Raw genomic sequence first — 72,089 nt, 5'->3', positions numbered from 1 at the left:
ATTATGAGATTAGTCTTGTAATTTTTTCTGTAGATTCCATGATTGATCTCATAAGTATGTGCGGCTATTTCCCTTAGCTAGGGTTGTGGGAACCCTAGCAGATTAATGAAGTAGAGGAAATTCCAAGTCATTCTAAATAAAAATTCTTGCATGTATTGGGTTTTCCTTGTTATTATAGATTTATTAGTTGTGGCCAACAAATTCTTGCATGTTTTGGTTTTCCTTGTTATTATAGATTTATATTTGTGGCCAACATTAAGATCCCGCCTAGATTATTACTACTTACTCCAAAAGAGTAGTGACTAGGAAAAGAAGATCATAATAGTAATTTGAAGATTAACGGACGATCTACACTACTAGGTATTATATAAGTAAGATCATTCACAATCATATAATAGCTATAGACTCAAATGGTAATAATTAACTGATATCAAGATAAATCTTAGTAAGGCAACATCCTGAGACTCAAAAGGTAAAAGCTGAACTGTTGATGGTACATAACTTATTGATTCTGCATGCAAGATATTGGAATAGTTCGATAGCGCATGATAAGTCCACTGAGCTGAGAAGCCAAGGGGAACACAAGCCTACTGTTCTGACACTACCCGAACCTTGTCGTAATGGGCATCCCTAGTCCGACAAGGACCGAGGACCACCCCCGTTACCCAACCCCACCGCCAAACACAAACCCTGAGTCAGATGAATTCTGAACATATAACAAGATAGCATAATTGTACCAATCAGTACTCTGGGATAGGTCTACAACCGTGAACAACCCAAGCAAGTCAAACCAACCAATATCCAACCAGTAAAAACACCAAACCAAACCAAAACAATAACCAAGATTATGTCCATAACCTAACATAATAGAATGGAACAAACATAAATTTAGTCCAACAATATCAGCCCTAGTACCAATGTAAATACTAAGGCTGACACTACTACCAACACCGCCTATTCCAACCAATAGTAGTTCCTCAAAGCCTATAACTAAAAGTAAAACAATATCTGGTTGGGACATTCACCCAATCATATCCAAGTCCAATATCCATGAAATAACCAAAGTATGAAAAAACATCCATGATATGAAATGGATCCTTTCGGAGTATGGAAGCTCACCACTTTAATCCAACCGAGTTGATCCTGAGTTGGAGCACTAAGCACGAAGAGTTGAATGGTCGACTCCAGTATTGCATGGGGATATAGCAGCCTAAAGATGGATTAGCGGGTGAACACTAGCAAGTACGCATGATAATGATAAAATAAATCCTACCATTAAAGCCAATGAAACCAACCATATGCATTCACAACCATACATACATATATATAACCATGCTGGGAAAGGAAATCGGGTTTAGCATACCTTTAAAATCATTAACCTGGGTATGTGTAGCTTAACCGACCTAGAACCACCCACGGGCTATATGGGTCCCAGTGTAAACCCTTGAACAGGCTCCGATGTGTGTGTCCTATGAACCTTAGATACCATAGGAGTAGTGGATTCCCGGGTACACTTCGCTCTTCATGATACATATGTACAATTGTCCTTAGAGGATTTTTCATGTATCCCATAAGTATCATATATGGTCGTCATGACCAATCCTCATGTTGGAAAACATGAGTTTCCAGTGTCCGTCCATTGGAGACATACCTTCACGATTAGTTATCACACCCCGCCATTATTGCACAATAAAAACCATTACTACTCAACCAAACCACCATTACATTTATTATTAACCAAGGCTATAAGTAGTGGTATCGTCATACCGACTATAAATTGCAAGCAATGTCCTTAGCCATCCTTTTTAGAAGAAGGGATTCCTATGTACCCATATATTACATTATTAAGTTGACTTAGGGGAATCCCATGTACCCCACAAGATGATCATTATTATATTGGCTTAGGGTATTCCCTTGTACCCCACAAGGCTTTCAAATAAACCAACCATAAACACCAAGACCTTACCATTCAACCATTCAAATTCATTTAAACCATTTATACCATTTAGGGTTACATTACCAAGTTACACCATGCAATAGTTCCATTAAAAGTACAAAAAATATAGTAAAAACATTCTCATAGGCACTTTATCAAACACATTGGGGCATAGTGTTTCAAAAACCCAAACCACATACCAATTAACTATTCCCATTTATCTAAATGTCCAAACCAACATTAAATCATGTAAATCCATAATTAAAACATGGGAAAACCATAACCAAGTGTTTATAACCAAAAACCTCTACATATATTTCAAAACCCAAAATAATACGACAGTTATGCCATGAAAACAATTCATAAAACATGCCTTTAGTTGGAACTAACAATGAGGGAGGAGTAACTTGCCTTAGATTAAGAAGAAAATGAGAAGAAGTCACCCATAAGAACCTCAATTTACCACCTTAGAGGAAACCCTAGCTTTTTCTTAACCCAAGAGCTTTGAGAGATTTTGAGAGAGTTTCAAAGTGTTTGATTGAATGCAAATAGGTTAATGAAGCCCCAAGAAGGTATTTTAAGTCGTAGGGTCCCAAGGAGTTATCAGGAGAAATATCCTGATTACCCTCACTTAAACTATATTATTTTCCCACAGGAGGGTGCAACCACCCCCTCTATCCGTACCTTAGGGTACAAGTGGTACCCACTGCTATACCCCATGCAGAATCTCAATCCCCATACTGACCAACCTATGACTCTTAAGTCCCACTCGTACCCAATCATATGATTGGTATCCCATAAACCGTACCCACAACAAAAAAGGATCACCTAAGTTGAGACATAGGACATCATACGAGTTGTATCATACGACTCGTACCCTATCAAATGACCCTTATAGAGAAGTCGTACCTTGGAAAGTAGCTAACCCAATAATACTGGTCAATATACGAGTAATGAGCCCTAAACCGTATCCCAACATATGACTAGTACCCCAAGTCGTATGATGTCCAGAGAGTTTGAAACTCAAGAAATATTATAAGGACCAAACCCCAGGGTGTTTTAGTCTCCCCCACTAGGATCATTCCTCCCAGAATGACAGACCAAGTAGTACCAGCACGAATTACACCCAAACATAACCATTCTAACCTTTAACTAAGTTAGAAAACAAAGATGCAAGGAAATAAACCTCTCTTTAACCAAGGTAGAAAACAAAGATATTATCAAGAACGCATACCTTCTGCACGAATATCTAGAGCATGTCCTCTTCCGCTTCCCAAGTAGCTTCTTCCACCTTGTGGGTCTACCATAAAACCTTAATCGATTCTACATTCATGGTTAATAACCGATGAACCCGCCGATCCGAGATCTCAACCAAAATCTCTTCATAAGATAGAGAAATTAAGATACCCAAACCTTACCATACTGCATCAAAACACAACCAAGTCCTACCCGGGATGCACCGTAATAAACCACAAACCCCTTATTGCCTTCAGGCAGGGTCAAAATTGAGCCAAAGTTAGCTTATCCTTCAACTTCTCAAAAATACCCTCACAAACATCCGACCAAGAGAACTTTACCATCTTCTATGTCAACTTAGTCAATAGCGCATCTATCATCCAAAAACTCTCCATAAACCTCCTATAATACCCAGCCAAACCCAAGAAACTCCAAATATCGATTGGATTTATGGATCTAGGCCACTTTTTAACCACCGCCATATTTTGTGGATCCACCATGATCCCCTCACAGAATAATATAACCCAGAAAAATGACAGCGTTCAACAAAAATTAACATTTTAAGAATTTGGCATACAACTGCTGCTCTTTCAAGGTCTGCAACACCACATGTGGGTGATTGCCATGATCCATCTCACTTTTAGAATATACCAAAATGTCATCAATGAACCTAATAAAAAAAAGATCTAGAAACTGACAAAAGACCCTGATCATCAAATACATGAATTTCACTAGGACATTGGTTAAACCAAATAACATATCCAACAACTCAAAGTTCCCACACCCAGTATAAAAAACTATCTTAGGGATATCTACCTCCCTAATATTAATCTGATGATACCCAAATCTATGATCAATCGTGAACAAGAACTTGGCACCTTGCAACTGATCAAGCAAGTCTTCTATCCTTGGAGAAAAACTTTGCACCTTACAACTGATCAAACAAGAAGAACCACTTTTCTCCTATTTCGTTAGGTCTTTGGTTCTAAAGTTTTTGTGCATCCCAATTACACTTCTATGAGGCTTTTAAGTCTTAATATGCATGGCTAATTAAGTTTTCCTATTTTAATTAGGATTTGAACTCTAAGGTTTCTTGTAACCTATAAATACCATTTAGGCTTTGTTTAGTTTAATATATTCAACATTTATCGCATAATTCAGAAAAACATATTCATATATTAATTGATTGAGAAAGAGGCCCCTAAGGTGACAAGTTCTCAACCATCTTGTTACTGATTAGTTTCTTATTCAATGTAAGACTTTGGAATTTATTATTTTCATTATTGTGAGATTGACCTAGTAATTTTTCTGTGGATTCCATGATTGATTTGTTAACTATGAGTGGCTAATTCCCTTAGCTAGGGTTGTGGGAACCCTAGCAGAATAACGAAGCAGAGGAAGTGTCAAGTCATTCTAGATAAAATTCTTGCATGTATTGGGTTTTCTTTAGTCTTATTGATTTCTTAGCGGTGTCCAACATTAAGATCCCACCTAGATTATTGCTACTTACTCCAAAAGAGGAGTAGTGACTAGGAAATGAAGATCACAACTGCAATTTGAAAATTAACAATCAATCTACACTACTAGGTATTAGCTAAGTAAGATCGTTAACTATCATCAAATAACTAGAGACTCAAAAGGTAATAGTTAATTGGGATTAAGATAGGGGTTAGTAAGGCGACATCCTGAGACTCAAAAGGGAAAAGGTGAAATCTGTCAGCTCATCCAAAAGACTGTTGATAGTACATAACTTATCGATTCTGTATGCAAGATAATGCAATAGTTTGACAGTGCACGATAAGTCTACTGAGCTGAGAAGACAGGGGAAACACAAGCCTAATGTTCTTACCCGACCCAAACTAGGGCTTTGTCATAATGTGCATCCCAAGTCCAACCAAGACTAGGGACTACCCTCGTTACCCAACCCAACCACTAAATACACACACTAAGTCAAATAAATTCCAAACATATAACAAGATAGCGTAATTGTACCAATCCGTACACTGGGATAGGTTAAGAACCATGATCAAACCAAGTAAGTCCAACCAACTAATATCTAACCAGTAACCAAAACCAAACTAAAACAATAACCAAGAGTCTATTAAGGACATAACATAATAGGATGGAACAACCATAAATTCAGTCCAACAGTATCAGCCCCAATACCAATGCCAATACTATGGCTGACACCAATACCAACAATGCCTATTCCAACCCATAATAGATCCATAAAGCCTCCAACTTAAACCAAAACTATATCTGGTTGGGATATGCCCCCAACCATAGCTAAAATTAATATGTCACGACTCGAACAAGAGCCTGGCCGTGATGAACATCCCAAACCCTGAGGGCCCGAAATGTCCCTCTCTATCTGGTAAGCATGAACACATTCATATAAATGAAAAAGATGCAGAAACATAATCTGCTACAGAAACATGGTCAATTCTAAATTCAGCATAAGTATGAAACTTGAAAATCAACTACATCTAATAACATCTGACTCAGCCTGCAAAATCTCTACTACCAGAAAATCTGACAACTGTCTGAAAACAGGGACAAGGCCCCCAGTAGACCAAAATGATAATAAGGGACATAATCTGAAATATGGGCCTTCTGGAATAGAGAAGGCTCACCAACTAATCACTACAATGCTATCTGACGAATCTACTGCCTTTCTGGACCCCTAGACTGAGCCTCCAAACCTGGAGGGTGGAGGGGAGGTCAATATAGATGTACTGGTATGCAAAGAAATCCAAAATAAAGCTTATATATAAATAAAATAGTTTGGGAAACAACTTTGTCAAAACATTATACATCAAATGGCTTTCGAAACACATGGGTACATTTCTGAAAAATATGTAATCTGCCTGTCAATGCAAGTTCTGGTCTGTATATTACTTCTGAGTAAAGTGGAACTCCCCTATAATTCTGATATTCCATGGGAGGTATGGAATCCGCCATTGACTCGGCGGGGAAGCCCCCAACCCAAGTGTGCCGCAAGGGTTGGAGTTCCTGAATCCGATACGCCACATGGATCTAGACTAGCATAATAAATAAACTCAGATCAGCAAGTCACAGTTTTGGGCGATGAGTTGTTTAATACTCACTCCTTTTTTAGGGGACCACCTAAACTCTCTTTATGCCTAATTTTATCCTATTCTAAATCATGCATGTTTCTAGTTTTAACATCTAAAAGGTCTGATTTTAAACATGCATTAAATCTGTTCTGAATTATCATGGCATAATCTGAATTGGTGTAGTCACACCAAGACTTGCAAGTCCTATTTCTGAGCCATAATGCATCATGCATAATTTGTTCATTAAAACACATTTTAGACCACCGAAACATGCAAACAATATAAAAGATTTCATGTTCCGAGAACACAAGTCAAAACTATGCTCAGATTGTTCAAACATATGGTGGTCATGTGCTTTTGGTAAAATCATGCACTCTTTCATTATATGAATATTTTCAACATTTATCAATATGCACAACCCTCTCTTTCGAATTCAAAACCATAAATCAATTTGTAACATTAATCAAGATATTTCATATCATGCTTTTCAAGATACATTCAAAACAATCCATATAGTAAGAAAATTGGGAAAATCATACCAAGAGAGGGATTCATGTGCGTCATGCTCTCAATTCATTCATAAATCATAAAACATATGCATACGTATATATAATTTCAAATCAATTTGGAAAAGGTCAAAAGACCAAAACAATACCATCAAGATTTCTAAAATATGAATGTATTCATAAATCTGGAAACCCCTATCTTAAAATCATGATTTATATGCCTATGAGATTTTTAGAAAAACCCTGCGTACCTCAAAATAGGAAAACAATGGGTATTTCTTGAAGCCTATGATCCGGGGATTTCGAATCTTCAATTGATTTTGAAAACCCACGGTTGAATCTTGAGTTTCTTGAAGTTCTTATTTGAAGCTCTAGAGAGGATTCTTGGTGATTTTGATGAAAGTAGGGTTAAATTGCTCAAACATACCCTAAATCCTTTGTTTGGACGGTTTTAAAGGCTAGGCAAAAGTCAAAATTATCCTTAATGACTCCTAAACGGAACTGGAAATTTGAACGTAAAAACCCAATTTTGGGTGCCACCGCGACGCGCCACAATCGCGGTGGTCCACTAGAATTCGACGAGTGGGAAATTGAGTGCCTCCGCGATGCGCCACCATCGCGGAGCCCCACTGGAATTTGACGATTTTCAATTTGACCCTCTCCGCGATGCACTAGATACCAAAATGACGATGTTTACAACTGGAACTTTAAATTATTCATAACTTCTTGCCGAGGGTCTGTTTTGGACGAATCTTATATCGTTGGAAAGCTAATTCAGTCATCTACGTAATGAAAGGTTGAAATCTTGAAAATTCCACATGAAAATTAATTCAGATCATTCTAAAAGCTAATGCTTAGACTTTCCATGGATGGAATTTAGCTAAGAAGATGTCGGGGTGTTACACAATATCAATGAAATAACCAAAGCATGAAAAGACATCCATGAAATAAAATGGAGTCTTTTAGAGTATGGAAGCTCAACACTTCAATCCAACCGAGTTGATCCCGAGTTTGAGCTCTAAGTAGGAGTAGTAGAATGGTCGGTTCCTACATCTCATGGGGATATAGCCTCCCAAAGAGAAGTTAGCTGGTGAATGCTAGCAAGTACTCTGGATAACTACAAAATAATGCCAACCTTTAAAACCAATTAAACCAACCATATGCATTCACAACCATACATGCATATATATATATATATATATATATATATATATATATATATAACCATGCTGGGAAAGGGTACCAGTCTTAACATGCCTTTAAAAATCATTAACCTGGGTATGTGTAGCTTAACTAACATAGAACCACCCATAGGCTATATGGGTCCAGTGTAACCCCCTGAACAAGCGTCGATATGTGCAGCCGCATAAATTAGAGATACCATAGGAGTAAGGGATTCCTGGGTACCCTTTGATCTCCATGTTACATATGTGCGAGAGTACTTAGTGGATTCCCGTGTAACCCATAAGTATCATGTAAGGTCGTCATGACCAATCCATATGTCAGCAAACATGAGTTTCCATTTTCCGTCCATTGGACTCACACCTTCAAGATTAGAGATCACACCCCTCCATTATTGACCAATTAAAACCATTACCACACAACTAAACCACCATTCCATTTATTATTAACAAAGGCTATAAGTAGTAGTAGTATCGTCATACTGACTATAGCATGCAAGCAATGTCTTTAGCCATCCTTTTAGAAGAAGGGATTCCCATGTACCCACAAATTACAATATTAAGTTGACATGGAAGAATCCCATGTACCTCACAAGATAATCATTATAATGATTGATTAGGGGATTCCCTTGTACCCCACAAGGCTTTCAATTAGACCAACCATAACCACTAAGGCCTTACTATTTAACCATTATAATTTATTTAAACCATTTATACCATTTAGGGTTCTATTACCAAGCTATACCATGCAATAGTTCCATTAAAAGTTTTAAAATATAATAAAAACATTCTCATAGGCATTTTATAAAACACATTGGAGCATAGTGTTTCCAAAACGAAAGCCAAGTTCCAATTAACTATTCCAATACATCCAAATATCCAAAACACCATTAAAATATGTAACTCAATAATTAAAACATGGAAAAACCATAACCAGGCATTTATAAAAAAAAACCTAACATCTATTTGAAAAACCAAAACCATACAACAATTATGCCATAAAAACAAGTCATAAAACATGCCTTTAGTTGGAACTAACAATATGGGAGGAGTAACTCTCCTTGAATTGAGAATAAGATGAGAAGAAATCGCCCCTAAGAGCCATAACTGGTCAGCTTGGAGGAAAACCTAGCTTTTTCTTAACCCAAGACACTTGAAATATTTTGACAGAGTTTCTAAGTGTTTGATTGATTGTTAAAAGGTTAATAAAACCCCAAAATGGTGTTTCAAGTCATGGGGTCCCAAGGAGTTATAAGGGGAAATGTTCAGATTAGCCCCACTTAAACTATATTAATTTTCCACAAAAAGGTATGACAACCCCCTCCATCCATATCTTAGGTTACGAGTGGTACCCACCACTTGTAGCGCAAGCAGAATTTCAACCCCCCATATTGACCAACCAATGACTCCTAAGTCCCACTCGTACCCAATTATATAATTGGTACCCGTAAACCATACCCACGACAGAATACGATCACCTAAGTTGAGATATGGGACATCATATGAGTTGCATCATATGACTCGCACCCTATCAAATGACCCTTATATAGAAGTCATATACGAGTGATGACTCCTAAGTCATATCCTAACATACGAATAGTACCCCTAGTCGTATGATGTTCAGTGAGTTTGAAACTCAGGAAATTTTCTATGGACCAGAACCCAAGGTGTTTCAGTCTCCCCTAATATGATCATTCATCCCCGAATGATGGACAAGGTATTACAAGCACGAATTACACCCAAACATAACCATTCCAACCTTAAACTAAGTCAGAAAAAATGCAAACAAATAAAGCTCCCTTTAACCAAAGTTAGAAAACAAAGATGTGATCTAGAACACATACCTTCCACATAAATATTCGAAGAAAAAATCAAATATGAATACTTGGACTTCATGTCCTCTTCTGCTTACAAAGTAGCTTCACCCACCTTGTGGTTCTGCCATAGAACCTTAATCCACCTATATTCGTGGTCCATAACCGACGAACCTACCGATCTGAGATCTCAACTGGGATCTCTTCATAAGACAGAGAATTCGAGATTCCCAAACCTTTTAAAAAACAACCGATAAAGGATCACCTACATATTTTCTCAACATAGAGAGAAGGCAACTCCAATTCATACGCAATATCACCAACCCTCCTCAAAACCACATATGGAAAAACATACCATGGAGTGAGCTTTCCCTTTTTTCCAATCTGTATTACTCCCTTTATGGGAGACACCTTTAGAAACACCTAATCCTCAACCTCAAACTCCAAGTATCTATGTCTTACATCTGCATTGGACTTTTGGTGACTTTAGGCAGCCTGAAGCCTATCCTGAATCACCTTTACCTTCTCCATATCCTGATATATCACGTCTTGACCAAACATATTTGCCTCAAAAGGCTCAAACCACCCAATAGGAGATCTGGACCTCCTATCATACAATGCTTTAAAATGGGTCATCCCAATGCTAGAATGATAACTATTGTTTTTAGCAAACTCTACAAGAGGTAGATGCTCAACCAAACTACTACCATGATAAATCACACATGTATGAAGCATATCCTCCAACATCTGAATAGCCCTCTCTACCTGCCCATCCATCTAAGGGTGAAAAGCAATCATCAAACTAACCTTACTATCCAACCCCTTCTGAGAGGACCACAAAAAGTGAAATGAAAATTACATACCACAATCAGAGATAATAAAAATAAATATCCCATGCAGCTTCACAATCATATGAAGATACAACCTCACATAATCCTCAGAAGAAAAGTTAGTCCTCACTAGCAAAAAGTGAGACAACTTTGTCATCCTATCCACTCAAATCAAATTGATTTTGAAACTGAAGAAGAACGGTAATGAAATCTATGTTGATCACTTCCCATTTATATTTCGACAATTCAATCTCTTGATATAAACCTTCAGGCTTTATGTGCTCAACTTTCACTTGCTTACACACCATTTATTTGGCCACAAAATCAGCCATATCCTTCTTCATACCATTCCACCAGTACATCTAATTGAGATCTTAATACATTTTTGTCGAATTAGTATGAACAACATAGTGCGATTCATGTACCTCATCCAATACCCTTTCTCGCAATCAATCATTGTAGGGAACACATAACCTTTCTTGGTACCTATGGTACCATCACCACTAATCTCAAATACCATTACCTTTTGCCCACCTACATCACTCTTGATTAATATCAAGACAGAATTTAGCATTTGTTTCTCCTTGATCTCTGCACCTAGAGACGATTAAACCACTTTTTGTACTAACACACTACCATTCTCGGAGTCCAAAAAGAACACTCTAAGACTAGCCAAGTGGTGAATAGCCTTTACCAACTCTGGTTTCTCTTTTTCCACATGAGCTAAACTCGCCATCAATAACTTGTCAAGAGCATTAGCAACAACATTAGCCTTACCTGGATAGTGGTGAAGACTCATGTCATAATCCTTTAGAAGCTCAAGCCATCTCCTCTACCTGAGGTTAAGCTCCATATGAGTGAACACATACTATAGACTTTTATGATCCGAGAAGATGTCTACGTGCAGTCCATACAAATAATGCCATCAAATTTTTAGAGCAAACATCACCGCTAAAAGCTCCAAATCAGGAGGAGGATAGTTCCTTCCATGTACCTTCAACTGCCTGGAAGCATAGGCAATCACCATACCATGTTACATCAAAACACAACCAAGTCCCACCCGAGATGCATCGCAGTAAACCACAAACCCCTTATTTCCTAAAGGCAAGGTCAAAATTGAGTCGAAGTTATCTTATCTTTCAACTTCTCAAAACTACCCTCACAAGTATCTGACCAAGAGAACTTTACCATCTTCTGATTCAACTTAGTCAATAGGGCAGCTATTATTGAAAAACTTTACATAAACCTCCTATAGTACCTAGCCAAACCTAAAAAGCTCTGAATGTTGGTTGGATCCATGGATCTAGGCCACATATTAACCATCAACACCTTTTGTGGACCATCATGATCCCCTGACAGATATAATATGACCCTAAAAAGTGACAGCATTTAATAAAAATTCACATATTCAGAATTTGGCATATAGCTGCTGCTTTTAAAAGGTTAGTAACACCACACATTGGTGATTGGCATGATCCATCTGACTCTTAGAGCACACCAAAATATCATCAATGAGCACAACGACAAAACAATCCAGAAATTGATGGAAGACCCTGTTCATCAAATCCATGAATGCAACTAGCGCATTGATCAAATGAAATGACATAACCAAGAACTCAAATTTCCCATACTGAGTACGAAAAGTCATCTTAGGAATATCCACCTCCCTGATCTTAAGTTGATTATACCCATATCTAAGATCAATCTTGGTGAAGAACTTGTCACCTTGCAACTGATCAAACAAGTCAACTAGCCTTGGATGAGGATACTTGTTCTTAACCGTTACCTTATTCAACTGCCTATAGTCAATGCACATATAAAGGGAACCATCCTTTCTACAAATGAATAATACAGTGCACCCCACAAGGATACACTAAGACAAATGAAACCCTTATCCAAAAGATCTTTATATTGCTCCTTGAGTTCCCTCAACTCACCTGGAGCCATTTTATAAGGAGGAATAGATATTGGACGAGTGTCCGGAACCAAATCAATCCCAAACTCAATCTTTCTATCCAAAGAAACACCAGGAAGATCATCTGGAAAGACCTCAGGAAATTCATTCGCCACTGGGACTGAATGCAAAGAAGGACCTTTCAAGTTAGAGTCTTTAACCTAGACCAAATAATAGAGACTCTTTTTAAACCTCTGAGCACTAATATATGATATAAATTTCCTAGTAGGAACTAAGGAACCACCCTCCCACTCAACAAACATTCACAAGGGAACTTAAAGACAACCCTACGGGTTTGATAATTTAAGGACGTGTAGCACGAATGTAACTAATCCATACCTAGAATGACATGAAAATCCACCATATCTAAATCGAACAAATCCACAAAAGACTCCTCACTACTGACAGATACCACACACTTTATATACATTTTTAGCAACTATAGAGTCACCTATCGGGGTAGAAATAAAAAAAGGATCCGAAATAACCTCGGAATAAAAACTAAAATACACAGCCACAAATGGGGTCAAATAAGAAATAGTGGACCCCAAAATAAGTAAATAATACACATCACAAGAAAAGAGTTGTAACATACCAGTCACGACATCAGGCGATGCCTTAAACTCCTACGAAATAGCAAGAGCATATAACCTATTTTGGCCTGTGCCGGTACCAGAAGAAGAAATAGATGCAGAAGCAACACCCTTTATTTCAGGAGCAGATAAAAACTCAACTGAAACCTTATTCTCTCCCGAAGAAACCTGACTAACCGGACAATTTCAAAGTATATGACCTGGCTGACCACATTCAAAACACTTGCCCTTCCCTTCATCACAGAAGCCCCGATGTAACCTACCGCATGACATGCAAGGAGAAAAGGATAAAGTCAATTGTGCCCTACTATCCTAAGATTATCACCTTATACCCTGAAAAAAATTATTGCAACCCGGCTAACACCTGCCACCCGACTACTTCGAGTAAGGAGCACTACATGTAGAGAAAGAACTAGAACTCCCCAACTTTTTCATTGGCCACTTACCACCATCCCGACCACTTTGTTGTTGTCCACTCTGCTCAGAGAACCTGAACTTTTTACCCTGCCTTTCTCTATCTTAACATGTTTTCTATTTTCCTCCTCCACCTATTTCATATGAACAATCAACCTAGAAATATCCATGTCCTTGATCAACAATACAGTCTTGCTTTCAAGGAACAAATCTCGAGACAGTGCTGAAGTTAACTTTCTCATTATGTCCCTCATATCCGACACTATTTTTTTAGCATACCTAGATAGCTAGTGAAATTTCAAGGCAAACTCCTTGACCGACGTCTTTATTTGCTTCAGATTAATAAATTCCTCTTCTTTAGCTTCCCTCAACTCCTGAGGAAAAAAGATGTCCATAAATGCATTGGAGAAAGTCTCCCACGAAGATGACTCATCAACCTCGCCCCTTTCCTGATCTAATTCCTCATACCATTGGTACGTCATATCCTTTAGCTGATAGGTAATAAAATTCACCCCTTCCATATTCATGGCCTGCATAATCCTTAATATCTTTTCCTTATTATCCAGAAAACCCTGAGGATCCTCCTCCACCTTAACACCAGTAAAGAATTGAGGACTCTATTTCATAAACTGGCCAACCTTTGTGGCCTCAGAAGATGGAATAGCAGATGCACCAAGCTCAGCGTTAGAAACCACCAACTGAGCAATAATATGAATCTACCGATGAAACTCCATATTCATTAAGTCTTCCTAAGGATGACTACAAATAACCAATGGAACTCTAAAATAATCAAGGACTTGACCCCTAGACTGAGTATGGATCCCATGAGTAGAGCGTGTACCATCAACATTGTCCTCTGTCCATAACATAACATAAAAGGATGTAACAATCATAAATTCAATCAAATGGTAGCATCCCCAATACCAATGCCAATACTGAGGCTGACACTACTACCGACACTGTCCATTCCAACCTATAGTAGTTCCATAAAGCCTCTAACTGAAAGTAAAACAATATCTGATTGGGACATGCCCCCAACAATGGCCAAAATCAATATCCATGAAATAACCAAAGTATGAAAAAATATCCATGATATGAAATGGAGCCTTTCGGAGTATAGAAGCTTACCACCTCAATCCAACCAAGCTGATCTAGAGTTCGAGCACCAAGTAGGAAGAGTAGAATGGCTGGTTCTTGTATTGTTTGGGGATACAACCACCCAAATATAGGTTTGCGGGTAAATGCTAGCAAGTACTTAGGATAAGGACAAAATAATGTCAACCTTTAAAATCAATTAAATCAACCATATTTATTCACAACCATACATACATATATTTATAACTATACTGGGAAAGAGAAATAATTTTAGCATGCCTTTAAAATCATTAACCTGGGTATGTGTAGCTTAACCATCCTAGAACCACCATGGGCTACATGGGTCCAGTGTAACTGCCTGAACGGGCCCTGATATGTGTTGCCGTACGAAATGATGATATTATAGGAGTAAGGGACTCCCAGGTACCCTTTGGTCTACATGATACATATGTAAGTATAATTAGGGGATTCCTGTGCACCCCATAAGTATCATATAAGGTCGTCATAACACTTCCTAACATCGACAAACATGAGTTTCTAGTGTCCATCCATTAGACTCACACATTCATGGTTAGCTATCACACCCTGCCATTATTGGCCAACTGAAACCACTACCACACAACTGAACCACCATTCCATTTATTATTATTCAAGCCTCTAAGTAGTGCTATCGCCATACCAACTATAGCTAGCAAGAAATGTCCTAAGACATTCTTTTTAGAAAAAAAATATTACCATATACCCATATATTACATTATTAAGTTTACTTGGGGGAATCCCATAAGCCCCACAAGATGATCATTATTATGTTTTTAGGGGGATTCCCTTGTACCCCACAAGGCTTTCAATTAGACCAACCATAACCTCCAAGACCTTTCCATTTAACCATTCTAATTCCTTTAAAACATTTACACCATTTAGGATTCCATTACCAAGTTATACCATATAATAGTTCCATTAAATATCCAACAATATAGTAAAAGCAATCTCATAGGCATTTTATCTAACACATTAGGGCATAGTGTTTCCAAAACCAAAACCAAAACCAAGTACCAATTAACTATTCACAGGCTTCCAAATGTCCAAACCACCATTAAAACATGTAACAAACCATGCAAGTCCAACCAACCGATATCCAACCAGTAACTAAAACCAAACCAAAAAAATAACCAAGATTATGTCCACAACCTAACATAATAGGATGGAACAATCATAAATTCAGTCTAATGATATCAGTCCCAGTACCAATGTCAGTACTAAGGGAAACACCACTACCAACACCGCCCATTCTAACTAATAGTAGTTCCACAAAGCCTCTAACAGAAAGTAAAACAATATCCGATTGAAATATTACACCAAATATAGCCAAAACCAATATCCATTAAATAACCAAAGTATGAAAAGACATCCATGATATGAAAAGGACCCTTTCAAAGTATGGAAGCTCACCACTTCAATCCAATCGAGTTGATCCCAAATCAGAGCACTAAGCAAGAAAAGTAGAATGGTCGGTTCCTGCATCTCATGGGGATACAGCCACCCAAAGATGGTTTAGCGGGTGAACACTAGCAAGTACTCATGATAAGGATAAAATAATGTCAACCTTTAAAACCAATTAAACCAACTATATGCAATCACAACCATACATACATATATATAACTATACTGGGAAAGGGAATCGAGTTTAGCATGCCTTTAAAATCATTAACCTGGGCATGTGTAGCTTAGCCATCCTAGAACCACCAACGGGATATATGAGTCCCAGTGTAACCCCTTGAACGAGCCACGATGCATGTAGCCACACGAACTGGAGATACCATAGGAGTAAGGGATTCTCAAGTACCCTTCGTACTTCATGATACATATGTATAATTATACTTAGAGGATATTCATGTACCTCATAAGTATCATATATAGTCATCATGACCGATCCTCGTGTCATCAAATATAAGTTTCCAGTGTCCATCCATTGGATACACACCTTCATGATTAGTTATCATACACCACTATTATTGCCCAATTAAAACTATTACCACACAACCAAACCACATTTCCATTTATTATTAACCAAGTTTATAAGTAGTGGTATTGTCATACCGATGATAGCTTGCAATCAATGTCCTTAGCCATCCTTTTAAAAAAAAAGGGATTCCCATGAACCCATAGATTATATTGTTAAGTTGACTTAGGGGAATCCCATGTACCCCACAAGATGATCATTATTATGTTTACTTGGGGGATTCCCATGTACCCCACAGGGCTTTCAAATAGACCAACCATAAATATTTCTAATTAATTTAAACCATTTATACCATTTAGGGTTCCATTACCAAGTTATACCATGCAATAATACCATTAAAATTACAATCTATATACTAAAAGCATTCTCATAGGCATTTTATCAAACATATTAGGGCATAATGCTTCCAAAACCCAAACCAAGTACCAATTAACTATTCCCATGCATCCAAATGTCCAAACCACCATTAAATCAATTAAATCTATAATTAAAACATAGGAAAACCATATCCAATTATTTATAAGAAAAAACCTTAACATGTATTTGAAAACCCAAGACCATACAACAATTATGCCATGAAAAAATTAAAAAAGCATGCCTTTAGTTGGAACAAATAATGAGGGAGGAGTAACTTGCCTTAGATTGAGAAGAAGATGAGAAAAAATCACCCATAAGAGCCTCAATTTACCACCTTGGAGTAAACCCTAGATTTTTCTTAACCGAAGAGCCATAAGATATTTTAAGAGAGTTTCTAAGTGTTTGATTGAATGCAAATAGGTTAATAAATCCCCAAAAGGTGTTTTAAGTCATGGGGTCCCAAGGAGTTATAAGAGAAAATGTGCAAGTTACCCCCACTTAAACGATATTATTTTCTATTAAAAGGGTACAACTACCCCCTCTATTCGTACCCTAGGGTATGAGTGGTACCCATTGCTCTACCCATGCAGAATCTCAAACCCTCATACTGACCAACCTACGACTCCTAAGTTTCACTCGTACCCAATCATATGATTGGTACCCATAAACCGTTCCCACAATAGAATAGGATCACCTAAGTTGAGACATAGGATATCATACGAGTTGCATCATATGACTTACACCCCATCAAATGACCCTTATACAGAAGTCTTACCTTGGATAGTAGCCAACCCAACCATATTTATCAATATACAAGTGATGACGCCTAAACTGTATCCCAACATACGACTAGTACCCCTAGTTGTATGATGTCCAGAGAGTTCAAAACTCAGGAAATTTTATACGGACCAAAACCCAGGGTGTTTTAGTCTCCCCCTCCAGGATCATTCATTCTCGAATAATAGACAAGGTAGTACAAGCATGAATTATACCCTAACGTAACCATTCCAACCTTTAACTAAGTTAGAAAACAAAGATACAAGGAAATAAACCTCTATTAAACTAACCAAGGAAATAAACCTCTATTAAACTAAGTAAGAAAACAAAGATGTGATCAAGAACATATACCTTTTGCACAAATATCCAGAGCAGAAAACAAATGCAGATACTTGGACTTTATGTCCTTTTGCTCTTCCTAAGTAGCTTTTTCCACCTTATAGTTCCGCCATAAAACCTTAATCGAAGTTATATCCTTGGTCTGCAACTGATGAACTTGCTGATCCAAGATCTTAATAGGGGATCTCTTCATAAGAAAGAGAATCCGAGATACCTAAACCTTTCAAAGGAATAAGTAATGAAGGATCACCTACACACTTTTTGAACATAGAGACATGGAATACCGAATGATTGGAGCTAAACTAGAAGGCAACTATAATTCATAAGCAGCATTACCAACCCTCCTTAAGGCTATATAAGGACCAACATATCGAGGACAAAGATTCCCTTTTTTCCTAAACCACATTACTCCTTTATGAGGGACAACTTTAGGAATACCCTATGCTCAACCTCAAACTCTAAGTCCCTATGCCTTACATTCTCATAGGACTTTTGTAAACTTTAGGCAGCCTAAAGCATATCCCAAATCACCTTTACCTTCTCCATATCCTGATATACTAAGTCTGGACCAGACATATTTGCCACACTAAGCTCAAACCACCCAATAGAAGATTTGCACCTTCTATTATACAATACTTCAAAAGGGGCCATCCCAATGCTAGAATGATAGCTATTGTTGTAAGCAAACTCTACAAGAGCTAGATGCTCAACCAAACTACCACCATAATCAATTATACATGCACGAAGCATAGCCTCCAACATCTAAAAAGTCCTCTCTGCCTGCCCATCTATCTACGGATGAAAAGCAATACTCAGACTAACCTTAGTACCCAACCACTTCTAAAATGACCACCAAAAGTGACATGAAAACTATGTACCATGATAAGAGATAATCAAAATAGGTACCCCATGTATAATCACAATCTCATGAAGATACAACCTTGCATAATCCTCAACCAAAAAGTTTATCCTTACTGGCAAAGAGTGAGTTGGCTTTGCCATCCTATCCATGATGACCCAAACTGAATCAAACAGGTTCTGAGATCGAGAAAGATTGGTAATGAAATGTTTGTCACTTCCCATTTCCTTTTTGGAAATTCAATCTTATGATACAAATCTCCAAGCCTCATGTGCTCTACTTTCACTTGTTCATACACTATGCATTTGTCCACAAAATTAGCCACATCTTTCTTCATACCATTCCACTAATACATCTCCTTGAGATCATGATACATTTTCATCGAACCGGGATGAACAACATATCATGATTCATATGCCTCAACCAATACACTTTCTCATAAACATTTGGTGTCGAGAAAATATAACCTCCTTTAGTACCGAAAGGTAACATCACCACTGATCTCAAATACCATTACCTTTTACCCTTTATATCAACCTTGATTTTTATCAAGACAGCATCTAGTATTTGCTTTTTCTTGATCGATGCACCAAGAGATAACTGAACCACTTCTTGTACTAACACACTACCATTCTTGGAGTCTAAAAGGCAAACTCCAAGATTAGCCAAGAGGTTATCCTTCACCAACTCCCATTTCTCTATTTCCACAAGAGCCAAACTCCTCATGGTCAACCTGCTAAGAGCATCAGCAACAACATTAGCCTTACCTAGATGGTAGTGAAGACTCAAGTCATAATCCTTGAAAAGCTCAAGCCATTGCCTCTACCTGAGGTTAAGCTCTTTTTGAGTGGACATATACTGTAGACTTATGATCTGATTAGATGTCCACATGCACTCTATACAAAGTGCTGCCAGATTTTTAAAGCAAACACCACCGCTAAAAGCTCTAAATCATGAGTAGGGTAGCTACACTCATATACCCCAACTGCCTGGAAGCATAGGCAATCACCTTACTATGCTGCATCAAAACACAACCAAGTCCTATTCGGGACGTATCGCAGTAAACCACAAACCCCTCATTGCCTTCAAGTAAGGTCAAAATTGAGATAAAGTTAGCTTATCTTTCAACTTCTTGAAACTACCTCCCAAGCATCCGACCAAGAGAACTTTACCTTCTTCTTAGTCAACTTAGTCAATCGGTTAGCTATTGTCAAAAAACTCTCCACAAACCTCTTTCAGTACCCAGCCAAGCCCCAAAAGCTCTTAATGTTGGTTAGAGTCGTAGGTCTAGGCCACTTCTTAACAACCTTCACCTTTTATGGATCCATTATGATCCCCTCACTAGATATAATATGACCTAGAAAAGTGATAGCATTCAACCAAAATTAATATTTTAAGAATTTGGCATACAACCACTACTCTTTCAAGGTTGCAACACCACAAAGAGGTGATTGGTATGATACACCTCACTCTTAGAGTACAGTAGAATGTCATCAATGAACATAATGACAAAAAGATCTATAAACTGATGGAAAACCTTATTCATCAATTTGATGAATGTTGTTGGGGAATTGGTCAAACCAAATGACATAACCAAGAACTCAAAGTGCCCATAAAGAGTATGGAATGATGTCTTGGGGATATATACCTCCCTAATCTTAAGTTGATGATAACCAGATCTAAGATCAATCTTGCAACTGAACAAACAAGTCATCTATCCTTGAAAGAGGATACCTGGATATTTTGAGAGAGTTTTTAAGTGTTTGATTAATTGCAGACAGGTTAATGAAGCCCCAAAATAATGTTTGAAGTTGTTGAGTCCCAAGGAGTTATAAGATGAAATGTACTGATTACCACTACTTGAAATGTATTAATTTCCCACATAAGGGTGCGACTACCTCCTCCATCTATACCTAGGGTACGAGTGGTACCCACCGCTCATACCCCAAGCAAAATGTCAATACCCCATACTGACTAACCTATTACTCCTAAGTCTTACTCATACCCAATCATATGATTGATATCCATAAACAGTATCCACAACAGAATAGGATCACCAAAGTTGAAACACAAGACATTATACAAGTTGTCTCATATAACTTACACCCCATCAAACAACACTTATAAAGAAGTCATACCTTGGACAGTAACCAACACAACTACTGATCAACATACGAGTGATGACCCCTAAATTTTATCCCATCATACGACTAGTACCCTTAGTTATATGATGTCCAAAGAGTTTGAAAATCAGGAAATTTTCTAAGGACCAAAACCCAGGGTGTTTCAGTCTCCCCCACTAGGATCACTCGTCCCCGAATGACGAACAAGGTAGTACAAGTACAAATTACACCCCAACATAACCATTCCAACCATTAACTAAGTTAGAAAACAAAGATGTAAGGAAATGAACCTCCCTTTAACCAAGTTAGAAAACAAAGATGTGATCAAGAATATATACCTTCCATATGAATATCTAGAGCGGAAAACAAATGCAGATACTTGGACTTCATGTCCCCTTCTGCTTCCAAAGTAACTTTTTCCACCTTGTGGTTCCACCATAGAACCTTAAACAAACCTAAATCCTTGGTCCTTAACTAATGAACCTGCCGATCTAAGATCTCAATCGGGATCTTTTATTAAGACAGAGAATCTAAGAAACCCAAACCTTTCAAAGGAATAATCGATGAAGAATCACCTATATATTTTCTCAACATAGAGACATGGAACACCAGATGAATGGAGCTCAAACTAAAAGGCAACTCCAATTCATATGCAACATTACCAACCCTCCTAAAAACCACATACACACCAACATATCAGGGACTAAGCTTTCCTTTTTTCCAAAATTGCATTACTCTCTTCATTGGAGACATATTTAGGAATACACAATCCCCAACCTCAAACTCTAAATCCATATGCCTCACATCTGCATAGGACCTTTTTACGACTTTGGGCAACCTTAAGCCTATACCAAATCACCTTTACCTTCTCCATAACCTGATATACCAAGTATTTACCTTCTCAACACAACTACTACCATCATCAATCACACATGTATGAAGCATATCCTCCAATGTCTGAATAGTCCTCTCTATGTGCCCATCAGTGTGCGGGTGAAAACTAGTACTCAGACTAACCTTAGTACCCAACCTATTTTGAAACAACCGCCAAAAGTAAGATACAACCTCGTATAATTCTCATCCAAAAAATTAGTCCTCACTGCAAAAAGTGAGTCGACTTTGTCATCCTAGCCACGATGACCCAAATCAAATCAAATTGGATTTGACACCGAAGAATACCGGTAATGAAATCTATATTGATCACTTCCCATTTCTATTTTGGTAATTCAATCTCCTGATACAAACCTCCAGGCCTCATGTGCTCAACTTTCACTTGCTGACACACCATGTATTTGGCCATAAAATCAGCTACATCCTTCTTCATACCATTCCACCAATACATCTTTATGAGATCATAATATATTTTTTTCGATTCATGATACCATTTAAACAATAAATCTCCTTGAGATCAGCCACATCCTTCTTTATACCATTCCACCATGCATTCATATGCCTCAGCCTAAACCCTTTCTCGCAAACTATAGATATTAAAAACACATAAATTCCCTTGGTACCGCAAGGTACCATCACCACTGATCTCAAATACAGTGGTACCATAAGGTACCATCACCACTGATCTCAAATACCATTACCTTTTGCCCACCTATGTCACCCTTTATTTTTCTCAAGACAGAATTTAGCATTTGTTTTTCCTTTATCTCTGCACCAATATACGACCAAACTACTTCCTACACTAACACAACACCATTCTCAGAGTCCAAAAAGCAAAACTCTAATATTAGTCAAGCGGTGAATATCCTTCATCAACTCCCATTTCTCCTTTTCCACATAGGCTAAACTCCCCATGGATAAGCTGTAAAGAGTATCAGCAATAACATTGGCCTTACCTGGATAGTAGAGAAGACATGTCATAATCTATGAGAAGCTCAAACCATCGCCTCTACCTAAGGTTAAGCTCCTTCTGAGTGAACACATACTGTAGACTCTTATGATTTGAGAAGATGTCCATATGCACTCTATACAAATAGTATCACCAAATTTTCTATACAAACACCACCACTAAAAGATCCAAATCATGAGTAGGATAGTTCCTCTCATGTACCTTCAACTGCATACAAGCATAGGCAATCACCTTACCATGTTTCATCAGAACACAACCAAGTCTCATCCGGTATGCACTGCAATAAACCATAAAACCCTTATTTTCTTTAGGCAAGGTCAAAATCAAGCCAAAGTTAGCTCATCCTTTATTTTATCGAAACTACCCTTACAAATAACCGACCAAGAGAACTTTACCATCTTCTGAGTCAACTTAGTCAATGGTGCATCTATCATTAAAAAACTATCCAAAATCCTTCTATAATACCTAGCCAAACCTAAGAAACTTCAAATGTCGGTTGGATTCGTAGGTCTAGGCCACTTCTTAACTACCACCACCTTTTTTTGGATCAACCATAATCCCCTTACAGATATAATATGACCTAAAAAACAGACAACATTCTATAAAAATTTACATTTTGAGATTTTGGCAAACAACTACTGCTTTTTCAAGGTCTGCAACACCACACAAAGGCGGTTATCATAATCCACCTCATTCTAGAGTACACCAAAATGTCAATGATGAACATAATAACAAAAAGATCCAAAAACTAACAAAAGAGCTTGATCATCAAGTATATAAATGTCATCTGGGAATTGGTTAACCAAATAACATAACCAAGAAATTATAGTTCCCATACCAAGTATGAAAAGTCATCTTAGGGATATCTACCTCCCTAATCTTAATCTGATAATACCCAGATTTATGATCAATCTTGGAGAAGAACTTGGCACCTTGCAACTGATCAAGCAAGTCTTCTATCTTTGGAGAAGAACGTGGCACCTTCCAACTGATCAAACAAGAAGAACCATTTTTCTTCTATTTTATTTGGTCTTTGGTTCTAGGGTTTCCATGTATCCCAATTACACTTCTATGAGGCTTTTATGTCTTATTATACATGGGTAATTAAGTTTCCCTATTTTAATTAGGATTTTAACTCTAAGGTTTCTTGTAACCTATAAATACCATTTAGGATTTGTTTAGTTTAATAAAACTTCAACATTCATCATATAATTTAGAAAAACACATTCATATATTGATTGATTGAGAAAATGGCCCCTTTAGGGACTACAACTGTTGGGTCACCTATGCACTTATTTAGCAAAGAAACATGAAACACTAGATGAACTGAGGCTAGATCTGAAGGTAATTTGAGCTTATAAGCTACCTTGCCAAAATGACTGAGAATTTGAAAGGACCGACATATCAGGGACTTAGCTTTCCCTTCTTGTCGAATTGCTTCTCTCCCTTCATGGGAGAGGTTTTAAAGTACACATAATCACTAATATCAAACTCGAGATCCTTTCTAAGCACATATGCATATGATTTCTGTTGGCTCTGAGCTTTCTTGAGACCTTCTCTGATCAACTGAACTTTCTCTAAGGTGTCAAATACCATGTCAGGCCCTACTACTATGGCCTCACCTATTTTGAACCAACCGATTAGAGATCTGCATCTCCTACCATAGAGATCTTTAAATGTAGACATCTGAATAATAGAATGATAGCTATTATTGTATGCAAACTCAATCAAAGGTAAGTGGTTATCCCAACTCCCCTTAAAATCAATTGCACACGCCCTTAGCATATCTTCCAAGGTCTGAATGGTCCTTTCTACTTAACCATCTATCTAAGGATGAAAGGTTATACTGAGGTAAACTTGGGTACCAAGTTTCTGTTGGAATGCTTTCCAAAAGTGAGAGGAGAACTAGGTACCTCTAACTAAAACAATAGATAATGAAATACCGTCTAATCTGACTAACTTCCTGATATAGAGTCTGGCATAATCCTCGACTGAATAAGAGGTATGGACTGGAAGAAAATGAGTTGATTTGGTCATCCTATCTACAATGACCCAAACTGAATCATGCTGACTACGAGTACGAGGCAAACCAGTCACAAAGTCCATGTTCACTTCTTCTCACTTCTAAGTAGGAATACTAAATTCCTGCATGGACCCACTAGGCTTCTGATGCTCAATCTTAACCCGCTGACATGCAGAGCACTTAGCCACAAACTTTGCAACATCTCTTTTCATCCCACTCCACTAATAAATCTCCTACAAGTTGCAGTACATCTTAGTGGCCCCTGTATAAATAGAGTAGTACACACCCTACGCTTCTACAAGAATTTATTTCCTTAAGTCATCTACACCTGGAACACACAGATGACCCTGACAATGAAGAACACTATCTCCCCCTTGGGATAAAACCTCTACCTTCTGATCACTGACTGACTCTTTCAACTTAACAAGACTGGGATCTCTATCTTGCTTTTCTTTCACCTCAGATACTAGAGATGATTCTGAACTATTTTGAACCCATATACTACCTTCTGCTGAATCAACTAAGCAGACACCTAGCCAGAAAAGATGATGGAATTCTTAAGCTAACTTCTTCTTACTGTCTTCAATATGATCAACACTACCTACAGACAGTCTACTGAGAGCATCGACCACTATATTGGCCTTGCCTGGATGATAAAGAACACTTATGTCATAATCTTTCAAGAGCTCTAACCATATTTTCTAATAGAGGTTAAGATATTTCTAAGAGAATACGTACTGAAGGCTCTCTTGTGATCTGTGAATATATCTACATAAACATCATACAAGTAATGCCTCCAAATCTTTAAGGCAAAAACTATGGCTGCTAACTCAAGATCATGAGTCAGATAATTCTTCTTATGGGGTTTAACCTGTCTGGAGGCGTAGTCTATGACCTTATCATGCTTCATGAGGACACAACCCAAATCTACTCAGGATGTATCATAGTACACTACGAATCTATCTGAACCATCTGGAAGAATCAAAATTAGAGCTGAGGTGATTTGAGTCTTCAACTCCTGAAAACTCTTTTTACATGAATTTGACCACTGAAAGTGAACCTTCTTCTAAGTCAATCTAGATATAGGGGATACAATAGATGAAAATACTTTAAAAACCCAATGTTAATAGCCATCCAAACTCAAGAAACTCCTAATATCTGATGGAGAGATAGGTCTGGGCTAGTTTCTCACTGCTTCAGTCTTTTGAGGATCAACTATAATGCAATCATCGGAGATGATATGACCAAGGAATTCTAATAACCTTAGTCAAAATTCACACTTACTAAATTTTACAAATAACTGATGATTTATGAGAGTCTACAATACTATTCTGAGATAGTCTACATAATCATTCTCACTGTGGGAATAAACAAAAATGTCATTTATGAAGACTATGATGAACATGTCTAAGTACTGCTTGAACACACGGTTCATCAAGTCTATGAAGGCTGCTGGGGCATTGGTAAGACAAAAGGACATGACTAAGAAATTAAAGTGACCATACTGAGTATGGAAATCTCTTTTTAGAATATCATATTCTCTGACCCTGAGCTGATGATAGCTTGATCTGAGGTCTATCTTAGAAAAATAGCTGCCACCCTGAAGTTGATCGAAAAATTCATCGATTCTGAGAAGTGGATACTTGTTATTGATGGAGCCTTTATTAAACTGACGGTAGTCTATACACATTCTGAGAGAACCATCTTTATTGTGCACGAATAAGACTGGTGCACCCTACGGGGTCACACTAGGTCTGATAAAACCCTTATCTAGGAGATCCTTCAACTGATGTTTTAATTCTCTAAGTTCTGCTGGTGCCATTCTATACGGCGAAATAAATATGGGCTGAGTATCTAGAAAAAGGTCTATACTGAAGTCTATTTCCCTTTCAGGAGGAATTTCAAGAAGATCTTCGAGAAAGACATCGGTATATTCATTCACTACTAGGACTAATTTGAGACTGGGAGTTTCAGAACTAGAGTCCTTAACTCAAACAAGATGATAGACATATCCCTTAAATATCATTTTCTATGCCCAAAGGTAGAAAATAAGCTTACCTCTGAAAACTAAAGTACTACCCTTCCACTCTAGGACGGGTTCACTTGAGAACTGAAATTGGACAACTCTATTTCTACTATTAACTATGGAATAGCAAGAATGAAGCCAATCTATGCTGAGAATTACATCAAAATCCGTCATCTCTAATTCAACTAAGTCTACTGAAGTGACTTTCTGAGATACCATAATCGAACAGTTCTTTACCCACTGAGGTAGATACTGAGAAGGGCTCTGCTAGAATTTTGGAACTGACTCTGAAATCAACTACTATATAGGGAGTAACAAAAGACAAAGAAGCTCCTAAATCTAGAAAAGCACAAATATATATATATAAAAAAGATCTGTAATGTAACAATAACCACATCAAGAGAATTTTCCTGATCCTGTCGGGACTGAAGAGAAGAGAGACTATTTGGGCATTACCCATTGGTAACACTGGAAGAGGCACCCTGCTGATTTGGGAGACTAGACTGAGTTGGAGGGAGATTATACTGACCCTGAAGACCTGGTTGGGGACAATCTCTGACTCAATGGCCTAGATTTCCATACCTAAAGAAAACGTTACAGCCAGCACTACAAGTACCCTAATTGTGCTTGCCAAATATCTGACAAAGAGGATAGGTTTGAGCATTTCTAACTCTGCCCTGAGATTTAGAGCTTGGTGCCCTATCTTTATTGTCGTCTATGAATTTTAGCATTGGAGAACTGGCTGAGGAAGGAGCTGGAATAGATGACTTTGAGTGAAATTAAAAATGACTTCCACCCTATGACTTAGGCTGAGCAAAGTTGAAACTACCTATCCTTGCTCTCTTATTATATTTCTCCCTTATTATAATCTTCTACTCTTCAATCTGTGAGCATGTATCATAAGCCTGGCTATGTCCATCTGATTAATCAACATTGCAGATCTGCACTCATTGACCATACTATCATTCATCCTAGAAACAAACTTACTCATCTTAGCCCTATTGTCTGCCACTACATGACGAGCATATCTAGATAATTGAGTAAACTTAAGAGAATACTCTTTCACTGTCATGTTGCGCTGCTTGAGGTTGATAAACTATAACACCTTAGCTTTCCTAATCTCTAAAGGAAAGAATCTATCAATAAAAGAAGTGACAAACTCCTCCCACTCTATAGGTCCTGCATCACTAGCCCTCTCTACTTTCTACTATTTGAACCATGTATGAGCCACATCCAGTAACTGATATGTAGCTAGCTCAGCACTCTCAATGGTTAACACCCCCATGATATATGTAACCTTTTGAACCTGATCAAGGAGTTCTTAAGGGTCTTTATTTGACTTAGACCTAAAAAAGAATGCAGGATTTATTTGAGTGAAGTCCCAAATCTTGGCTAAAGTTGAATTAGGCACTAGGTTTGCTGGAATGGTAGCTGGTCTTTCATTCTGGGTAGCAACTAAATTAGTAAGAGTATTGAATGCAACTCTGAACTCTGCATGAGAAACAAGTTCATCCAAGAGATCTACTTGGAAAGATTAAGGGACTGACTGGTTTCGTTTCTTCTCTTGGGAGGCATGTTCTGTAGAAAAAAGAGAGAAACAAATTAGACTGAGAGTTAAGTTTGAGCTCGTGCTCACAGGCATGGCATGGATACTAAAAGAAAGGAAACTGTTCCTAAAACATCTTATAGCCTCCGTTATATAAATGTGGCTCACAATACACCCATGCACAAGACTCTATTAAATGCGGCTTTCAGACTTCCTAGGATACTATTGAACCTTAGGCTGTAATACCAAGTTTGTAACACCCTGAATCTGGTACTCGAAATGCTACATGGTGCTCATAATCCTGAAGGACCATAAGCTAACCCATCTCTGATATCTGTAACTAGGCACTACATAATATATGGTATAAATATGGAAAAAGGCTAAAAGGACATAAGGTTCAAATATCTGATAAAACATAACATCTGGAAATATGATATATCAATACCAAAATAAAACTGAAATAACTGTCCGAACATACTATAGTTTGGAAGCCTCTAAACTATCTAAAAACTGTGGAGTTGATGGGATGTGTCCCCAACTAACTCCAGACTACTAAAATAATAAAGTAATAAAATAATCACACTATCCGCGAATGATGAGGACTCACTGCTAGTCTGGCTTCAGAACACCTGATCTACTAAGGATGCTCTGGAGCTCATGCTTTTAACCTACGTCAGTACGATTGAATATATAGTTATGTAAGTGAGGTAGGCTGAATACAAGGGGTTTATATGCATGAACAATACTAACTGACTGAATAACATGAACACGAGAACATATGCATAAATAAGTTAACTGTAACTGAGATCATAACATCATTAAATATAAATATTGATAACATAAGTTTTCATATAACTGATATACTATTATCTGAATAATTGTGTTTCACAGTCCTATTTCTGATAGAACTAGCTTAGTTTCATACTTGGCCTGATATTGTATCTAATAGTCCTAAATTCTGTAGAACTATCTGAGGTCTATTACTGAGATTGAGATTGATATTGTAACTATAAGAAGTATTCATCTAACTGATATGCCCCAAATGAGATAATATAATTGAGTTGGGGTCCAATCTATAACCCCAATTAGAAGGGTGTCAATACTGCACCACTAGTAAGGATAAGCTATGAGTAATCCCTCATCTAATAGGTACTCTAAAAAGAATGGTAAGATCTTCATCTAACAGGTCAAGTCACCTCATCAACCCTCATCTAACTAGTTAGATGTCTCAACCTATGTTGGCTACATAGTTTAGAAGTGCAAGGATTGCTTTTAAAAATTACACCCTCTACTTGCAGGTGAGTCCCCATCCTTGGGCTCACTCGGTGCTGAATCCTACTCCCATCTAATTAGAAATTGAATTAATTATATTGAACTAACTGGACTTAGTTCACTGAGTTTTGTTGACTGACGGAATATTACTGAGATCTAATAACTGACTGAGATTACTGAGTTTTCCTGAGTCATGAAACTGACTGAATTCTAATGAACATGGCTTGACTAAGAGTATCTTGAAAAATGACATTGGATCTAGGAACACAACTAAATTGTCAGGTACAAGTACCCCCAGGACTCGATAGCATGAAACTGACAAGACATAACACTCCCCAGACTCATGACCATAATCAATAATCTATAATACAATTATTGGGATATTTTATGAGGTACTTGATCATAAATAAGTCATAATTTCATAGGGATAATCTCCTGAACAATCCATCGAATAATTTCAATGCATAACAATAACATGGAAGTCATTTTAAACATAAAGATAAAGCATGGGTTCATCAATTTTGTCATGATTGAGTCCTAAAGCATGATTCTTATTCTCTTGGGCATTTTATCAAACACATTACATGCACAACCTTAGGCTTAGGCATATACACTATTTCATATATCATGGTTACTTTAATCAACTCAATTTAAAAGTTTCCAGACCCATATGCTAGCATAATTTCATGAAAAATACATAAAGAATCTAACATGGGATTCATACAAACACATCAAGATAATTAAAATCAACTCATCACATGGAAATCATAATTCATGAGTTTAAAATAGGATTCTTGAGCTTCATGGGTGAAAGAAACCCATGAATCAACACTTTACATACCTGGGTAGATGATTTCTTAAAGATTTTTAGAGAAAAGCTTGAATTCTTGCCTTGGGGTTAGACACCTAAAGTTTTTTGTTCTTGGGGATTGATCTTTGAGAGAAACCCTAATTTGGTGTTGTGGATGATTAATGAAGTTATGAGCTCTGGTCTGGTATAATTAGGGGTCAAAATGGGTGGAAAAAGATTTAAAAATAGCTTAAAATTGCTAATCAGAAGTGGCAACGATTTGGGTGACAGTCCATCGCTGGCTCGATAATTCAGTGGTCTATCCCATTGTATTTGCCTAGAACTTAAACTTTTTACCTCGTCTGCGATGGTTTGGGTGATGTTCCGTTACTAGCTCGATGGTCCATCGGTCCTGACCATCATACTTAGCCATAACCTGAACTTCCTGCCTCGTCAGTGATATTTTAGGTGATGGTCCATTCCTAGCTTGATAGTTCATTGGTACTGACCATTGCACTTGGATAGAAGATGGGTTCACTGCATTAGTCGCAATGGCTTGGGTGATGGTCCGTCGCTAGGTCGATAGTCCGTCGGCCTGACCATCACTTCTGGGCAGTTTTAATAGTTCTCTGTACAACGTCCATAACTTTCTACTCTGATATCGTATTTAGATGAAATTGGTATCATTGGAAAGCTAATTTAGGAAGTCATCCCTAACTCTTCTAGATATGAGATTTGACTTAAAGAAAGTTCGGGGTATTATAGCTACGAACATGTTTGTGTGACTGTTTACTCTTATCTTTTAGCATTTGTGAGCAACCTTTAGTGAATCTATAATCGACATTTAACATGTAAGATATGCATGACATGTGATGAAAATCTTAAAAGTAGTAGAATGAGTTTGACTCAGTTGCCTGTGTGCAAGTATTTCTGTTAGTTCATGCAAAGTGTAGTACCTAGAACTTGCCTGTTTCATTGATGATGTTTTGTGGTTGATAAAATAAGAGATGATCGTAGGCATCTTTGTACTTTTAGTCCACTTAGCAAAAATAACTAACCCTACAAAAAAGATTTTTCCATTTCTTAAACCCTTCTTTGAGCTTGTATTAGTGTTTCTTCATCACTAATAACCCTAATTAACTCTCTTTAGGTTGTTAACACCAAACTCTGGACCTAGCCCGATATTGGACATTGTGTACCTAAACTTAGGTAAAACACCTAAGTTGAGGGTGGCTATTGTCAAGATGTTAGCTATCTAATGGAAAGTTGGTTTAGAGCTTAGTTTAAAGCATTTGGCCCTAGTTAACTCAAGACATTATGCACCTTGACTGACTGCATCAGCATAAGTTGAGGGTGGCTGATGCTTATTTGTATATATATATAAAAAAGCAAGTAGGGTATTATGGTAAAGTGTGAATGAATGATAGAATGGTAAGTAAGTTAATAAAGTAGTGACCTTGGTGGGTAGAATTCAAGGTCAAAGAGAGTTAAATCATAATATTGAGTCACTTTTCTCAGAATCCTCTCTTACCTAGCCTGAAGCCCCATTACAAGCCTAGAAAAGACCTTTTTGATCTTAACAAATCAATTATAAAGGAGCGTTAGATGATAAGGGCAAGCCATGGGTATGTACATTATGTTTGTAACTTCTTTGATGAGTGTGAGAGTTTTGATTTGTATCCAAAAACTATAATGATTGGAGGATTTTATTGACTGTGAGGGCAACTTGAGTTACACTTAGTTTGCTGATCTCTGTGGGATATGATATCCATGTTTGTGTGTGCTGAATTATTGTCAATACCGGTTGTAGATCCTGATGTATTGATCCCATATAAGTAAGATGCCAAGTGAATCGTAGTATGGAATCTGATTCAGTAGTCGATTGCCTATCATTGTGTTATTTATGTATGCAATTTGGTGCTAAGTTGCTTGAGGCCAAACAATTATCTTAAGTTAAGGGTGTTGATATTTCAGCTTTTGATGAAATATTTAACATCTTTTTCAAGCAATAATTGTATGTTTTCAAGCAATTACTATTGTATTTAATACTGGATTTTAGTGTTTTCAGGTTAAGGAGTTAGCTAGAAGAGAAACATGGAAAAATAGCAGAAAAAGGGCACTGACGGTCAAACTAGACGCCAGGGTGGACGTAAAAACTAAAAAAATTGTTCTAAGTAGAGAACTTATGCAACAACGGTCCAACTGGTAGACCGTCAACCTTTCGACGGACCACCAACTTGGCCATCAGGCTTAAATAGAACTCAAGATTCTAGAGGATCCAGCGATGGCCTAGGCGACAGATCGTCAGTCCAGCGACGGTGTGCCAACATGACCATCAGCCCTTAACAGAACCTGACATCCTCGGACATTCAGTGATGGCCTAAGTAACGAACTGTCAGGCTTCAAATGGGCCGTCAGTTAGACCATCAACTTGGACGCAGCTTTTCTATGTTTGAATTTTAAATCCTCTACACCATTGAACATATAAATACCCAGTTTAGGTTTTATTTAGGTATATTTTACCATATTTTCTAACTTTGAACATTATTGTATGTAGTATTCTCTGAGATTCAAGATAAAATTATAGATTTAAACATTTTTATGCTTATTCTCTTTTGAGGATTCAAGAACAAATCTTGTGATTTTTGTAAGTAATTTATGAATTTATTTATGAGAAACATAATGACTTTGTATTCTTCTTTTATAGAAATGTGTGGCTAAGCTCTCATAACAAGGGTTGTGGGAGCCTTGATGTGAAAAGCTGATTAGGGTTGTAAAAACATTTGATTTCCATGATTAATTAAAGTTGTATAAACCCTTCTTCACAATAATGATCTTTCTTGGTTGCAAACTTGAAGGGTGAGCCCAAGAACATTGTGTGTTTGAATAGAAATGTGTTTGTTAGGAAAAGAAGGGGTTTACATGGGACCTAAAGGCTTTAGCCTTTGGGTTAAGGGTTGATGCCTTAACTAGATCAACCCATATGAGAGAATAATTGAATAAATTAACAGATTCTTTAAGTTTGAGAGAATTGAAGGATAATCTACTCATTTAGGTTAAGAAACAAATGGGTAAATTATAGGATTCAATAACTCTTACAATTGAAGTGATTAATTAGAAATTCAAAATAATTCACAACCCTAGCTGCTTGAACATCTTGGTAACCATAACTCTAGTTTGTCTGTCCTCATTGAATTATTAGTTGCAATAATAATCATTGTCTAGAACATTTTCTATTACAAATAACAAGATAAACTTGCAAACCAAAACCCTCTTTTAATTCAGAAACTTTGATCAACAATCTAGTAGCAACCACAGTACTTAATGAACATAGTATTCCCTGTGGGATTTGACCCTAATCTAGTTGGGTTATATTTTTGACAACGGCCGCTTACTCTCTCGTAAGAGAGGTGTAATTTGGGCGTATCAAAACACTATGCTCCAATGTGTTTGATAAAATGCCTATAAAATTGATTTTACTATATTGTTGGACTTTTAATGGAACTATTGAATGGTATAACTTGGAAATAGAATCCTAAATAGTATAAATGGTTTAAATGAATTAGAATGTTTAAATGGAAAGGTCTTGGTGTTTATGGTTGGTCTAATTGAAAGCCTTGTGGGGTACAAGGGAATCCCCCAAGAAAACACGATAATGATCATCTTGTGGGGTATATGGGATTCCTCTAAGTTAACTTAATAATGTAATCTATGTGTACACGAGAATCCCTAATTATTATAGAGTTCCACAGGTTCCTTCTAGTCCTCCTCAAGAAGACGTGATGAATATAGAGTTTCGTTAGTTGATTCATATTATTGCTTAGTTGGTGGCTTCTCAGGATAAGCGTGGTGCATCTGCTATTCCATCTTCTGAGGCCATAAAGGTTGGCCAATTTATGAATTTGTGTGCTCTAACCTTTACTAATGTTAAGGTAAAGGAGGATCCTCAGGGTTTTCTTGGTGAGATGGAAAAGATATTAAGGATTATGCAGGCTACAAATATGGAAGAAGTGAATTTTGCTACCTATCAGCTAAAGAATATGGTGTAACAATGGTATGAGGAATAAGATCAAGAAGGGGCGAGGTTGATGAGTCATCTCCATAGGAGAATTTGTCTAATGCATTTCTTGATTTCTTATTTCCTTAGGAGTTAAGGGAAGATAAAGAAGAGGAATTTTTTAATCTGAAGCAAATAAAGATGTCGGTCAACAAACTATCTTTGAAATTTCACCAGCTATCTAGGTATGCTCGGAAAATGGTATCAGATATAAGGGCTAGAATGAGAAAGTTCACTTCTAGACTATCTTAAGATTTTATCCTTTAAAGCAAAACTGCATTGTAGACCAAGGACACGGATATTTCTAGGTTGGTTGTTCATATGCAACAAGTGAAAGAGAAAAAGAGAAAACATGCTGAGATAGGGAAAGACAGGGTTAGAAGTTTAAGTTCTCTGAGCAGGGTGGATAAAAACAAAGTGGTCGGGGTGGTGGTAAGTGGCCAAATAAAAAGTAGGGGAGTTCTAGTTCTTTCTCTATAGCTAGTGCTCCTTACTCAAAGCAGTCGGTGGTAGGCGTTCGTAGGGTTGCGATAATTTTTTTAGGGCATAGGGTGCCCAATCTCAGGCTAGTGGGGCACAATCGACTTTATTGTCTCCTCCTTACATGTTTTGCAGTAGGTTATATTGAGGCTTCTATGCTGAGGGGAGGGGCAAGTTTTTCAAATAAGGTCACCTAGGTCATATACTCAAAAATTGTCTAGTTGGTAAGGTTTCTTTGAGAGCAAATAAGGTTTTGGTTGCCTCTTCATCTACTCCCATACTAAAAGGTGTTTCTTCTAGATCTGTTTCAGCTTTTCGTACCAGCACAGGCCAAAATAGGTTATGTGTTCTTGCTACTTAACAGGAGTCTGAGGCATCACCTGATGTTGTGACTGGTATGTAACAACTATTTTCTTGTGACGTCTATTGTTTACTTGTTCTGGGGTTCACTTTTTCTTATGTGACCCCATTTGTGGCTGTGTATTTTGGTTTTTATCTCGAGGTTATTTTGGATCCTTTTTTTATTTCTACCTCGATAGGTGACTCTGTAATTGCTTAAAGAGTCTATAAAGGGTGTGTGATATCTGTTGGTAGTAAGGAGACTTTGGTTGATTTGTTTGAATTAGATATGGTGAATTTTTATGTCATTCTGGGTAAGTATTGGTTACATTTGTGCTACACATTCTTAGATTATTGAACCCGTAGGGTTGTCTTTAAGTTACCTAATGAACCGATTATTGAGTAGGAGGATGGTTCCTTAGCTCCTATAAGGAAATTTAAATCATATATTAGGGTTGTGAGGTTAATCTCTAAAGGGTGTCTCTATTATTTGGTTTAGGTTAAAGACTCTAACTTGAAAGGTCCTTCTTTACATTCGGTCCTGAAGGCAAATAAGTTTCTTGAGGTCTTTCCAGATAACCTTCCTGGTGTTCCTCTGGATAGGGAGATTGAGTTTGGGATTGGTTTGGTTTCGGACACTCATCCAATATTTATTCCTCCTTATAGAATGGCTCCGAACGAGTTGAGGGAACTCAAGGAGCAGCATAAAGATCTTTTTGATCCTAATGGGCTGCATCAGTATTATTCATTCGTAGAAAGGATGGTTTTCTTCAGATGTACATGGACTATAGGAAGTTGAATAAGGTGACGGTTAAGAACAAGTATCCTCATCCAAGGATAGATAACTTATTTAATATTTGCAAGGTACCAAGTTTTTCTCCAAAATTAATCTTAAATATGGGTATCATCAGCTTAAAATTAAGGAGGTGGATATCCCTAAGACGGCTTTCCATACTCGATATGGGCACTTTGAGTTCTTGGTTATGTCATTTTATTTGACCAATGCCCCAGCGACATTCATGGATTTGATAAACAGGGTCTTCCATCAATTTTAGGATCTTATTGTCATTCTGTTCATTAATGACATTTTAGTGTGTTCTAAGAGTCAGGTGGATCATTCAAATCACCTCCATGCAGTGTTACAGACCTTAAAAGGGTGGCAGTTAAATGCCAAATTCTCAAAAATGTGAATTTTGGTTGAATGATGTCACTTTTTTGGGTCATATTATATCTATAAGAGGATCATGATGGATCCAAAAAAGGTAGCGGTTGTTAAGAAGTGGACTAGACCCATAGATGCAATAGGAATTCAGAGTTTTTTGGGTTTGGCTGGCATTACAGAAGGTTTACAGAGTATTTTTTGATAATAGTTGCCATATTGACTAAGTTGACTCAGAAGATGGTAACGTTCTCTTGGTCGGATGCTTGTGAGGGTAGTTTTGAGAAGCTGAAGGATAAGCTAACTTCAGCTCATTTTTGACCTTTTCTGAAGGAAATGAGAGATTTATGGTTTACTAAGATGCATCTCGGATGGGACTTGGTTGTGTTTTGATGCAACATAGCAAGGCACTTGAGAGGATCTATCATCCTCATAATTTGGAGCTTTTAGTGGTGGTGTTTGCTTTGATAATCTGGTGGAACTATTTGTATGGAGTGCATGTGGACATCTTCTCAGATCATAAGAATCTACAGTATGTGTTCACTTAAAAGGAGCTTAACCTCGGGTAGAGACGATGGTTTGAGCTTCTGAAGTATTATGACATAAGTCTTAACCACTATCTATGTATGGCTACTGTTGTTATGCTCTTCGTAGGTTATCCATGGGAAGTTTAGCTTATGTGGAAAAGGAGAAACAGGAGTTGGTGAAGGATATTCATCGTTTGGCTAATCTTAGAGTTTGCTTTTTAGACTTTGAGAATGGTGATGTATTACTACATGAAGTGGTTCAGTCGTCTCTTGGTGTAGAGATCAAGGAGAAGCAAATGCTAAATTTTATATTGATAAAAATCATGGGTGATGCAGATGGGCAATAGGTAATAGTATTTGAGATCAGTGGTGATGGTACCTTCCGATACCAAGGGTGGTTATGTGTTCCCTACATTGATAGATTGTGAGAAAGGATATTGGCTGAAGTGCATGAATCACACTACGTTGTTCATCCTGATTCGACAAAAATGTATCATGATCTCAAGGATATGTATTGGTGGAATGTATGAAGAAGGATGTGGCTGATTTTGTGGCCAAATGGATAGTGTATCAACAAGTGAATGTTGAGAACATAAGGCCTGGAGGTTTGTATTAGAAGATTGAATTGTCGAAATAGAAATGGGAAGTGATCAACATGGATTTCATTATCATTCCTCTTACGTCTCAAAACTAATTTGGTTCGATTTAGATCATCGTGGATAGGATGACAAAGTCGGCTCACCTTTTGCTAGTGAGGACTAACTTTTTGGCTGAGGATTATGCGAGGTTGTATCTTCATAAGATTGTGAAGTTTCATGGTGTACCTATTTTTATTATATCTGATTGTGGTACATAGTTTTCATTTCACTTTTTGTAGTCGTTTCAGAAGGGGTTGGGTACTAAGGTTAGTTTTAGTACTACTTTTCATCCTTAGATGGATGGACAGGTAGAGAGAACTATTCAGATATTAGAGGATATGCTTTGTACATGTGTGATTTATCATGGTGGTAGTTGGGTTGAGTATCTACCTCTTGTAGAGTTTGCAATAAATAATAGCTATCATTCGAGCATTGGGATGACCCCTTTTGAAACATTGTATGATAGGAGGTGCGGATCTCTTATGAGGTGGTTTGAGCCTTGTGAGCTAGATATGTTTGTCAAGACATGATATATCAGTCTATAGAGAAGGTAACGGTTATTTGGGATAGGCTTTAGGCTGCCCAAAGTTTCCAAAAGTCCTATGCAGATATAAGGTGTAAGGACTTAAAGTTCGAGGTTAGGGATTGGGTATTCCTAAAGGTATCTCCCGTGAAGGGAGTAAAGTAGTTTGGGAAAAATAGGAAGCTCAATCCCCAGTATGTTGGTCCAAATGTGGTTTTGAGGAGGGCTGGTGATGTTGCATATGAATTAGAGTTGCCTTCTAGTTTGAGCTTCATTCATCTGCTATTCTATCTCTCTATGTTTAGAAAATATGTAGGTGATCCTACATTGATTGTCCTTTAAAAGGATTGGGTATCTCAAATTTTCTGTCTTATGAAGAGATCCCGACTGAGATCTCAGATCGGCAGGTTCATCAGTTTTGGACCATGGATGTAGGTTCGATTAAGGTTTTATGGAGCAACCACAGGGTAGAAAAAGCTACTTGGGAAGTGTAAAAGGACATAAAGTCAAAGTTTCCGCATTTGTTTTTTGCTCTAAATATTCATGTGGAAGGTATATATTCTAGATCATATCTTTGTTTTCTAACTTGGTTAAAAGAAGGTTTGTTTCTTATATCTTTGTTTTCTAACTTATTTTAAGGTTGGAATGGTTATGTTGGGGTGTAATTCATGCTTGTACTACCTTGTCCTTCATTTAGGGATCAATGATCCTAGTGGGAAATACTAAAACACCTTGGGTTTTGGTCCATAGAAAATTTCCTGAGTTTCAAACTCTCTGGACATCATACGACTAGGGGTACTAGTTGTATGTTAGGATACGATTTAGGGGTCATCACTCGTATGTTGATTAGTGTCATTGGGTTGGCTACTGTCCATGCTATGACTTCTCTATAAGGTTCATTTGATAGGGTGTGAGTCATATGATACAACTTTATTGATGTCCTATGTCTCATGTTAGGTTATCTTATTCTATCGTGGGTATGGTTTATGGGTACCAATCATATAATTGTGTACGAGTAGGACTTAAGAGTCGTTGGTTGGTCTGTATTGGGGATTGAGATTCTGCTTGGGCTACGAGCGCTGGGTACTACTTGTAACCTAGGGTATGGATGTAGGGGGTGTTCATACCCTTCTGTGGAAAATCAATGTAGTTTAAGTGGGGGTAATTTGGACATTTCCCCTTGTAAATCCTTAGGACCCCACGACTGAAAACACCTTTTTGGGGCTTTATTAACCTATTTACAATCAATCAAACACTTAGAAACTTTCTCAAAATATCTCAAGTCTCTTGGGTGAAGAAAAAGCAAGGTTTTCCTCCAAGCTGATTAATGGTGGCTCTTAAGGGCGATTTCTTCTCATCTTATTCTCAATCTAAGGCAAGTTACTCCTCCCTCATTGTTAGTTCCTACTAAAGGCATGTTTTATGAATTATTATTTATGGCATAATTGTAGTATGGTTTTAGGTTTTCAAATATATGTTGGGGGGTTTTGTTATAAATGCTTGGTTATGGTTTCCCATGTTTTAATTATTAATTTACATATTTTAATGGTGGTTTGGACATTTGGATGCATTGAAATTGTTAATTGGAACTTGGTTTTGGCTTTTGAAACACTATGCCCCAATGTGTTTTTTAAAATGCTATGAGAATGCTTTTACTATATTATTGAACTTTTAATGGAACTACTGCGAGGTATAACTTTGTAATGGAACCCTAAATGGTATAAATTGTTTAAATGAATTAGAATTGTTAAATGGTAAGGAATTAGTGGTTATGGTTGGCCTAAGTGAAAGCCTTGTGGGGTACTAGGGAATCCCCCAAGCAATAATAATAATGATCATCTTATTGGGTATATGGGATTCCCCCAAGTCAACTTAATAATGTAATATATGGGTACATGGGAATCACTTCTTATAAAAACGATGGCTTAGGACATTTCTTGCAAACTATAGTCAGTATGACGATACCACTACTTATAGCATTGGTTAATAATAAATGGAATGATGGTTTAGTTGTGTGGTAATGGTTTTAATTAGGCAATAATGCCGGGGTGTGATAGCTAACCGTGAAGGTATGCATCCAAAGAACGCATATAGGAAACTCATATTTGCCTACATGAGGATTGGTCATGACGATCGTATATGATACTTATGGGGTACACGGGAATCCATTAAGTACACTTGTACATATGTATCATGGAGAGCAAAGGGTACCTGGAATCCCCTACTCCTATGGTATCTTTGGTTCGTGCGGCTACACGTATCGGGACCCATTCAAGGGGTTACACTAGATCCATATAGCCCATGGGTGGTTCTAGGATGGTAAAGCTACTCATACCTAGGTTAATGATTTTAAAGGCATGCTAAACCCAGTTCCCTTTCCCAGCATGGTTATATATATGTATGTATGGTTGTGAATGCACATGGTTGGTTTAATTGGTTTTAATGGTTGGCATTATTTTATAGTTATCCAGCGTACTTGCTAGCATTCACCCACTAACTCATCTTCGGGCGGCTGTATCCCAATGAGATGTAGGAACCGACTATTCTACTCCTCCTGCTTAGTTCTCAAACTTTGGATCAACTCAGTTGGATTGAAGTGGTGAGCTTCTGTACTCCATAACTCTCCATTTTATTTCATGGATGTCTTTTTATACTTTGGTTATTTCATTGATATTGGTTTTGGCTATGTTTGGGGACATTTTCTAACCAGATATTGTTTTACTTTTGATTAGAGGCTTTGTGGAACTACTATGGGTTGGAACAGGCATTGTCGGTAGTGGTGCCAGCCATAGTATTGGTATTAGTATTGGTGTTGATACTGTTGGACTAAATTTATGATTGTTCCATCCTATTATGTTATAATCTTGACATACTCTTAGTTATTGTTTTAGTTTGGCTTTGGTTACTGGTTGGATATTGGTTGGTTGGACTTGCTTGGCTTGATCACAGTTCTTAACCTGTCCCAGTGTACGGATTGGTACAAATACGCTATCTTGTTATATGTTTGGAAATTATTTGACTCAGGGTATTTGTTTGGTAGTTGGGTTGGGTAACGAGGGTGGTCCGCAGTCCTAGTTGGACTTGGGATGCCCATTACGACAAGGCCTTAGTTTGGGTTGTGTTAGATCACTAGGCTTGTATTTCCCCTGTCTTCTCAACTCAGTAGACTTATCGTGCACTGTTAAATTATTGCATTATCTTGCATGCCGAATTAATAAGTTATATACTATCAACAGTCTTTTGGTTAAGCTGGCAGATTTCACCCTTTACCTTTTGAGTTTCAGGACTTCGCCTTACTAACTCTTATCTTGATCCCAGTTTATTATTACCTTTTGAGTCTCTAGTTATTAGATGATAGTTAATGTTCCTACTTATATAATGCCTAGTATTGTACATCAATCGTTAATCTTCAAATTATTGTTATGATCTTCTTTTCCTAGTCACTGCTCCTCTTTCGGAGTAAGTAGAGATAATCTATGTAGGATCCTAATGTTGGCCACCGCTAAGAAATCAATAATAACTAATAAAACCCAATACATGCAAGACTTTTTATCTAGAACGACTTGGCACTTCTTCTGTTTCATTATTATGCCAGGGCTCCCACAACCCTAGCTAAGGGAATTAGCTGCTCAGAGTTATGAGATCTATCATGGAATCCACAAACAAAATTACAAGATCAATCTCAGAATAATGAAAATAATAAATTCCAAAGTCGTACATTGAATAGAAAACCAAGAAGTAGCAAGATGGTTGAGAACTTGGCCTCGGTAGAGGGCTTAGACATTCAAAACAAACTTTCTTTCGAAGAGATCCCAGTTGAAATTCTTGACTACCAGACTCACAGACTGAGGAACAAGGTTGTTCCTCTAGTCAAAGTTCTTTGGTGGAATCAGTCCGTTGAGGGAGCTACTTGGGAAGCAGAAGCAAACATGCGGACCAAGTATCCTCACCTCTTCTCTACAAACTCAGACTCAACCCAAGGTAATATCTTTCTCTAAGCTTATTCAGTTTCATGTTCAGATTTCAGTTATAAAGTTGGTATAAAATACCCTTGCATATCCAATCATATGTTCATGTATCATGTTAGTCACGTATTCATGCATCAGATATGCATTCTCATCATGAGAAACTCAGCTTCTCAGTAAGTTCAGTCATGCGTTCATGAAGACTATCCATTATATATCCATGCATCAGACATCCATATTCAGTATAAGATTTTAGTATATCAGAAGTTCCAGTCATATAGACATGTTCAATTGTTCATATCCCTTAAGTAAGATCAGTCTATCAGCTTTCCAAGTCTAGTCAGTCCCATTCGAGGATGAATGTTCCCCAGGGGGATATATTGTAATACCCCAAAATTTCTTTAAGTCAAATATAGTATCCAGAAGATTTAGTAATGGCTTCCTAAATTAGCTTTCCAATGATACCAATTTTGTCGAAATCCAGTATCGGAGTAAAAAGTTATGGACGTTTTACAAAAAAACTGTTGGAACTGCCCAAAAGCAACGGTCAGGCCGGCGGACCGTCGAATTAGCGATGGAACTTCACCAAAGCCATCGTTACTAAGGCAGCAAACTCGTCTTCTATCCAAGTGCAACGGTCAGGACCGACGGAGCATCGAGCTGGCGACGGACAGTCGCCCAAACCATCGTAAATAAGGCAGAAAGTTTAGGTTCTAGCCAAGTGCGACGGTCAGGACTAACGGACCATCGATATAGTGATGGACCATAGAGCTAGCGATGGACCATCGTCCAAACCATCACATACGAGGCAGGAAGTTCAGGTTCTAGCCAAGTACAATGGCATGGACCGATGGACCGTCAAGCCAGGGACGGACCATCGCCCAAACTGTCGCCACTTCCAATCAGCAATTTTAAACCATTTTAAAAAGGTTACTTGGGTCTTTTTCCACCAGTTTTGACCCTTAATTATACCAGAACAAAGATCATAACTTCATTATTCATCCACAATACCAAACTAGGGTTTCTCTTAAAGATCAATTCCAAAGAACATAAAATCCTAGGTGTCTAATCCCAAGGTAAGAATTCAAGCTTTCCTCCACCAATCTTCAATAAATCATCCACCCAGGTATGTAAAGTGTTGATTCATGGGTTTCTTTCACCCATGAAGCTCAAGAATCCCATTTTCAACTCATGAATTGTGATTTCCATATGGTGAGTTGATTTTAATTATATTGATGTGGTTGTATGAATCCCAAGTTGGAGTCTTTATGTACTTTTCATGAAATTATGCTAGTATCTGGGTTTGAAAACTTTTAAATTTAGTTGATTAAAGTAACCATGATGCATGAACTAGTGTAAATGCCTAAGCCTAAGGTTGTGCATTCAATGTGTTTGATAAAATGCCAAAGAGAATAAGAATCATGCTTTAGGACTCAATTATGACCAAATTGATAAACACATGCTTTACCCTTATGTACAAAATGACTTCCATGTTATTGTTATGCATTTAAATTGTTTGATGGATTGTTCAGGAGATTATCCCTATGAAATTATGACATGTTTATATACATTCCTATTTATGTACCAGACCATGATAATCAAGTGCCTCATGAAATTCCCTAATGATTATACTATGGATTGTTGATTATGGTCATGAGTCCAGGGAGTGTCATGTCTTTTCAGTTTCATGCTATCGAGTCCTGGGGCTACTTGTACCTGATAATTTAGCTGTATGCCTAGAGCCAGTGTCAGTTTTCAAGATACTCTCAGTCAAGCCATGTTCAGTAGAATTCAGTCAATCTCATAACTCAGGAAAACACAATAAACTCAGTTATCTCAGTCAATTATCAGATCACAGTAATATTTCACAATCAACGGAACTTAGTGAACTCATTCTAGTCAGTTCAGTATAATTAATTTATTTTCTAATCAGATGGGAGTAGGATTCAGCACCAAGTGAGCCCAAGGATGGGAACTCACCTACGAGTAGAGGGTGTGATTCTTAAAATCAATCCTTGATCTTCAGAACTACGTAGCCAGCATAGGTTGTGACATCTAACCTGTTAGATGAGGGTTGATGAGGTTAATTAACCTGTTAGATAAGGGTCTCACTGTTCTTCTTAGAGTACCTGTTAGATGAGGGATTACTCACAGCTTGTCCTTACCAGTGGCGCGGTATTGACACCCTTCCTATTGGGGTTACAGATTAGACCCCAACTCAATTATATTATCTCATTTGGGGCATTTCGGTTAGATGACTACTTCCGACAGTTACAATCTCAATCTCAATCTCAGTAATAGAACTCAGATAGTTCTACAAAATTCAGGACTGTCAGATATAGTCACCCAGCCCAGTACGAAACTCAGCTAGTTCCATCAAAAATAGGACTGTCAGACACAGTCATTCAAATAATAGTATATCATTTATACTAAAACTTATGTTATCAGTATTTAGATTCAGTAATGTCATGATCTCAATTACAGTTCACGTATTCATGCATGTTTTCTGACGTTCATATTATTCAGTCATTAGTATTGTTCATGCATATAAACCCCTTGTATTTAGCCTACCTCACTTGCATACCAATACGTTCAATCGTACTGACGTATTTGCACTATAGTGTTTTTATACCATAGGTTTAGAAGTACGAGCTCCAAAGCCTCCTTAATAGATCAGACGTTCAGCAGCTAGACTAGTAGAGAGTCCTCATCATTCGAGAATAGTGTGATGATTTTATTACTTTATTATTTTAGTAGTCCGGAGTTAGTTGGGGACACGTCCCATCAACTCCACAGTTTTTGGACAGTTTAGAGGCTTCCAGACATTGCATGTTCAGACAGTTATTTCAGTATTAGTTTGGTATGGATATACCATATTTCTAGATGTTATGTTTTATCAGATATTTGAACCTTATGGCCTTTCATCTTTTTTCCGCATTTATATAGTATATTATGTAGTGCCCAGTTACAGATATCAGACATGGGTTAGCTTGTGGTCCATCGAAGTCATAAGTATCGTGTAGCATTTTAGGTACCGGATTCAGGGCGTTAGAATAGCCTTATGCCAACATCATTCATCATCCATATACACAAAAAGATGCTAAAATAAAAGACATATTTATAAATAAACATTAACAACTAGATATTTACATCATAACCTAAGAAAAAAATGCAATCCTAGACATGTCGGTACATGCCGGTTCTACTAGATAGCAAATGGGAGGAAAAGAACATCGGCAATAAAAGCTATATTTTGTCCTTAATACATTGAATTAAAGTACAGAGGAGGGAAACATTTGTAATGCCTCTTATTCATCTAACGCATCTGTGAATTATGGTGAGGCTCCAGTATCATCACCTGCTGCAACGTTGACCCCTATGGTAGTAGAGATACTCATAATCTCATCCTCTGGAATTAGAGGTACCACATCTCGAGCTGGGTTTGAACCGTGCCCCTTGCTGGGGCAGAACTCATAGACGTTCTTATAGCTTCATCTGCTACCTTCTTCTATCTTCTCTCTTTATCTCTCCTCAATCCATTTTAGGCTTTTCTTATATCATACTTTTCTCTTTCTTCAGGTGTCATTGCTTCTCTGTTTTCTCTTCTCGTAGCTTTTCTTTTGGGACTTTCATATACTTGCTTCTTACCTTTGTCTTTCAGTGGCTTTCCCATCAAATCAATAATTCCTTTATCGGCATCACTCATCACCAGGGTTGGGCCAAAAATGGACTTCTGAGACTTCCTTCTCTTCAATTCTGCTATATCAGCCTGTGCCTGTTTAAACTACACCATGAACTTGGCCAGATCTGGAATGGATATTTCATCCAACCTCTTGTTAATATGTTCTTCCATGTGATCCATCCTCAGCTGAATGTTTTAGAATGGACGGATTTCTTCTTCCATAATTTGATCAACAAAAGGCTTGAATTATGAAGCGCACATGTCCAGTTGTTTCTGAAATTTCTTTTGCAACTTCACCAACTTAGCAAAATTCTTCTACATCAACCTATATTCTGCATAATCTGCCCCACCCATGGGTGGCACAGACCCTGACCCTGCAGATGTACTTGGTGGCATATAATCAGGTGGTACATAATTGATGATGGGAAACGGCATACCTGTGGGGATTTCTGAAGTGTCCAGGACTGGTGCAGATTGCGTCTGATAGGCTGGACGTTTAGTGCACAACATCTCAAACTTTGAATCATCTTTTGATTTATCAATGTCTTGCCTATGTGTCACCTGAACTTTATTATCAACACCTCTAATCAAGGGCACATTCGCTTTCCTTCATAACTCCATGATTAGACACAGAAATGGTAGTGCACTTGCAACTTTATGCGCCCTCACAAATAGTTAATCAGCAATTATTTAGCTGAAATCAATCTTCAGCCCTGAAATTAAAATAGCTACTAACACGGCTTGTGACTATCTAAATTTGCATCATCTCTAGTTGGTATCAACCTCAATCTAAAAACATCCCACTAGAACTTAGCTTAGAAGCTAAGGGAGGCTTAGCAATGCGCTCACGTGGGTTGGTTTCCCAGGAAGGGTTACTATCATCAGTCAGCAACCCAGCCAACCAAGGTATCTTAGTAGATGCAGATGTTAGCTAGTACTCAAGATCAGGAACAACAGGTGGTGCTTCATAGTCAGGCCCAAACAGCATCCTATTGATGGTTCGAGCTGATATATCGATGTTAACTCCTCAGACTAGGTCTGACTCCCTATTGGGCAAATCTGAGTTCTTCGAGACCTTTGGACAATCCTTTTCTTCCAACACTAAATAATTTGCAAAGAACTCCCTTACTAAATTCAATTGATATAATTCGCAAGGCTTTCTCATCCAGGACAATTCAAACTCATTGAAACAATGCTGCAGCTCAGGATATTTATGCAACTCCATTGTCACTATCTGGTACTCTTCAGCGAATAGCCTTTTGATTTCCCTACTCGTTATTGGCTTCAATCCATTAAGGAATTTATTCTTTGATCCCTCGATTTGCCACCTAAGTGCTTCCCTCATTTGAGACATTTGAGAGTCCTTGCTCTTAATTACATTTTTTTTCTTAGTATCTATTTCAACAGGGGCAATTTCTGCCTTAACGGGGTTGGCGTTAGATATATTGACCCTTTCCTCATATAGGATCGAACTGGTACTACTAGTTCTACTCACACTTTCCTCTTCAGACTGAGAGAGTGTAGGGATTTTCCTGTCTCTTGTTGCGTGTTGAAGGTGGGTGCCTTTTCACTTCTAGTTAGCTCAAACAGATTGAAAAGAGTCGAAAATACCTTGGCGGTCAACCTGATAGCCAATTGCTGATGCGACAGTTCGCCAGTATGGCCATCAGTCCTTAACCAATGAGCCCCTTACTTCAGAGTCTTACAACAGTCGAACTGGTAGTTCGTCGGGTTACTGACGATCTGCCAAGCTGTCTGTTGTAGCCTATCCAGTGAACGACAAATTGGGCATCATTTCAATGGTCTACTCGATGGTCCATCGCAGTAGCGATGGTCCGCCAAGTTGACTGTCAGCAACCGTTTCAGTTTAAGACTTTATTGGATATTTTTTCAAACACTTGGTATGCATCAGTCTGTTTTTAACTTAGCAAAGACATCAATTAAGCATTCAAGCGCAAAATTTTGCTATTTTTGAGTACGTGGTATGTGGGTTACTCAGACTTCACCCAAAATATAGCATACCAGAGTTTGACTTCATACCAAAACATCAATCACAAGGCAGCAGAAGAAAACAAGATGAAATCTTTTTCAACACATTGTAATCTTTACACTGTGAAATTCATCATTTAAACAAGAAAGAAGAAGAATTTTGATCATACCTTGACTTCCAAGTTTTTACTAATCAACTTGCAGAATTTGCACACCACACGGAGTAGGAACTTGCTTTATCAGTGAAAACCAAACTTAATTTTGTGATGAAAAAAAGAGAAGGATGGCTTTGTTTAAATAAAGGGGGAAAGAAGAGAAGAGTCCTAGGGGAAATAACTTATTCCAAATTCTTTAAATTCTGACTGAGTTAAACAATTGCAGAATTTAAAAAGGTATCAATGTTTGTAACCATTTTATGTTATTGGTTTAAAAGACAATTGGGTTATTTTCTTAAGATTAAATAACATTTAGATCAGCTCGATCTGACCTGAACTAAGGGTTTCATCGATGGCCTACTTGACAGCCCGTCAGGTGTCCAGCGGTCTGTCTGGTTGGTCATCGAAACTTACCAAAGACCAGGATATTATGCTTTGTTGTGATGGCTTATCCGATGGTCCATCAATGATACGACGGTCCATTGACTTCCCTGTCAGTCTATTCCAGTGAACTTGACTTTCAGCATCTAGCTGACGGAGGGAGTGACAGTCCGTCGGACTAGCAACGGTCCACCAACTTGATCGTCAAGCCTTATCCAGAATGTTATTTTTTTACCATGACCTTGACGGTCCCTGTGGAGGTCCATCGATATCCTGACAGTTCGTCGATCTTCCCGTCATCCCTTTTTCAGTTGAGAAAATCCCTTCTTTCTGCATCCTCAGTCCTAGACACTTCACAAATATATCAAATTACACAAAAATAATGCATAAATCCTAACTACGATAACAAAAATACTTTGTGGGTTGCCTCCTACTAGTGCCTGATTCAATGTCGTGGTACATCTCAGTGATCTTAATTACTCAAACTTCATCGAGATAGATAGTATCTATGCACTTCGTCAAGTCCATTGGACCAATATACAACTTCACTCATTGCCTGTTAACCTTGAAGACACTTTTATCCTCATTTTTAATTTCAACTACTCCAGATGAGTAGACTTGGTTAACTTTGAACGGACCAGACCATTTGGATTTAAGTTTACCTGGAAACAGCTTCAATCTAGAGTTGAAGAGGATCACCTTTCTAAAAGTCTTGCTTTGCAATTCTCCAGTCATGATACTTCTTTATGTTCTCTTTATATAGGTCTGCTCTTTCATATGCACCAAGACGAAACTCATACACCTCATTCAGCTATCCCAATCTCAACTCTACCGCCTTAGTCCAATTCAAGTTCAGCCTCTTAAGTGCCCACAGTGCCTTATGCTCCAATTTAATTGGCAAGTGAAATGCCTTGCCATAAACTAATTGGAACAGTGATATGCCGATAGGTGTCTTGAAAGCTATTCTATATGCCCACAAGGCATCATCAAGCTTCCTAGACCAATCTAGTCTACTTGCATTCACTGCTTTAGTAAGAATGGCTTTGATATCTCTATTCAAAATCTCTACTTTCCCACTAGTTTGTGGATGGTATGGAGTTTCCACCTTGTGCTATTTAACACCATACTTAGCCAAGGCATCCCTAAATACTCAATTTCAAAAATATGATCCGTCGTCGCTTATGGTGGTGTGTGGCACCCCAAAATGAGAGAATATATTCCATTAAGAAATGTAATAACTATCTTTCTTTCATTATCGGCCAAGGTAACAGCCTCAACCCATTTAGATACATAATCAATGGCATACAGAATGTATTTCATCCCATATGAGCTCACAAATGGCCCCATGAAATTAATGCCCCAGACGTCAAACAACTCCACTTCCATCATTTTTGTCAAAGGCATCTCATGGTGCTTTGATATTGACCCTTGTCATTGACATTGATCACATCTCCGCACAAACTCATAAGCATCTTTGAATAAAGTCATCCAATAGTAGTCACTCTGCAACACTTTCCTACCAGTCCGATCACCTGCATAGTGACCTCCAACCGGAGAGGCATGGCAAGCTTCCAAAATATTCAGCATGTCTACTTCTAGGACACACCTCCTAATAATATTATCTGCACAACGCGAAAACAAGTACAGCTCATCCCAAAAGTAATGTGTCACATCATGAAGAAACTTCTTTCTCTGGTGTAAAGAAAGTCTCCAGAACAACCTCGCTCACTACATAGTTTGGAAAGTCTACATACTATGGAACTCTTTCTAACACAGCAGTCAAGATTTCTTCATTTGGAAATGCATCATCAATTTTTAGCTCATTATTGAGTGCTTGACCTCCCTCCAATCTATACAAGTGGTTTGTAACTTGATTCTCACATCCCTTTTGATCCTTGACCTCAAAGTCAAATTCTTGGAGAAGTAATACTCATCTGATCAAAATTGGCTTAGCGGTCTTCTTACCCATCAAATATCTCACGAACGCATGGTATATGTAAACCACCACCTTGGTTCCCAATAGGTAAGCACAAAACTTCTCAAAGGCATACACAACAGCAACAACAGTGTAGTTCTTTTGAGCTCCCTTTAAGGCCTTACTTGCATAATAAATGGGATGAAATAGCTTATCCCTCTTATGACCAAGTACACCCCCAAGTCCCACTCCACTTGCATCGTATATAACTCAAACGGCTTTGAACAATCTGGAGAACTAATAATAAAAACATCAACCAATTTCCCATTAAGGCATTCAAATGCCTTTAAGCAATCGTCATTAAATATAAACTTGGCTTTCTTATCCAAGAGTTTGTAAATTGGGTTTGAAATTTTTGAGAAGTCTTTTATGAATCGCTGATAGAAGTCTGCATGACCAAAAAAATTATACACTCCCTTTACTGAAATAGGAGGTGGTTGCTTCTCAATAACCTCGATCTTAGATCGATTGGCCTCAATACCATTGGCTGAAATTTTGTGACCAAAGACAATGCCTTCCTTCAGCATGAAGTGGAATTTCTCCCAGTTAAGCACAAGATTAAACTCCTCGCATTGCTACAATGCTTTACTGAGATTCACCAAACACAACTCAAAAGAATCACTTACTACTGAGAAGTCATCCATAAATACCTCCAAGGTGTCTTCAACCATATCAGAAAAGATAGACATCATGCATTGTTGAAAGGTAGCGGGTGCATTACACAGACCAAATAGCATCCGCTTGAAGGAAAAGGTTCCATACGGGTAAGTGAATATCGTCTTTTCTTGATTCTCTAGGGCTATAGAAATCTAGTTATAGACAGAATACCCATCTAAGAAACAATACAAACCTCTTCCCACTAACCAATCAAGCATCTGATCCATAAAAGGCATTGGGAAGTGGTCCTTCAAAGTCCACGTGTTAAAATTGTGATAGTCCATACAAACTCTCCACCCAGTCACAGGCCTAAGCGGAATCAACTCATTTTTCTCGTTCGCTACAACAGTCATACCCTCTTTTTTGGGCACGCATTGGATAGGACTTACCCACTTACTATCAGAAATGGGATATACAACTCATGTATCAAGCCATTTGATGATCTCTTTCTTGACCACCTCTTGCATAGGTGGGTTAAGATGGTGTTGATGCTCAATGGTTAGTGTGCAATCTTCTTCAAGCTGGATTTTGTGAGTGTAAATACCCAGAGGAATACCAATAACATCTGTAATGGTCCAGCCTATCAACTTTTTGTACCTCTAAAGTACAGAGATAATTTCTTCCACTTGTTAATTACCTAGATCTGCTACAATAATCACGTGTAAAGTGTTTTCACTGCCTAGAAACAAATAACTTAAATGGCCTGGCAATTCCTTAAACTCCAACACTGGTGTCTCTTCAATAGATGGCTTCATCGGTGGTGGTGGGTGATTTTTTAGACATAGATCCAGCTTCATAGGATCATAAGAATATGATCCCATTCGAGTCAAGGAATAAATAGTCTCCTCATATTCTCCAATGCCTTCTCTATCAAAATTCACAAAGACAGCAGCCAAAGTTCGACAATAAATTTTTTCTTTATCGGCAATTCTTGCTCATCCTTGTAATAAACATCTACAATAGAGAATACACTCATTTCCTTGTGCAGCTTCATAGATTGACACACATCAAACAAACTACTTTATTATTAAGCCTGAATAAGAGCTTATTAGCTCACAAGTCAATAAGCACTCTTCCAGTTGTAAGGAAAGGTCGACCTAAGATAATGGGCACCTTAAAGTCCACCTCACAATCCAGAATAACAAAATCTGTTGGGAATATAAAGCTGGCCACCTTCACTAGAACATTATACAAAATACCCACTGGCCGCTTTACCAACCTGTCTGCCATCACTAGTCACATGTTTGTGGGTGTAGGATCCCCCAAACCCAACTTCTTATAAACAACAAGCGGCATCAGGTTAATACTCACTCCCAGATCACATAAGGCCATAGAAAAATCAAGAGACCCAATAGTACTAGGAATCGTGAATGCTCTTGGGTCTTCTTTCTTTTGCACCAAAGACCTTGTTGAAATATCACCACAGTGATAAAGGTTATCTACCGATTCGTAACTCACTGCTCTCTTCTTCGTTACCAGGTCTTTCATAAACTTAGCATACCCAAGCATTTGTTCTAATGCCTCTACTAAAGGCATATTCACCATCAGTTGCTTTAGTATAGACATAAATTTTTTAAACTTTGTATCATCCACTTTTTTCTTCAATATATAAGGAAAGGGTGGCGGTGGTAGTGACCACCACCTCCTTCTCCTTTTTGTTTGCATTCTCTAACTCATCAACTTGTTGATGGTTAGATGTACTCACTTTACCATCTAGTTTCTCAGACTTCACTAGATGAGTTTCATCATCATCAACATCTTCTTTAATCATACAATCGATCACAGTTTTTCCCACAAAAGGGCCAGATAATACTTTACCACTCCAAGTGGTAACTGTCATGCAAGAGCTACCATTCCAAGGATCTGTATTGTATCGCTAGGCAAAGTATCGCTCTTCCTCTGATTAAATATCTCTAAGAGTTGGCTCATCTACTACTCCAACTGCTTAATAGAAGTTGAGTGCGAATTCACTAGCTGACTAATGGAAAATAAGTCACTCTTCATTATTGTCACCCCTGTATTGGTAGCCTCAACTCCTTTTAATAGCTTCTCCACTCCATGGATATTTTGCCTGAACTAGTAGCTGTATTATCCCGGAGGAACATAGAGTCTACTCTTATCATTTTTGTTCTTCTAACTCCCTTGGTCCCTATCTTTGTAACCAGCCTTATCGTAATAGTTCTGACCTTGATTTCCTTGGATATTGCCTCAAAAACCCATGTGATTATTTAGATAGTTCTCCTCATCTTTAGAATTAGAATTAGCTCTCCCTTGCAACCCTACTGCTTTTATCTTCTTAGTCTTACCGAATAATAAATGTTTAGTAAGTAGATCCATCTATGTTTTTATGTGTGCTATATCTTAGTCACACTCCTCCTGTTTCTGACTTTGCTTTGCCGATATATCATTAGACATAGTAGGGCTTGCTACTGCTGAATCCCTGGTATGTCAAGATCTACTTGTCTTAGTCAACCATTCCAACATATCTGCAGTCTCATTGAATGTAAGCTCCATGAATGCTCCTCCTACTACATTGTTAACTGTTGGTTGGGTTATAGAGTTCAAAGCTCTATAGAAAGTCTCAATTAAGTTCTCACAGTTATCTTGTGGTTGGGACACTATGTTAACTTTTTCTTGAATCGCATCCAAGTTTCATAAAGTGCCTCATTTGGTAATTGTTTGAAATTGTTGATTTCATCCCACAACTGTAACATCCTGGGGGTGGAAAGAACCTTTCTAGGAAAGCTCCTTTCAATTGCCTCAGTTTGTTATAGAATCAGGGGCTAACTCATTCAACCACATTGTTGCCTTCCCAGACAGAGACAACGGGAACAACCGAAGATGAATGGCATTTTGACCAACACCAGGGTTATCAAAGGACTTGCAAATGTTGATAAAATTCACCAAGTGCATGTTTGGGTCATCTCCTAGAAGTCCTCCAAACAACCCCTTAAGATTGAGCAGTTGTATCATAGTGTCGGTTATGTTTAACTTCACCCTAGGTGCCAGTGGAGGTGGAATAATTGCTCTTGTAGCACCATCTTCGTCCAAGTCGCCATCCTCCTTATCAATATTAAATTACACAGTAGATTGGTAGCTTACTCTCTCTCTAGCTACCCGATTTCTGTTGGTAGCTGCTGCTGCATTCTTCGCACGCCTCTTGTTTGTTGGGTTAATTAAATCATCATCTCCTAAATCCTCATCAGCAGTATTAGGGTCACTAGCTTAGGCCGCCGCTGAATGTGCCAAGATTGACGGTTATGTTAAGGATTGACGGTTATGTTGGCGGACCGTTTCTAGACTAACGGTCCATCGCCTAGGCCATCACTGGATCCTCTGTAATCTTGAGTTCAATTTAAGCCTGCCGGCCAAGTTAGTGGTCCGGCAAAATGTTGACGGTCCACCACTTGGACCGTCGCATGAGTTCTCTACTTGGAGTATTTTGTTCAGTTCTGACAGCCACCCTGGCGGTCCGTCGCATGGCTGACAGTCTGCCAGCTTAACCGTCAATGCCTTTTTTCTATAATTTTTCCATGTTTCTCTTCTAGCTAACTCCTTAACCTGAAAACACTAAAATCCAGTATTAAATACAATAGTAGTTGCTTGAAAACATACAATTATCTCTTGAAAAAGATGTAAAAGGTTTTTTCAAAACCCGAAACATCATGTTTCCAAAACCAAGTACAAATAAACTATTCACATGCATCGAAATGTCCAAACCACCATTAAAATATGTAAGTCCATAATTAAAACATAGGAAAACCATAACCAAGAACTTATAACCAAAAACCCCAACATATATTTGAAAACCCAAAAATACACAACAATTTTGCCATGAAAACAATTCATAAAACATGTTTTTAGTTGGAACTAACAATGAGAAAGGAGTAACATTCCTTAGATTGAGAATAAGATGAGAAGAGATCACCCCTAAGAGCCTCAATTGACCACCTTGGAGGAAACCCTATCTTTTTATTAACCCAAGATCCTTGAGAAATTTTGAGAGAGTTTCTAAGTATTTGATTGATTGCAAATAGGTTAATGAAACCCCAAAAAGGTGTTCTTAGTCGTGGGGTCCCAAGGAGTTATAAGGGGAAATATCCAGATTACCCCCACTTAAATTGTATCAATTTCCCACAAGATGGTACGACTACCCTCTCCTTCCGAACTTGAGGGTACAAACGGTACCCACTGCTCGTACCCCAACAGAATATCAACCACCCATACTGACCAACCTACGACTCTTACATCCCACTCGTACCCAATCATATGATTGGTACCTATAAATCGTACCCACAATAGAATAGGATGACGTAAGTTAAGGCATAGGACATCATACGACTTGCATCATATGACTCGCACCCCATCATACGACCTTAATAGAGAAATCGTACCTTGGACAATAACCAACCCAACCACACTGATCAGCATACGAGTGATGAACCCTAAACTACATCCCAACATAAGACTAGTACCCCTAATCATATGACGTCTAGAGAGTTTGAAACTCAGGATATTTTCTACGGACCAAAACCAAGGTGTTTCATGTTCGTCTTAGATTGTTTACAACCAAGAGCAACCAATTCTTTTCCTTTTCTATTTCAACAGATTCCCCATTTTACTTTCCTACACTGCCATGGTATTTCAACTAGTTCGAGAAGGATTTCCATTCTCTGTGGGATCGAACCTAACCTAGTCGATTATTATATTTGACAGTGATTTCTTTATCCTTCTATAGAGGGGTAGTTTGGGTGTTATCAAATTTCATCTCTACTCACTGGAAGCACTAATAGCATAAGTATCGGATCCTCTTTCTTCCTCACGAGTATGCCATCCTTGGTTGGTTTTAGAGACCCGGACTAAGATTTCCATAGCTAACTCCCAATTAAGGCTCATAAAATCCCCATCATTAATAATATCAACAACAGCTTTAGTGTTTGCATTTATGGTTCAATAGAATATCTCGAGCAAATTCTACCCTAAAATTTTATGATTGCCACAGTTATCGACTTCTTCTTGAACCTCAACCATGCCTCGTACAATGTCTCTAAATGTAATTGCCTGAAATTATAAATCTCATCCTTCAACTGTAGTATTTTAGAAGTCACAAAGAATCTATCCAAGAATTATGTCGGCAACTCATTCCAAGAGGAAATGGACCCACGAGGTAGTTCCCCAAACCATAAAGTCACATCACCAGTAAGAAAGAATGGGAAAAAATTGAGTCTCAGAGCTTCCTGTATTACCCTAGGTATATTATATGAAGTGCAAATCCCAATAAAATTCATGTTGTGCATGTTTACATCATCAATTGGCAAATCAACAAACACACCCTTCAGATTAATTAACTAAATCATAACACTCGTAATGTTAAACTTCACTCCTTGATGCAACTCAGGAGGAATGATATCTTTTGTATTAATTAGCTCAACATACCCCAAATCTTCTTCTATATTATCAAAAATTAGTAAATACTGATAAGATGGGGGTGGTTGAGCTTTTTACCTTCTAGTTTTGTCTCTATCGAGTGTTGTTCGACGCTCTTCTTTTTGTATCACTCTTTCCTTTTAAGCTGCACGATGGGCATTTACCAGCCTCACATTCTCTTCAGCTAATAACTATGTAGTGGCTTGTGTGATCGTTTCTTAAAACCATGTAGATGAGGTGGATTCAAGAGATTTGGGTCATCTTAAACCCCATGCTCATGCTCTTCCATCTTAATATTCTATTGTAAGGTCCTATCCAACTCAATATCAAGTGGGATCAAGTGATTTCCTTGACTTCGAGTATTGGACATACACTAACGTACTTCCCACAAATAGCAAAAAACTAACCAATAACCTCAATCAATCAATCTGTAATCATATTTCTCGGCAACAACACCAAATTTAATGTTTCCCAAATTACATTTCCTAAAAAATATAATGCTGTCGCAATCAAATAAAGAATCAACCAAAGGTTGAGGTCAAACTCACATGGAATAAGAAGAATCTCTGTCAAGAACTTGCTGATGTAGTCGAAAAGTGAAGAAAGTAAATTGCAGGATTTTGTCTGAATAGTATTAGTAGTAATAATGCTTGAACATTTTAGGTTGAAATCAATATGAGACTAATACTAGGACTTTGGTCCCCCTGACTTCCTAACTCCGCAAACATATCATATTTTTCAAAGTATACAGGTGCCTTGCATGTAGAATCTAACAAGTTATGTATCACCAACCATTCCTCGACACCCTTTGGTGAATTTTACAATATAACAAGTTATGTATCACCAATAGTCTTTGGCACCTTTCGATGAATTTCGCTCATCTATTATCAATCTTAGAGTGTCGTTTTACTAACTCTTGTCCTGGATCCCAGATTAACCATATCCATTCGGTCTCAAGTTTATTAAATAAACTGCATAACTCATTTCATAGGAGAAACCTTCAGGAACACCAAATTACCAACTTCGAACTCCAGATCTCTCTACCCCACATTCGCGTAAGACTTTTGGCGACTTTGAGCTGTACTAAGCCACTCTCGAATCATCTTTACTTTCTCCATTGCTTGATATACCAAGTCAGGCCCGAACAACCTAGTCTCACCTAATTCATACCACTCAATCAGTAATATATATCTTTTATCAAAAAGGGCCTCAAAAGGATCCATTTAGATACTGGAATGATAGCTATTCTTATATGCAAGTTCAATAAGGGGCAAATGATCAACCTAACTTCCCATGAAGTCAAGTACACAAGCCCTTAGCATATCTTCTAATGTCAGAATAGTATGCTTTGCTTGCCCATCCGTTTAAGGGTGGAAAGAGGTACTATGGTTCACTTGCATACCCAATCACTTTTGAGAATACCACTAAAAATAAGAAGAAAATTGTGTACCGGGGCCCATGCAACCAACCTATCTCCTGAAGGAACAGCCTCGCATAATTCTCTCTCGAAAAATTTGTCCTGACAGCAAAACAGTGAGCGGACTTGGTCATTTTATCAACAATGACCCAAATCAAATCATACTGATTTTTGGGATCGCAGAAGATCTGTAATAAAATCCATATTAATTATTTCCCATTTCCAACTAGATAGAGCTATCTTATGGAAGGTGCTACCCGATCTCAAATGCTCAACTTTGACTTATTAACATTTCCTACACTTGGCAACAAAATTTGCTACATCCATTTTCATGTTATTCCACCAGTACATCTGTTTTAAGTTGTGATACATCTTTGTCGAACCGGAATGAACCGTCTATCTAGACACATGATCCTTGGTCAAAATACTCTCCCACAATCGATCTACATTTGGAATGCATAATTTTCATTGATATCTAGGAACTCCAGCTCCTCCAATTTTCCCATAACTTCTTGCTAACCCATGTTATTCCTGATTTGCATGAGTATAAGACCAAGAATCTGATTCTCTATAACTTTGGCCCCAAGAGATGACTTGGCCACTTCATGAACAACTGCTCCCCCATCCTCGAAGTCCAAAAGGAGAACTCCTAAATTATTCAACTGGAGGATAGCCCTCACCAATCGTCTCTTCTCCTTCTAAATGTGGGAGAAACTTTCCATAGACAACCTGATAAGAGCATCAGCAACAACATTAGCTTTACCTAGGTGGTATTATAGGTTCATATCGTAACCCTTAAGCAATTCAAGACACCTTCTCTGTCTGAGATTTATTCTTTCTTGGTGAACATATACTGCAAGTTCTTATGATCTGAGTAAATATCCACATACACACCATACAATAATGAAGCTAAATTTTTAATGGAAAAATCACAATTGCTAACTATAGCTCGTGGGTTAGGTAATTCTTCTCGTGCACCTTAAGTTGTCTGGAAGCTTAAGATACAACCTTCCCATACTTCATAAGCACACACCCAAGTCCTACATAGGATGCATCACAATATACAACAAACCCCTCAGTACTCGTAGATAGGGTCAAAATAGGAGCAAACATCAACCGATCCTTCAATTTTACAAAACTACCCTCTTATAAGCATCGGACCAGAAGAACTTTACCTTTTTCTAAGTTAATTTAGTAAGTAGAGCAGCAATGGACAAAAATTTCTCTACAAATCTCTTATAATAACCTGCCAAGCCCAAGAAGCTCCTAACATTAGTTGGAGTCATGGGTCTAATCTTTTGTGGATCCACTTTGATCTCTTCACTAGACATAAATGACAAAGAAAAATCATGGCACTCAACAAAAATTCACACTTTGAAAATTTTGAATACAATTCCTAATCCTTTAGGTTCTACAACATAATATACAGGTGATTGGAAAGATCCTCCTCACGTTTGGAGTATACCAATATGTCATTAATAAAAACTATAACAAACAAATCTAGAAATTGTCTAAACACCCGATTCATAAGATCCATGAAAGTAGTCAGAGTATTAGTCACCCAAATGGCATGACCAAGAAATTATACTAGCCACAGCGAGTTCGAAAAGCAGTCTTGGGACTATCAAATTCCCTAATTTTAAGCTGATGATAGCCCAAATAGAGGCCTATTTTAGAAAACACTTGGCACTCTAAAGATGATCAAAGAGATCATCAATCCTAGGAAGAGGATACTTATTTTTCATGGTGACCTTATTCAGCTGACGATAGTCTACTAGATATACCCATCTTTCTTTCCACAAAAAGTACAGGAGCACCCCAAGGAGAAATACTTAGACGAATAAAACACTTATTAATGAGGTTTTTCAATTGCTCCTTTAGCTCTTTCGGCTCTACTAGAGCCATTCTATATGGTGGGATGGATATAGGATGAGAATTGGGTAGGAAATCAATCCTAAAGTATATTTCCCTATTAGGATAGATTCTAAGAATATCATCAGGAAAAATATTTGGAAACTCATTAACCATAAGAACAAACTGTAAGGAAGGACTTTCAAAGTTAGAATCTTTGACCCAAACTAATTGGTACAAACATCCCTTGGATATTAAGTTTTGAGATCTAAGATAAGAAGTAAACTTCCCCTTAGGCATTAGGGAACTCCTTTCCTATTCTATCACTGGTTCATTAGGGAAATGTAAAATGACCCTTCGAGTTCTATAGTCCAAAGTAGCATAGCACGAGTAAGGCCATTCCATACCCACAATTACATCAAAATATACCATATCATGTTCTATCAAATCTACCACTGTCTCCTTATAAAAGATGAACACTACACAACCCTTATAGATTTTTCTAGCAATAATAGACTCACCCACCGGGGTAAAAACTAAGAAGAGATCAGAAATACTTTTGTGACCAAAACCAAAGTGTTCATCCACATAAGGAGTCACATAGGATAGGGTGGAATTAATATCAAACAAGATGTAAACATCACGGGATAAAAGTTGTAACATACCAGTGACAACATCAGGGGATGCCTCAGATTCTTGATGAGTAAAAAGTGCATACAGCCAATTTTGGTCATTTTTCGTCCCTGAATTAGTACCCTTAATAGAAGGAACTAAAGAAGTGGTAGCCGCAGTCCTATTATCCATGCATCCCTAGCTAAAGGGAAATCCCATTGTATATGACCAGGATGACCATAATTAAAGCACAACTTCTTCCTCTCAAGACAATATCCATGGTGAGGCTTCACACAAAAATGGCAAAGAGGGCAAGGTAGGGTTGACTGAGCTCCACTATCCTTAGAATGGGCACCCTATACCCTAGGACCATTGTTAGGATAGAATCACCAATCACCAGAAGGTTTGCGGGATGGAGAACTAGCTGATGAATAAAAAGTTACCCAAGTATTCTTCTTGAACCATTGCCTACCCCCTTTCGACTATCCTGTTGGCTCGAACCCTGCTCTATATGCTTAGTCTTCTTACTTTTCCTTTACTCCATTTCTACCTACTTCTTTTTGTCATCCTCCACCTGCTGCATATAAACTACTAACCTTAATATATCTATGTCACTATTTAGCATAGTAGCTTTACATTAAAGCAGCAAGTAACGAGAAAGACTTGAAGCAAATTTCCTCATTCAGGACCATATATTAGACACAAGATCAGGAGCATATCGAGATAGTTGATAAACTTCAGTGCATACTCCTTGACACTTATTTTTGTTGCTTTAGATTCACAAACTCCTCATCTTAGCCTTTCTCAACTCTTGAGGAAAGAAGTGGCCAATAAATGCATTCAAAAACTCTTTCCACTCCGCTGGCTCAATATTTTCACCCCATAACTCTTCCTATTCCTTATACCATTGGTAAGCTACCTCTTTCAACTAATAAGCTGCAAACTCTACCCTCTTTGTATCACTCATATGCATAATTCTAAAGATCTTTTCCATTTCATCCACAAACCTATGAGGATTATCCTTAACCTTAGAACCCATGAAAGTCAGGGGATTCAACCTCATAAATTGACCAACCTGAGTGACCTCAAATGAGATAGTGACAGGACCAACATGATTAGACTGATGAGACCGCAACACCACAATCTCAAGAAGCATGTAAATAGACTAATGAAACTACACATTTGTGACATCTCTCTGAGAGGCCTAAGTATGATTATCGCTAGCCCAAGGAGGACAAGTAGGTACTGATTGAACCCTAGGAGAAGAAGTAAAGTCAAGTATACGGGCCCTATATCGATTTTGCATTCTGTGCGTAGGGCATAACTCCTTAGATTTTTCCCCAATTGAGATGGAGGCTCCGATTGAGTTTCTACAGCCATCAAATCTTTGTGAAAGCATGACCTGAAAAGAGAGAAAGTAAAGGGTTAGAGGAAATTCATAGTAACTAAACTTTCTAGCATAAAATAAAACACAAAAAAGGGGAAAATTCTTAAATACCTCATAGCCTCCCTCTTATAGGTGTGTAGCGCTTATAAGTGTGGCATGCTACACACCTATAAATAGGACTCTGCTTGACATGATTTTAGATACCCAGTGACCTTGAACTGTGCTCGGATACCAGTCATATCATGACCCAAATTAGGGACCTGACCTTGATAGGCACCCCAAGCCAACCAAGGCATGAGATGACCCTTTTAGACTTACACCATAAGCATAGTAATAATAAGAAGTGTGGAAGCTAATCTATAAAATAAAAGATTTAATAAATTATTAGAATGAAATCCATAGTGTAAGTACAAAATTTAAAAACATCAGCTCAAACACTATCTACAAAGCCTCTATCCTTAAAGCATCCACTAAGTCGGGACATGACCCTGACTATGACAAAAAAGAAACCAAGGAAAAGAATAATAAGGCCTTCTAGATGATTGAGGGATCACTACTTATCACCAACTGTCTAATAGGGTAACAAACCATCTAACGTTGCACAGGTTCACAAGAAATGGCCTCCAAACCTACATCATGAAATAATGTAGCATCCAAGGACGGTTAGTATGATGAGTACTGACATGCAACCTAAGAAAAAGGATAAAATATATATTTAAAAACGTTATTCATAAAACACAGTATCATCATCCATAATTATCATAAAGTAAGGGGCAGGAGACAAAAAATACAAGGACATAACCATTTTAAAATTTAATCCTGAACTATGTAGCTTTACACCGACCTCTAGTAACCCATGGGCTATATGGGTCCGGTACTCCAATCAGTGAGGCCCCAATCCATGTTAGCCGCATAGACCGAGGATCAAGCAAAAGTCACTAATAGATAATATCCTCTTAAAAATAACTGCAACCTACTACACGAAGCAAGCATATAGTAGTCATCCATATTTCAGGACAAGACCCCCCAACATCAGCAAACGTGGTGTCAGTTTTGAGCACAAGGACTACACTTTCTCGATAAAGCTACGTAATTCACTTTAATGCCAATTAAAATATTTTTCACATACCATTAACTATGGAGTTTTTTCCTTAAGGAATTTCTATATTGGTATTGTTATATCAAGACTTGCAAGCCATTCATGTGTCATACGATTTCATTAGACCATTTAAACTCTAAATTTTGATTTGAAAATCCATAGACCTTGTCCCTAAGCATGATTCAAAAGTCATGTAAACCATTTTCTATTTAATGCCATACAATATCTTAAAGGACAAATTAAACACTATAAAATCCTCATTAAAAACCAAATTTATGAAATAGGTTAAGGTCTCTGTCTTTTATCATGCAAAACCTATAGACATAATGAAACTAAATTACCAAATTCCACCCTTATTATAAGACACAATTTCAGTCTACAATCAATTATTTTCTTTGCATAGAAAACCATTAGAAATAAGAGAAAACCAATAAAAATACTTTATAACCAAATCCTCAACTCTAACTTCAAACAAATATTAAAACGTATGATTATCAAGTAAGTATCAAAATCTAATGATAATTAAAATAAGGGAATGTTTTACATGCCTTTTAAAAGAAAATTTCTCCGAAGATCGCAAGAAAAGAAATCCTAAGCTTGAATCTTAGACTTTTTGCTTTCAAAATTAGCTTTAAAGTGAGAAAAGATCCTTTTTGAGAGAGTACGGATGTTTTAAGGCTTAGAAATGGGTTAAGTGAAGGTGGGACAGTTTATAGATCGTGAAAAGACCTAAATACCCTTAAAAACCATTTAAAAATAACATCTTGTCGATAAAAGCAGGAGGGGTCGCGACGCAGGCGTCAACACAAAGGCCCAGTCTTACAGCATAGGCCTATCGTGGGGTCTACCCCTCGGGTGCGGGGCCTAGTATGGGGAGAGATAGTGAGACCTCAAGGGGCCCCTCACAATATGGGGCCATCAAGCACCATCCCTCTCATGACGCATGACCTTATTTAGCATCCTAAACCTTCTCAAGTGTACCCAAGCCCTTTACAAAGTATTTTAAGCTTACTTTAGGGGTCACCAGGCTCATTTTTTACTCGAATTAGACCCCGTAACACCTGGGGTATTACAGATTGACTCTATGATCCTTTGCAATCATGGCCACTACTTCACAATATCGATGAAGGATGGTTTCTTTCTGTACATTTACGGCTAAGGGTTAGTATTCACAAAGGAGAATCCATGCCACATGTTTCTGTTGTGCATCAGCTAATTTTGCATGGTTTGAATGTTCTTAATGGACCTTCAAAATTTTTTCCGGGACCTAACAGAAGCAAACCATATATGATAGTATGCTAATTTTGACGTTCTAGACTCAATAGAAATATCAGATTTTTAAAAAAAGAATTGTTTTTACAAAATTAACCCTCGGGATCCAATTTTATTATTTTGCAAATGAAGGATTAAAATGAGATATAACTGCCTCAAAGACGAACCAATGTTGCTGCTAACCCAAATTCGACATTACGAATCTAATAGCACTACTTTTTTTGCCACCCGACACTAAAAATAATAAATGTTGATCAAAGTCAACTATATGGCTTCTCAAGCCTGCAAAAACCACAAACTTACATAAATTTTTAATCGCACCGTGAACAATTCCCACTATCCCTAAATCTTAAAATCAATATGTAGAAACTTCGGGGAAGGGCAAAATGGTTAAAACATATAGAAATATAAAACCAACAAAATCAAGTTATTACAACCAACAAAATCAAGTCATTACAAACTCAAAGATAGAAGCGGGTTTGAAAGAAGAAAAGTCATACAAGGACGAGAGTTATTCAACTTCGACATAGGACAAAAATAGATATAATTGGAAGACTATATCTTTTTTGGAAAAACCTAAGGGTGGTGTTCAAGACACGTAAGTTAAATTTGATTAAAAATTCAAACCAAGTAAAAAGCTACAAGAAGGTAACTATACTAAATCTAACTTTTCTTGACCTTCTACCATTCAATGATTTAGATGTTATGAAAGGGGACATGTTGCTAGTGAGTGTCCTAATATAAGGATAATTGTGGCTATTCAAAATGGATATAGAATCGAGGAGGGGGATAATTGTGATGAAAAGAGTGGGAGAGAAACATAAAGATGAGGATGAGGGTATAACCTCAGGGATAAACTGGAAATAACTGAGGAGAGAGTCAATTTTACTTGCCTTATTAGGAGAGGGGGACTCTTACAAGAGGGTGATTTTGATTTGATGGTGTATGACAACCATTCTTATGTTGAGAAAAAGGTAAAGATTAAAAGTGAAGACTCCCTACTTGTTTTGAAGGAGGATTTAAAGATAATTCTTCATAACTATGGAGAGAAAGGCCTAATAGAGCTCATTTCTAGGGATCCCTAGCTTAGACAGATCCATAGAGAATTCACTTAAGGAAGGAACATGAACAAACTTTCATGGGTTAGTGGATACTTGATGGAAAAGGGTGACACATCTAACCCTGTGGATCTAAAGGAGTTACCTACCAAGGACACTCCTATAAGAAAGTGGACGAACCAAGCTTATTGGTCCAAGATAGTGCATGTGAGAGAAGATACTTGTGATGCATGTGAGAGGGATAATAAAATAAGTTCTAAGTCTTATTCCAAATGTATGTACCTACCCCCCTCCTATTCCTAGCAACCCTTAGAGCCATGATGATATCTTTTCTATGATAATAGAGGTGCATAGCACATGTCAGCACGAGCTCAACACTATAAATATTTTTTAGCACTAAAATTTGATATTGATTAGATATAAACATAAATGTACACTGATTTAATTAAATATTATTAATTATAATAAATAAATTACTTATAATAATTAATTAGGAGTAATATAGTAAAAAATTATTAATTCTAATATATAAATGACTTATAATAATTAATTAGGGGTAATATAGTAAATCACGAAGTAATTAGGGGTAATATAAGCAGACATGTCATCTATTTTTAATTAAATATTATTAATTTTTTAATAAATAAATGACTTATAATAATTAATTAGGGATGATATATTTAAAATTAAATATTATTAATTCTAATATATAAATTACTTATAACAATTAATTAAGGATAATATAGTAAAAAAAATATTATTAATTCTAATATATAAATGACTTATAATAAATAATTAAGGATAATATAGTAAATCATGAAGCAATTAGGGGTAATATAAGAAGACATGTCATCTATTTTTTAATTAAATATTATTAATTTTTTAATAAATAAATGACTTATAATAATTAATTAGGGATGATACAGTAAAAATATATTATTAATTCTAATATATCAATGACTTATAATAATTAATAAGGGGTAATATAGTAAATCATGAAGCAATAAGGGGTAAAATAGTAAATGACGAAGTAGTGGTCGAAACCGAATGACTTATAATAATTAATTAGCGGTAATATAGTAAAAAAATTATTAATTCTAATATATAAATGACTTATAACAATTAATTAGGATTAATATAGTAAATTACCGACCAATTAGGGGTAATATAGGCAGACATATCATCTATTTTTTAACTAAATATTATTAATTCTAATATATAAATGCCTTATAATAATTAATTAGGGATAATATAGTAAATCACAGAGCAATTAGGGGTAATATAGTAAATGACAGGGGGTATTATAGTAATTTATTTTTAAATAAATATTATTAATTTTTAATACATAAATTACTTATAATAATTAATTAGGGATGATATAGTAAAATCACAGTTAAAGCAGCTGAAATAAATGTTATAAATATCTATTTTTCAATTAAATATTATTAATTCGAATATATAAATGACTTATAATAATTAATTAGGGGTGACATAATAAAAAATATTATTAATTCTAATATATAAATGACTTGTAATAATTAATTAGGGATAATATAGTAAATCACGGAGCAATTAGGGTGTAATATAGTAAATGATAGGGGTAATATAGTAAATGAAAAGGTGGTTGACTTATAATAATTAATTAGAGATAATATAATAAAAAAATATTATTAATTCTAATATATAAATGACTTATAATAATTAATTAGGGATAATATAGTAAACTACAGAGCAATTAGGGGTAATATAGTAAATGATAGGGGTTAATATAATAATCTATTTTTTGAATTAAATATTATTAATTTTTTAATACATAAATGATTTATAATAATTAATTAGGGATGATATAGTAAAATCATGGTTAAAGCAGCTGAAACAAACGTTATAAATATCTATTTTTTTAATTAAATATTGTAAATTCTAATATATAAATGACTTATAATAATTAATTAGGGGTAATATAATAAAAAAAATTATTAATTCTAATATATAAATGACTTGTAATAATTAATTAGGGATAATATAGTAAATTATAGAGCAATTAGGATTTAATATAGTAAATGATTGGGGGTAGTATGGTAAATGAAGAGGTGGTTGAAACCACCTCACTAGAGGTGCATGGCCCGTGTCAGCACGGGCCCAATACTATAGACATCTTTTAGCACTAATATTTGATATTGATGAAATACAAACATAAATGTACATTGATTTAAAACGATAACTTTTTAAATAATAACTATTTGACGGTACTCGCTAAGAAGTGAAGTTTTATAAGATAGTTTTTTTTCCACATGATAAGAAAGTGTGATGTGCCGTGTAGTCAAGTTATTTTAATTGTTTGATGATAAGATTAAGACCTATTACAAAATATAGAAAAGATGTAGAGCTAATATTCATAGGATTATTTCATACAAAAATTGAAACAAAGGATACTTCAATTAACAATAAAGTCTTGGATCATCTTCTCAAAGATGATTATGGTTGAAGCAGCTGTAACAAATATATCATAAACGCATATTTTTCTTGTTTTAATTAAATACTATTAATTTTCTAATGCATAAATGACTTATAGTAATTAATTAGGGGTGATATAGTGAAATCATGGTGCAGTTCTTGAAGTAGTCTTATCGAAATCAATATTTTAATTAATATTATGAATTTTTTAATACATAAATGATTAATTAAAAAAATATTATTAATTATAATATATAAATGACTTATAATAATTAATTAGGGTTAATATAGTAAATCATGGAGCAATTAGAGGTAATATAGTAAAATGACTTATAATAATTAGTTAGGGGTAATATAATAAAAAATATTATTAATTTTAATATATAAATGACTTATAATAATTAATTAAAGGTAATATATTAATTCACGGAGTAATTAGGGGTAATATAGTAATTGATGAAACCCTGGTTGAAACCATAGGCAGACATGTCATCTATTTTTTTTAATTAAATATTATTAATTTTTTAATACATAAATGACTTATAATAATTAACTAGGGATGATATAGTAAAATCACGGTTAAAGTAGCTAAAACAAACATCATAAATATCTATTTTTAATTAAATATTATTAATTCTAATATATAAATAACTTATAATAATTAATTAGGGATAATATAATAAAAAAAATAGTATTAATTCTAATATATAAATGACTTATAATAATTAATTAAGGGTAATATAGTAAATCATGGAGCAATCAGAGATAGTATAGTAAATGACGAAGTAGCTGGTTTTTTAATTTAATATTATTAATTTTTAATATATAAATGACTTATAATAATTAATTAGGAATGATATAGTAAAATCACGGTTAAAGCAGCTGAAACAAACGTCATAAATATCTATTTTTTAATTAAATATTATTATTCTAATTTATAAATGACTTCTAATAATTAATTAATTTTAATATATAAATGACTTATAATAGTTAATTAGGGGTAATATAATAAATCACTGAACAATTAGGGTTAATATAGGCAAACATGTCATCTATTTTTTAATTAAATATTATTAATTTTTTAATACATAAATGACTTATAATAATTAATTAGGGATGATATAGTAAAATCACGGTTAAAGCAACTGAAACAAACGTCATAAATATCTACTTTTTTAATTACATATTATTAATTCTAATATATAAATGACTTATAATAATTAATTAGATTTAATATAATAAAAAATATTATTAATTCTAATATATAAATGACTTATAATAATTAATTAGGGGTAATATAGTAAATTACAAAGAAATTAAGGATAAAATGGTAAATAATAAAGAGCTGGTTGAAACTAGCTCTTCTATAATATAGAAAAGTAGGATCTTAAAAATGAGTAATCCAGCCCTAACATTAGAGGATTGAAGTCTCCAAGATCCATTCATGATTTATTTCTTTTATTATTAAATTGTGTGAGCTCTAAGTTGTGGATGCTGACTATGCTTGTAATTTAGAGAAAAGTCCAATGTACATACTTACTACCCAATTTGTGTGTCCTACTCCTTGTCACACTCACGTGGATGGACAAGTCAGGGTGTTAGGATGGACCTTTAGGGGTATGCCAAGAATAATCAAGATAGGGAATTTGTCTTATAGTTCTCTCAACATCTCAAGTGACATGACTCAATATGTTAAAACACCCCCTCCGAGAGATTAGTTAAGGAAAATAAAGTGTACTTGAAATAACTTATCTTATCATCTTGTGTATCAAATTGTGAATACTTTCTTGTTAATATTCAAGCTTTAAGGTGTGTATTTCTAATTGAGAATCCTCAAGATGAGTTGAATGCCCTTTATTCCTTTCCTTATTACTTATTTTCCTATGATGACTCATTGCTTATATGTGGTCTCTTTCTTGTGAACTCCAAGGCAAATATGTCATTGACTATCTTAGGACTTGTAGATATACTTGCATTATTGTTTGACACATTTGTGCTTGAAAAGTATGGGCCCCAACTAGCGGATGCTAAGTTGCTTGTTCAATTATGAGAGAGTCCATGGCTATTGAAACCCTTTTATCACCTTTATAGAGTTGGATCATTCAGATTTTCTAATTGGACTCTTGTAAAGTGTTTGATAGAGAAAATGTCTTTATGTTAACGCTTCTTCTTCTTCTTCTCTATCGTACCCTTAACCCTTGGAATACCCTAGATGAGGTTCAAGATAGTAGAACCTCTCTCTATTAAATCTTTGTTTACGATGAGGTTCAAGATAGTAGCACCTCTCTCTATTACCTTTTTGTTTATGATGATAGCCATGTTGGTATTGGATTCATTTACCATAGAGGTAGAGTTATATAGGTTTTGCACTTCTTTGACTCAGATAAACTCTTGTGGGTGATTGTACCACTTTTGGTACGATTTTTTGTGAGGCAATAAAACAATTATGCCTTATGGCTCCATGTGATAGCACCTTTTGAAAATTTTGATGCCACAAAGACCTTTATGTTTTCCTTGTCTCTTGATGTTTATCATAATCAAAACCTTTGCACCATATATAATAAGTTCCTTTTGTTGAAAGTAATGAATAATTGGTTGTATTTCAATTTTGTTCCTTCTTGGAACTGTGATATTGTTTCTAACCCTCATGCTTTGAGCATATTTTTGTTGTTTGTCCTTGTATGTGTTTTCAAATTTTGAATTTGAGGACAAATTGTTTTCAAGAAGGAGTGGATGACACTAGCATAGACGACACGTACAATGTTCATGAAGAGAGAAGCTTAGGAATAACGTGTAGGAAGAAAAGATGTCATCCATACAAGTAGCTAGTCCTTAAATTCAAGAAATTTACAAAAATGGCAACCAAACAAGACCTTGTCTTAGTAAGGATAATATTGTAAAAAGTCATTGTCTTCTTTATTTCCTTATTATAAATATGACCTTTTTCACTTTGGAAGGTAGATTATATTGAATATTGAACCTTTAAACTTGTAGTTTCTTCTTAATGAATTCCCTTACAAGAAATTAGTGAGTAATAAGTAGTGATGAAATTTTGAAATTATCGATGAACTTCTTGGTTTGATTAGCCGAAGTTTGCCCATTTGTGGTTAGCTTGATTTTCTTTGATCTCTTAGACTAGGGTTATTTTTGAGTTGTTGAAACCAATTAGGAGGTAAGGATTTTAGCCCATTATTGCCAGAATTTCAATAGCTTGAGAGTTAATTCTCATATCTTTTTTCTTTGTTGTTTGATTATTATCAGCATATAATGTTTAGTAGCCCTAAAAAACTTATAAAAGGAAAAATGGATAAGGATGGACGACTAACTGTTGTAGAACAATTTCTTTAACGCTGTAGTTTGGTACTACCAAATTTAGGGGTTTTAATCGTGAAACAAGCTATTTCGAAATTAGCTATCTCATCCTTAAAATGAGATTAAAATAATACTATAATTCAGGATAATTACTCCCAAAATGAGTTATCCCATATATTTTATCCCAACTAAATATGAGATAAATTCATTCTAAAATTACTTTCAAAATTAATTATCCCTTATTGATGGTACCAAACTAGCCCTTAGGAGTTGTTTAATTAGAAATAAGTTATTCCGAGATTAGTTGTCCCATCACTAAGACATAAATGATTGGATAAATAATCTTTGAGTAACTAATACCTCCAACCAAACATACAATAAAATAATAAAAAAATTCTCAAACATGCCATCGAACTATCAGAAATGGTTCATTTATGCTATTAGCTAAAAGTTTGGTTCATTTATGCCATCTCATTACAAAACATATTCATCTATGCCATTACTTGTTAACGACGGATTTTCAAAAACAGTTTTTTCACATGTCGTCTTACTAAAGGTCCACATCATTAATTAAAATAAAAAGAAAAGGCTCAAATATGTCATCGAACTATCAAAAATGACTTATTTATGTCATCCGTTAAAAGTTTGGCTCGTTTATATCATCGTCGTTACAAAACAGGTTCATACTTGCCAGTACTTGTTAATGGCGGTTTTTTAAAACTGTTTTGCCACACGTCGTCTTACTAGAGGTCCACATTATCAATTAATACTAGTCAGTGCCTTGAATCTTTGAGGAAAATCACTCATCATAGCACTCAATGAAAAATTTCTGAAGCATAAACATTAAATCGACCAAAATGTATGCAACAGAGAATAATTAACTAGTCATTTTGAGGTTTGTAAGGCTTGGCAAAAGAATATTTTAGGCCCCGCTTGTTTTACCGTTATTAGAGCTTGACTTAAAAATATCTCGAAATATATTTAGCGGTTTAGTTAACTTAATTGGGACAATCACATAATTTTAATTAGTTACGTGCACCTCTA

This window comes from Capsicum annuum, chromosome 12, assembly GCF_002878395.1.
Source record: "Capsicum annuum cultivar UCD-10X-F1 chromosome 12, UCD10Xv1.1, whole genome shotgun sequence".
NCBI classification, from domain to species: domain Eukaryota; kingdom Viridiplantae; phylum Streptophyta; class Magnoliopsida; order Solanales; family Solanaceae; genus Capsicum; species Capsicum annuum.
The sequence above is the reverse complement of the archived record's forward strand: the minus strand, read 5'-3'. Positions refer to the sequence as shown.